Here is a 72,089-nt window from a genome sequence, read left to right as displayed (position 1 = left end):
AAGATTCGAACTTTATCGGAAAATACCCACTTCGTCAGTTAGAATTAAAGAACAAGTAATTACGAAGACGGTGCAAAAAGAATCAAGAGAATTGGAGCTAAAACGAAGATTCTAGAGCAAAAACGGTGAAAGATAAGAAATCAAGTTACGATCCAGGGAATCAGCAAGCCAAACAGCTTGCCAAACGGGCTGCCAGTGTGGCAAACGGCCTGCCAAACGGCCAGAACAGAAGTCCTCATTAAACAGCTTGCCTCAACAAACGGGCCCTGCAAACGGCTTGCCAAACGGCCTGCCAGCCGTTTGCAGGAAAATTTTGTGCTTATTTAAAGGGCCTTTGTCATTCATTCCAACACACACTTCAATTCACTTCTTTCTCTCTTGTACAATATTAGTCATACTCTCAAGGCCTTCGACTCCGTGCGGGAAACCTAGTACCCGGAGAAGAACGCCGAAGATTGTATTACGAGTGGTCTGGAGTCATGAAGTTGTCACTTTTATATTCAGAACTCATTTAATCTACTGGTACTTCTATCCCATAACTTTATATAATGTCTCCTATCATTATGTTATGTGATATTGTTGCCATGATTAGCGAGTAGTTATCTTTAGTGTATGCTATGATGTAAGCAGTTATAATGCCGAAATAATGTTATGGTTTGTGTATGCTGTTGAAATGCTTTCCGATTATGCTTTAAACTCAATCGCTTTTCCAACTAATAGAGCGTAGTTATTAGCTCTGTTATTGGGAAGTCGCGAACCCTGATTCAGAGTATACTATCTGTGTCACCCCTTGGTAAGAGAAGTCTATCGGATATAACGTAAGATCGATTGAGGACACCGGTTGTAGTAAGTCTATCGAGCTTTGGATTCCGACTAAGGACTCTTTCGTAGTGAAACATCTGACTAGACCCTTAGTACATTGTCGGTCCCACACCATGCTAGTGTAGTCACCAAGCATATAAACTTCGTACGTGCACGCTGAAGCACAACAGTTGTTGTAAGCTGTACCTCTGCTAAGTAAGGCCATGAAGCTCGGTTAGTGTTGATTAGTACACTACACCATAACGCGGTCTCAAGAATTGCACCCCACTTGAGGGATTCTTAGTTAATTAAGGAACTGTTTGTTTAGACACATAAAGGATTGGACCGTTAGGATAACCGAACATGTTCATGGAAGTCAGCTTGACTTGGCCATGGTGTTCGTTATGGTTGAACTCTTTTTAAGGGCTTAACTATCTTTTAAAACCAATCATTAATGAAAGCATTGAAACACATCATGTCTTTCAGATATGGTAAACCATGTATTCTATTAGGCTTAAGAAAGTTTAGACTATTGTGGAATGTTAATACGTCACCCAATCGAGTCGCTCAATTGGATAAGCCGTTTGAACGTGTATGCCTGTAGTCAGACTGTACGGTCGTCGGGGGTAAGGGACGTTGCTTTCTATTCAGAATCTTCAAGCCTAATGCAGTACCCAGTGACATGTCTTATGACAGGGGCGTTTAGGACCAGTGTAATGAATACAAGGCCTCTACCTATTCATGAGCCAGCATTCCATAATCTCGGCAGAATAACTGATGAAGTCATAGTATGCGCTCACTTTAATCTTATCTGAATTACGAATTTTATCACATTTACTTTATCTGTCTTATAAATTAGAAAATCCTAAAATTAAGTAACCACTACTCCTTCCTAACTATCTTAGGCTTAAATATAGGTTCGATTCTACCGATATCTCAAAAATACGACTCTAGGTCATACTTCCCTTACTCATACTAAGGAGTAGTATAATTTTGGCCCCGCTAAATATAAATTTAAAATAGTACCCACCCCCTTGGTGGTTGATTATGACGTGCAGCGCCCTGACGACACCGCACAAACAAAACCGTCTGTTTCGGCCATATCACAGCCCAAACATGATCCATTTCGCCCTCAAACTAGCAACTCATTGAGGTAGGAATAGCCCACGGTACATGATGGATCTGAACACGGTAAATGCATACTGATCAGCAATGGCCTTAGCCAATTCCAGACCTGTTACTGATAACTCAATCGTAGAGCAAAGGGTTTGAGATCCAAGTGTTCCATTCAAGACAAAAAATTTTGTTTCTATTCGAGATCCATTCAAAACTTTTAAGTTGGATTTCATTAAAAATCATAGAGCGTGTTTGTTTCGATTTAGAGAAGGTATCCGCATTCCTGTTTTTCCATATTAGATAACCCGTGACCCACTCAATTTCATGTCGCATAAGCTTACCCGTTGATGATGAAAACGAGTACCCATCACGTAGGAATGCATTCATCAGGTTAAGATTCGAAGGTGCACCAAGCATCCACCACCTTACACGAAAACAATGAGTGCTCAACACTTTCCAAGGCATCATCACAAACCGGGAAGCGGACCGTTCCAAGGTCAAGACCACGTTTGTCTAGTTCAACCCTAGTTGGAAGCCGACAACCACGAGCCCTCCAAATAAATAGTTCCACCTTTAACGGGATAATATCATTTCGAAGGGTTGTGGTGGTGGCTGCGAGGGTACTAGGTTCCTCATTAGCAATAATAGATGTAAGAACATTCACAGAAAACCAACCATTCGAAGAAAGTATCAATATCCAATCCTCGCGACCAAAACTACAAGGGACAAACCTCGATAAAATATTAGAAAGATTGTTGACGTCCCCTAGTAATCTCCCTGAGATACTACGGGACCAACACCAATTGCTAAGAATACGATTGCCCTCCCAACGAACCCGCTCATAAACAGTGACGTTTTGATTAACATCAATTTAATAAAGTCTTTTAAATTATTTTTTAATGTGAAGTCCCCTAGCCACTTTTCCTCCCAGAATCTTGTTTCTTTGCCATCGACAACCCTTTTTTTGAAAGATTTAGAAAAAGGTGGGTAGATATTGTTCAAGTTTTTACCCACCTTTAAAATTCATGACCAAGTAGACATTTTTCTATTAGCCGGTGGATTATGAATTTCATTTAAACCCCCATCACATCCATATCTATTTTTAATGACATAAACCCAAAGGGAAATATTTTCGGTTTTGAATCTCCACCACCATTTGCCGAGGAGAGCTTGGGTTTTTATGGCGAGTGACCCAATATTCAACCCACCCTTATTGTATGGTAATAAGCAAGTTTCCATTTAACCCACGCCATTTTTTGAGACGTCACTCGACCCACCCCAAAAACACTGACGTCTCAAACCCTCCAGTTTGTTTAACACACAAAATGGTACCTTAAAAAGTGAGAAAAGTAAAGGGGAAGACTAGATAATACCAATTTAATTAGAGTAAGTCTTCCTCCATAGAATAAAGATTTAGCCTTCCAATTCACCATATTTTTCTCAAACTTATCAAAAATGGGCGCCCAGGCATTTGACTTTTTCATAGAGGCTCCAATAGGTAAACCGAGGTAAGTGATGGGTAGGGTACCCACCATACACCCAAGCCAATTTTCCAGTCCATCCGTCTCTTCCTTTGAAACACCTAACCCGTACACGCAACTTTTGTGAAAATTTATTTTAAGTCCAGAGGCCGCCTTAAAACAATTAAGAATTTTTTGTTAGATTTCTTGCGTTGCGCCTGTTCCATTCACCAACAATAATGTGTCATCCGCATACTGAAGATGTGATACACTTAAATCATCAAGGCCAATTAGAATCCCCTTGAATTTATTATTTCAAACCGCCAAATTTACAAGGTGATCAAGCCCTGCCTTATCTAAATTAAACTCCTTAGTAGGGGAGCCATTTATCAAAATGGAAACCGAAGCCGAGGATAAACTTGCTTTAATCCATCTTCTCCATCTATGACCAAAACCCATTAACTCCATTATTTCCATCAAGAATTTATAGTTAATACTATCGAAGGCCTTTTTGATGTCAACTTTCAGCAAAAGAACCTTTTCTTTTACATGCTTTAATGTCTTGAAGGACCTCATTAGCTATCCAAATTCCATCCATGATATACCAATTTTTGATATATGCACTATGTTCAAACCCAATAACTGAGATATAACCGCTTGGAGTCTTCTTGTCAAAACCTTGGAAAGAATTTTATAGAAACACCCAATTAGGCTAATCGGACGATAGTCCCCGAAATTTTGGGGGTCACTTTTCTTTGGGATCAATGCAATAAAAGACGAGTTGCATCCTTTAGATATTTCTCCAAATGTCCAGAATCGATAAAAAGCGGAAAGCAAGTTATATTTAATTAATTCCCAATATTTTGCAATGAATTTCATATCAAAACCATCGGCGCCCGGGGCCTTTCCCCCGCCACACTCTTTAATAGCATTGTAAATTTCGTACAAAGTAAAGGGGGTTTACAGACCTGCAGCCTCTTCATTTGATAACTTTCTTTCAAGTGGCCCCTGCAGTCTACAGCTTCTAGGATTGTTGTAGCGGAATCTGTTTTGAAAGTATTTAAATGCCTTCTTGTTTATAAGACACTGGTTTTCAATGCAAATTCCATTCGTATTAATCCCTTGAATATTATTTTTATTTTGGTGCCTTCGAATACATAAATGAAAATCTTTACTGTTTTCGTCTCCGTCCGTCGCCCACTTGCATCTCGATTTTTGTTTTAGAATTTAAGCCTTTTCTTTATCTTTTTGAAACCATTTTTTCCTCGTTTATATCCATGAGGTAATTTCAGATTCTTTGAGATCTCGAGACATAATCAAGTTTTCCTACTTAGCAACCTCTTTTTTCAGTGAGTCAATTTCCATATTTAGCTTGTTGTACTTAGGATTAGATTTTTTTTTAATATCTCCTTTACTCTCTTCAGTTTGTCAGAGAGTAAACAATCTGCTCAGGGATTGCTCATTGGCTGCTTCCAAACATTTAAAAATTATATCATCACTCTCTTTGTTTTCAAACCAACTGTTATAAATACGCACCGGTTTCGGACCAAAGTCGCCATTGGAGTTCTTTAAGATGATGGGGCAATGATCAGACTCACCTCTATCCAAAGTACACGCTGCAATACATTCCCACATAGATATACAAGCTTGCAACACTAAAAATCTGTCTACCTTACAGTATTTCAAGCCATCATCACTTATCCTTGTGAATCTCATACCTCCCATCAGAATTTCAACCAACTGCGATCTATCAATAAACACATTAAACATTTTAGCTCTACTTTCCATAAAGATACAATTTTTTCGTTCCGAGTTCTTCCTAACCTCGTTGAAATCCCCACAAATTATCCAATCGTCAATCTTTACCTGCATGATATTCTCAAGACTTTCCCAAAACATATGCTTAAGGTGGTCCTTATGTGGTCCGTAAACATTATTAATAATTGACTCCGTATTTTTGCCCTACCATTTCCCTTTTATTTCCAAAAAGAAATCCTTTTCAACCGCTTCAGAAACGTTGAATTTTTATGGGTCCCATAAATGTATTATCCCTCCTGAGAAGCCTCTCGATGGTTTAAAAACATATTCAAAATTTTGGTTTCCCCAAAGTGTCTCAATAAGCCTGTCAGTTACATTTTTTCTTTTAGATTCTTGGTTTGCAAATATGTCGGATTATGAGTACGAATTAAATTTTTTACCCATTTAAATTTATCTTCATTAATTTTCCCCAGTCTACGTTTAAAGATATTATATTCATTGGAAGCAAAAAAGAATAAAAGGAAAAAACAACTTACAATGGCCTACACTTAGTTCGCGGGCGGATTCCCGATCCATTCCAGCCCAGTTCACTGCCAAATTCCTACAGTTCGGAGCTGCTGTTCGAGAGGGCTGACCCTTTACTGCAGGTGGGGTTCGACGTTGCTTTCTTCTTCAGAAAATTGGATCTACCCTTGTTCTTTTCGAAAGTCACCTTTACATTGCGTACTGATGTGCGTGATTTACTCAATGTATCCACATCCTTGTCCACCTTAATCGACTCTATTTTATTGTGATTGTGATATTCGTCATGTGTGTTGAGGCAAGTGTTGGTTCCCGTTTCATTTGCATCGATAATCAAAGTGTTAGTTTGATGATCCTACACTGATGATGGCTTCTTGTTTAAAAAGCCCATGTCCGAAGATTGAGCCTTCTTTAGATTTGGAGGAAAAAATTTATCGATATCGTGAACATTGGAGGAGGATAATAACCTGGAGGTATGTCCACATCAAATTGTCCTTCAAACTTGGTTTCTGCAGGAACATTGGATTTTTGAGACGAATCTGTTTCTTTTTTGTCATCATTTAGCTGAGATGGGAAAAATTCAATATCAGGTTTATAGACGAGATTGGGTAGAGGCCGGTCCCCAAGATCCAACTTTCAAATTAAATCATCCTAGCCCACATCGCTTTCATGTGTTGCTATTTTCTGACTCCTATCCTCTAAAGGCCCGTTAACTAGTTCATTATCATTTATGGGAGGCATTGTGTTCGAGTTGCTCATGTTATTAGCAGACGCATGAAGCTCACAACCATCACCTTAGCCCTTATCGATTGCATTATCCATTACCCGAGGCCCATTAGTGTGATCAAATTCAGCAGAATCATTTTTCTTTTTAACGTATCTAGGATCCTGTCCACCGGTTTCGGAAAAACTATCGTTAGTCCCCAGCATATTAAAAGTGCTTTCTGACACCCGACACCTTGATGATTGATCACCAAAAACACCACCGACCGTTTGACTACCATTGCACTCAACAGAACAAACATCAAATGGGCTTATTTCCGATAATTTTGAGTTACCCTCATCTAGTTCCAAATCCCCATCAAGGCTACCAGGGTAATCCGAGTCTGAAATTCCTTCAATGTTATCGCTATCTTCGTGGGTCTTGTTAGTCTCAATTCCAAAAATATTGTTAATTTCTTCTAAAACATAAGCAAAAACATCGAGTTTTTGGACGTGACCCTAACTATGTCGTGGACCAGATGCGTATCCCCTAGCTTCACAAGCACTTTCGCCACCACAAGATTTTGATTGCCATTAAGAGTGCAGTTGTGAAAATATAATGGTTGACCCACCACTCCGCTATGGATGTGAACGTATTTTCGTTCCAAAATTGAATCGGTATGCCCGTTATATTTTACCATGTACTACGCCCTTGGTAACTATGGTTCAATTCCTATTCCCAAATATTTGTCATCCATTTGTGAATACAGTGACTTTTTGCATTTATGATTTGAGAGGCTTGTTCCTTAGATTCGAATACAATCATGACACTCATACCTCCAAGATATTTGACTTCAACGTTAATAAGATTTTCCATTTCACAAAGGAACATAATGTGTTCAAGGTATTCAATCTTTGTCACCTCCCTGATGATAGCTTTATTTAAAAGTTCCGTATTGATATCATTTTCATCTACCGAAATAACCCAAAATTTACCATTGCAATCAAATCTATTGAACCATCCCAGACTTTCAAGTTCAGTTTTAATATCAGTATAAGGATCGGACTTACCTTCAAGTACATCATGGAAGGATCCGCCATCCCTCTTACTTTGTTTGGTAAATATGTTTTTTTGGGGTTTTCTTTTGAACTGTTTCCTTCTTGCATATCTTTACCCGAATCGACCTTCCTATCATGAGATTTAAAAGCTTTAAGCCAACCTTTACCAATGAAGATGGTGTTAAGCCTTTTTAGCAGAAACTCAACATCCTGGATGTCTTCAAACATGACGAAACCGTATTTTTTTCCCATTCTTTAGCCTCTTAAATTTAGGGATAGATATCATAAACACTACCATTTCTTTTAAAAAACATCCATAGGTCTTCTTTCCCCCAATGATCTGGGAATCCAAAACACATAATCGAGGTAATCTTCAAGTTCTTGACGTTCGAAGGTTTGTAGGCTGGGGCCAAATTATCGAAAGGCAATTTGGGGTTAAGTGGTATGTTATTAGGATAGGTAGCAGGAGGGTTTTGCTTGGGGTTAGTTTGTGGGATATTATTATGATAGGTGACATAGTCTTTAGTTTTGTGGTTCGGACAATCAGACAACTTGGGGTTACATACCGGAGACCATTGCTGACGAATTCTGGGTTGGAAGTGTCCATTACCGCCATAGCGACGGATTAGCTCCCTCAATTGTGGCGTCGATTAATTCATCTGTTGACTGCCTTCTGTCTTCTTTCGACTACAGTCCATTCGTCCTCATTCTCTGCAACTTCAGTGTTAATTTGGAATTGCTCGTTAGTGTAATTTTGCGCATAGTTGTTACTGTGCGATTTTGATCGATGCCCCACCACTTCCTGGGTGAAAGAAGATGTTGGAAAAGGGATGTTGATTTGAAAACGATTACTGTTATTGTGATTATGTAGATTGGACAATGGTCGCTGATAATGCTAAAAACGAACATATATTTCATAGCATTATCCTTCAAGAAAGACAAGCTTTTAGTTGCAATTGTTCTATTTACAAGTGATATTCGTTTAAATTATAAAAGGTGAAGACAAAAGACAGATTCGACGAATTGAAGAGGCAAACGACCAAAAAGCTAAAAAGTACAAAGTACAATCAAAGTGGTTCAAATTATTGATGAAAAACGTCTAAAAGTTACAAGAGTACGAGCCGCGAAACGCAAAGTACAAGATATTAAATAGTACGAAAGGACGTTCGAAAATCTGGAATCGGGACCAGAGTCAACTCTCAACGCGCGACGCAACGGACTAAAAATTACAAGTCAACTATGCACATAAATATAATATAATATATAATTAATTCTTAAAATTATATATATATATATATATATATATATATATATATATATATATATATATATATATATATATATATTATATTAAAACCGTCGGCAAACAAGAAAACAAAGCTTCCTGAGCTGTAAAAGAAGGCCATGCGATCGCATGGCCAGGAAGACCAATTTCCATGCGATCGCATGGCAAGAAGTTGCTGGCCACATCTATAAATTTCGCCATTTTCAGCCGATTTATGCACTCTTTTTTTATCAATCTCTCTCTCAAGATATATATATATATATATATATATATATATATATATATATATATATATATATATATATATATATATTTATAATTTTAATTTTAATTTTAATTTAAGATTAATAATAATAAGGGTATGTTAGCTAATGTTGTAAGTGTGTAAGTTGAAATTCTGTCCGTGTAACGCTACGCTATTATTAATCATTATAAGTTATGTTCAACCTTTTTAAATTAATGTCTCGTAGCTAAGTTATTATTTATACTTGTTTAAGCCGAAATAATCGTGATGTTGGGCTAAATATTAAGACGGGTAATTGGGCTTTGAACCATAATTGGGGTTTGGATAAAAGAACGACACTTGTGGAAATTAGACTATGGGCTATTAATGGGCTTTATATTAACTAAATGATACCTCGTTAATTTAATATATAGACTTATAATTTTACGTATTTATATATAACCACATACGCTTAATCGGGTACGGTGGGTGGGATATCTATAAATACCAATAATTATTCATTTGACCGGACATGGGGATGGATTAATAATCAATAGACTTGTTGAAACAGGGGTGAATTACATACAAGGGTAATTGGTGTAATTGTTAACAAAGTAATAAAACCTTGGATTACACGCAGTCTATAACCTGGTGTATTCATTAAAAAAAGTATTAAGACCTTGTTACAATTCGAATCCCCAATTAGTTGGAATATTTGACTTCGGGTACAAGGATAATTTGACGAAGACTCTCGCACTTTATATTTATGACTGATGGACTATTATGGACAAAACCGTATGGACATATCAAATAATCCAAGACAAAGGACAATTAACCCATGGTAATAAACTAAAATCAACACGTCAAACATCATGATTATGGAAGTTTAAATAAGCATAATTCTTTTATTTCATATTTTTATCTCATTTTTATTTACTGTCATTTTATTTATCGCACTTTTTAATTAACGTATTTTTTTTTAATTATCGCAATTTTATTTATCGTACTTTTTATTTATCGCACTTCTATTTATCGCAATTTCATTTATCGTTATTTACATTACGCTTTAAATTACGTTTTATTTATTTTTAATATTTTACATTAGGTTTTAACTGCGACTAAAGTTTTAAAATCGACAAACCGGTCATTAAACGGTAAAAACCCCCTTTTATAATAATAATACTACTTATATATATATTTATATATATACAAATATAGTTTTAAACTATAATATAGCGTTAAACTTGGCTAGATCCCTGTGGAACGAACCGGACTTACTAAAAACTACACTACTCTACGATTAGGTACACTGCCTATAAGTGTTGTAGCAAGGTTTAGGTAAATCCACTCTATAAATAAATAAATAACTTGTGTAAAATTGTATCGTATTTAATAGTATTTCGTAGTAAAAATATAGCTATTTTGTATACACCTCTACGCACATCAAGTATTTTTGGCGTCGCTGCCGGGGACACTAAACACCGAAAGTGCAACGCTATAAAAAAAGATTTTTATTAAGTTTTAATTTCTTTTTGTAAAAATACGTTTTAAATATTAAAAATACAAAAATATAAAAAGAAAAAACAAAAAATATATATTTTTAAGAGTTGTTCAAAATATATAAAATTATAAAGTATTTTTATTTCTATTTAGTTTTTAAATATAAGTTTTATTTAAGTTATATAAATATTTTATATAAATATAAAAACAGAAAACAAAAGTAAAAACTTAAACGGGCCGATCACTGTAGCCGCCCAACTTTCTGGCCTGGTTTTCGATCTCATGCGACCGCATGGAGAAATAACAAACGCCTCATGCGATCGCATGTGGTGATTTGACTGGTCTGGTATCATAATTCGACCAGTTTAGGGTTAGATTTAATTAATTATTATTATTAATTAAAACCTAATTAGGTTTAGTTTAGTTTATTTTAATATTTAGTTTAGTTTTATTTAATTTGTAATATTTAGTTTAAATTAGTTTTATTAATTATAAAACTAATACTTTTATAAAATAAAAATATAAAAATAATATTTTTATAAAAATAGTATTTTTATAAACTTTAAGTTTTATTTTTATATTTTGTATCTTTTTAATCGTTAATTCGTAATATTTATATTTTTCGCTCGTAATTAGTTTTAAGTTATAGTTTAGTATTTTGCCGTAGTTATTTTTATTTCTAGACTCTTAGGCTTTGCCGTAAAATCCCTTAAGTGCTTTTTCTTTAGACTAAGATTTAGGTGCTTTAGAATTTTGCGACGCCGTTTTAAGATTTTAGTTCTTTTTAAGTTATTGCCGTTTTGAATATAGAATTCCTTTTAAGCTTTAATACCTTTAGACGTAAGTTTTAATATTTAGTTTTTAGACTTTTAAGTTTCGACGTGCTACGTTCTTTTTATTATTTTTCGACGTTTTTCGACGCACTCTTTTTCTTTCTCATTTCTCGACGCTCTAGTTTTTAGGACTTAGAATTTTTTCTATTTCTTCTCTAAAATTTCAAAACGAAAAATTATTTTAAGCGGTTAAATTAATAGACATCCAAAATTTTCTGGTTCGTAGTAATAGTTGAATTTGTTAGTGGCGAGTTGTGGGCTTCCGATTTAAAGGGTCCTGGCTACCTGCTGCATCTATTGGCTATTCGAAACGTGGGCAAAATCAGAAAAGTCTATTAATTTGATAACTTATATAATTTTTATCTTTTATAACTAATAGGATATTCAGTGAATGCACCGAGCAAAACGTTCACCACCTTTCATAAGTTCACCACCTGTAACTCGATCAAGACATCTAGTCAATATTGTCGCCGTTGATTTTTCTTTAGAATCGTCATCTAGTCGACCAAGTACTCCAATTTTTAAATTTCCGATAATCCATTTTTTGAACCCGACCTCACAATTGAGAATTCGGAGGATATTCAGGGACAATTCAGAGATCCTGAACCACTAATCATTCCTCCTGAACCACAAATCACTTATCCAGAGATTGTCGAGGAAGAAACCATTAAATCAGAATCCCTTAGTGATTCAGATTCAACAAATTCAATCATGGAAAATCTGGAACCTCTAAGTATGGAAGACCGAATGAGAGCTAAACGCACTGGCCAAGGTCATGCAATTACTCAACCAGACATTAATGCACCAGATTATGAAATCAAAGGACAAATCTTACACATGGTAACTAATCAATGCCAATTTAGTGGTGCGCCGAAGGAAGATCCAAACGAACATCTTCGTACCTTTAATAGGATCTGCACTCTATTTAAAATCCGAGAAGTTGAGGATGAACAGATCTATCTCATGTTATTTCCCTGGACTTTAAAGGGAGAAGCCAAAGATTGGTTAGAATCGTTACTTGAAGGGGCGATTGATACATGGGACGTTTTAGTTGAAAAATTTCTTAAACAATTCTTTCCGGCGTCTAAAGCCGTGAGACTTCAAGGAGAAATAGTTACGTTCACACAGAAGTCAAACGAAACTTTATATGAGGCGTGGACAAGATTTGGAAAGTTATTGAGAGGATGTCCGCAACATGGTTTAGACACTTATCAAATAGTACAAATATTCTACCAAGGATGCAACATCACTACAAGAAAAGACATCGATATAGCAGTTGGTGGTTCCATTATAAAGAAAACAGCAACTAAAGCTTACAAAATTATTGATAACACTGCTTCCCACTCACATGAGTGGCATCAAGAAAAAGATATCGTTAGATCATCTAAAGCAGCTAGAGCCGATTCTAGCCATGACTTTGATTCCATTTCCGCAAAGATAGATGCTGTCGAGAGACGAATGGAAAAGATGACTAAGGATATTCACTCAATACGAATTAGTTGTGAGCAGTGTGGAGGACCACATTTGACAAAAGATTGTCTCAGTATTGAAAAAACAATGGAACAAAGAGAGAATGTTTCATACATTAACCAAAGGCCTAGAAATAATTATCAAAATAATTATCAACCGCCAAGACCAATCTACAATCAAAATCAGAATTATAACCGAAATGTTCCATACAACAACCAACAAGGTTCTAGCAATCAACAAGTATCCAATAATACTTACAACCAGCAAAGACCTATTTTTCAAAATAAACCACCACAAACCGATGATAAAAAGCCAAATTTAGAAGATATGATGTCGAAGCTAGTTGAATCTCAAACTCAATTTTTCACATCTCAGAAACAAACTAATGAACAAAATGCTCAAGCTTTTAGAAATCAACAAGCTTCTATTCAAAATCTGGAACAAGAAGTAAGCAACCTAGCAAGGTTAATAGGTGAAAGAAAACCGGGAAGTCTACCAAGTGATACAAATAGTAACCCCCGGAATGAAACAGCTAAAGTCATTACCACAAGAAGTGGTATTACACTTAAACCACCTGAAATTCCTGTAATTTCAGATGACTCTATTCCTACTCCACAAGAACTACAACCTGAGCAAGAGAAGGAATCCGAACCGGTAGTTGAAAAGGTTAATGAAGATAACACAGTTAAGGCTAAACCTTTTGTCAAACCATACCAACCACCACTTCCTTACCAGAGTAAAATGAGAAAAGAAAGACTTGAAGCCGAGCAATCCAAATTCTTGGATATGTTTAAACAAATAAATGTTAATCTTCCTTTCATTGATGTAATTTCAGGAATGCCTAGATACACTAAATTTCTGAAAGATCTAATCACAAATAGAAAGAAAATGGAAGAACTCTCGACTGTTACTATGAATGCTAATTGTTCCGCAGTACTGTTTAATAAGATACCAGAAAAATTATCAGATCCATGAAGTTTCACAATTCCATGTTTTTTGGGTAGTCTTAGTTCAATAGAAGCATTGGCAGACTTAGGTGCTAGTATAAATTTAATGCCGTATTCACTATACGCTAAACTAGACCTTGGAGAATTGAAACCAACACGAATAAGCATACAACTAGCCGATTGATCAGAAAAATATCCTAGAGGGATAATGGAAAACATGCTAGTTAAAGTTGGTACTTTAGTATTTCCAGTAGATTTTGTTATTCTGGACATGGAAGAAGATTCTCGAGTTCCTCTCATATTAAGAAGACCATTCTTAAACACAGCTAAAGCAATAATAGACGTGTTCGGTAAGAAACTGACCCTAAGTATAGAGGGTGAGAGTGCTACCTTTTCTGTTGATAGAGCCATGCAACAACCACAATCTGCAGATGATACATGTTATTATATTCAAACTATAGATTCACATGTAGAATTGTTAGAAGAATTTCCAGAATTACAAGGAACAGGAGAATGTTCTTTAGGAGAAGGAACTGAACCAATTGATGAAGCTGAAATGTTAGCCGCACTTATGGCTAATGATTATGAACCAACAACAGAAGAAATTCAAATGCTAAAAGAGGAAGACAGATATCGATATAAATCATCGATAGAAGAACCACCAACATTAGAGTTAAAGCCACTTCCAAACCATTTGGAATACGCTTATTTACATGGTGAATTTGAATTACCTGTAATAATATCGTCTTCTCTTACTGAAAATGAAAAATCTAAACTCATTTCTGTGCTAAAAGCTCATAAACCAGCTATTGCATGGAAGATTCATGATATTAAAGGCATAAGTCCTTCGTATTGCACACATAAAATCCTTATGGAAGAAGGCCATAAAACGTATGTGCAACGCCAACGAAGACTAAATCCTAATATGCAAGATGTTGTTAAGAAAGAAATTATTAAACTGCTCGATGCAGGTTTAATTTTTCCAATCTCTGATAGTCCATGGGTAAGCCCAGTTCAATGTGTACCTAAGAAGGGTGGCATGACTGTCATCACTAATGAAAAAAATGAGTTTATTCCTACTAGGACTGTAACAGGATGGCGTGTTTGTATTGATTATAGAAAATTAAATGACGCCACCAGAAAAGATCACTTTCCCTTACCTTTCATTGATCAAATGTTGAAAAGATTAGCCTGAAATAGTTACTATTGTTTTCTTGACGATTTTTCCGGATATTTTCAAATTCCAATAGCACTCGAGGATCAAGAGAAAACCACATTCACGTGCCCTTATGGTACTTTTGCTTACAAACGCATGCCATTTGGACTTTGCAACGCCCCTGCAACCTTTTAAAGGTGCATGATGGCGATTTTTCATGACATGATAGAAGAATGCATGGAAGTTTTCATGGATGACTTTTCAGTCTTCGGTGATACATTTGAAACATATCTAGTTAATCTTGAACGAATGCTTATTAGATGCGAACAATCAAATCTAGTTCTTAATTGGGAGAAATGCCATTTCATGGTTAAAGAAGGCATCGTTCTTGGTCATAAAATTTCAAAGGAAGGAATTAAAGTGGATAGAGATAAAGTAGATGTAATTGCTAAACTTCTACATCCCACCAATGTTAAAGGAGTTAGGAGTTTTATAGGGCATGCCGGTTTTTACCGACGTTTCATAAAAGATTTTTCTAAAATTGCCACTCCTATGAATAAACTCCTAGAAAAGGATGCTCCATTCATCTTTTAAGATGAATGCATCAAATCTTTTAATATTCTTAAAGAAAAACTCACTAATGCGCCGATCATGATAACTCCAAATTGGAATCTACCATTTGAACTTATGTGCGATACAAGTGATTTTGCAATGGGAGCCGTTTTAGGACAAAGGATTGAAAAACGATTTCAACCTATTTATTACGCTAGTAAGACGTTACAAGGAGCACAAATGAACTACACAACTACTGAAAAAGAACTCCTTGCTATTGTCTTTGCTTTTGACAAATTTCGTTCATATCTAGTTTTAGCTAAAACGGTGGTCTATACCGACCATTCTGCTCTTAGATACCTATTTTCAAAACAAGATGCTAAACCACCTATTTTGAAAATAAGATGCTAAACCACGATTAATCCGTTGGATCTTACTCCTACAAGAGTTCGATATTGAAATCCGAGACAAAAAGGGAGCAGAAAATCTCGCCGCTGATCATTTTTCTCGTCTTGAAAATCCTGAATTAGAAGTTATAAATGAATCGGCCATGCAAGATAACTTTCCTGATGAATATCTATTGAAGATAGATTATAGTGAAATTCCATGGTTTGCAGACTATGCAAACTACTTAGTATGTGGATTCCTTGAAAAATGGTTGTCGTACTAAAAACGAAAGAAATTCTTTAGTGATATAAAACACTATTTCTGGGAAGATCCACATTTGTTTAAAAGTTGTCCCGATGGAATAATACGCCGATGTGTATTCGGGGATGAAGCTAGTCAAATCTTAAACCATTGTCACACAAGACGAACAGGAGGGCATTATGGGCCTCAACCCACAGCAAGAAAAGTCTATGACGCTGGATTCTATTGGCCTACAATTTTCAAAGACGCACACTTTCTTTGCAAATCTTGTGATGCATGTCAAAGGGCCAGAAAAATAAGTCAACGTCATGAAATGCCACAAAATGTCATTCAAGTATGTGAAGTATTTGACGTTTGGGGTATTGACTTTATGGGTCCATTCCCAAAATCTCATAATAATCTTTACATTCTCGTTGCTATTGATTATGTATCTAAATGGGCGGAAGCACAAGCTCTCCCAACTAACGATGCACGAGTTGTAGTCAACTTCTTAAAACGTCTTTTTGCTAGGTTCGGAACACCGAAAGCTTTAATAAGTGATCGGGGTACTCATTTTTGTAATAATCAACTTGAGAAAGTTCTTAAAAGATATGGAGTAACTCATAAAATCTCAACTGCTTATCATCCACAAACAAGTGGACATGTTGAAAATACCAACCGAGCATTAAAACGTATTCTAGAGAAAACCGTAGGATCAAATTCAAAGGAATGGTCCATGAAATTGGGGGATGCACTCAGGGCTTTTAGAACAGCCTACAAAACTCCAATTGGAACCACACCTTTTAAACTCATTTATGGAAAAGCATGTCATCTTCCCGTAGAAATTGAGCACAAAGCATTTTGGGCTTTGAAGACATGTAATCTTGATTTACATGAAGCCGGACATCTACGGTTAAGTCAACTAAACAAATTAGAAGAATTAAGACATGAAGCATTCAAAAATTCGTTAACCTATAAAGAAAGAACGAAGAAATGGCATGATAAAAGAATCAGAAGTACAAAAGAATTTAAAGAAGGAGACAGAGTTCTTCTTTTCAATTCACGATTCAAGCTATTTCCTGGAAAATTGAAATCAAGATGGTCTGGACCATTCATAATCAAAAGAGTTTTCCCATATGGAACAATAGAGTTAATAAATTCAAATGGGATTGAATTTAAAGTTAATGGTCACAGAGTTAAACATTACATACATGGTCCGATGGAAGTTGACAATGAAGTCAATCATAATTTCACCACCCAAGAAAACCCTCAGAATGAAAACATAAATATGTTATCAACAACATATGAAAAACCAAAATTAGAAGACGGGGAAGCTTCAAATTGGAGTGATGAAGAAGAATTCTTATACAAACCTCCCATTTCAAGAAACGAAGAAAAATGTGAACAAGAAGTTCAAGTAGAAGTGAAAGAACCAAGAAAAGATCACTTGAAAAAGGGTAACAAACCAACTCTACTTACTAAAGTAGGAGACCCAGGTGAATTTATCATTTCTTGCTTGCTTAACGATGGTGCTATGTATAATGGACTCGCAGATTTAGGAGCTAGTGCAAATGTTATGCCTATTTCCTTATATAAAAGATTAGGTATGGGTAAATAAAGACCAACCAGAATAGGTGTTCAATTATTTGATCAAACCATTAAACACCCGGTTGGAATAGCAAACAATTTACTTGTTAAAGTGGGAAGTTTGACCTTTGTTGCAAACTTCATAGTTATTAATATGGAGGAAGACCTTAATATTCCTCTAATTTTAGGTCGCCCATTTTTAGCAACCACCGAAGCGTTCATTGATGTAAGAGAAGGTAGAATGACACATAGGGATGGTGAAAAATCGATCACCTTTGTGAACCGAAAGTTTAGATCTCCACCAACCAAAATTGTTGAACCAATAAAAACGCCTAAGTGTGGAGAAGATGAAGCAACAACCAATGATGACCTGATAACAAAGAACCCCGTTGTTAATACGAAATTAGATGAACCCGTTGTTAACAGTTCAACGAAGAAACTTTATAAACGGATTCAAGATGCTAAAATTAAGGGGAACTTTAAGTTATGTAACCGATTTGAAACAACCCAACCCGTATTAAAACCGGCCCATAAAATTTTTTCCTTTTAATACGCGTTAAATAATACTTTAGGTCCCATTACACAATCTCCAAAACATATTTGTTACCAAAGTAAGTTCAACGAACTGAAAACATACATTAATAATTTAAACTCCCTAATACAATGGTTCATTAATTAAATCGTAAACCGGTTAAAATCATTATGACCCGACTAGTTACGTTTACACAAAACCGAGCATGGTGATTTGGGACTACGCTACCCAAATCCTAATCGAGTCCAAAAGCAAGATCTTCTAAAGCAACCTAGACAAGATCTCTAATCCACATGCTTACCAGAGCCGCCATCACGCGAACCTATAAAAATATCAACAACGAGTGGGTAAGCTAATGCTTAGTGAGTGAGAATATACTACATACATATATATGCATAAAATGGACACGCCACATAAATAACAAATACCGCATACCGAAGCATCCAAGCATAAAGGCAAGCTAATCTAAGCATACCGTACGATCACTAAGCAACAAGCTAACAACATCAACAATGAGTAAGTTCACCAACGACAATGTGAACAAATGCCAATAAGCTACACCTTGAGGGTTAGCTACATCACGACAATACAACATTATACGTATACAATATTTAACATGCTAAACAATCACAAACACAATATGGTTAACCATAACGTTATGGTGCTACCGGCTCGTGGTTCACACCATACGTATTTGAGTCATACTCTTTTATAGTGCTACCGGCTCGTGGTTCACACTTCGACGCTACCGGCTCGTGGTTCACGCCTCGTTTTATAGTGCTACCGGCTCGTGGTTCACACTCGATGCTACCGGCTCGTGGTTCACATCTATTTTTATAGTGCTACCGGCTCGTGGTTCACACTCGATGCTACCATAACTTCCACAAACAAATACACCATAAACATGAACGCATAATTATTCCTCTCACAATATTAACCCTTCGCCATTAGGGTTATATAATCAACATCACCCGCCCATGTGATAACGTACACACAAAGTGTGCACCTCGTCAAAGGTGGTCAACGAAAACGCACAACCGTGCCAATTGGACCTATACACAAGTCCATCAATCCACCTATATGTGAAGTGAGCTCTATAACTGAGAACCACTTCACCCGACCCGCACCTATCCTATACATACATATGCACATAGGATATTAACACTCACCTTGTCGCCTTGAAGAAATGCTTCCAAGTAATCTGCAACTCGTCAATGGAAAGTACCTAATCCATTATCACAAATTCAACAACACACTTAGATTGGATCTACAAACCACCCAATTCGACACTTAGTGCAATTTCGACCCAAATGCACTTTCAAGGACAAACCGCTCCCAAACTACCCAATAATCACTAACACAAGTGATAATGGTCCTAATATGCCAATTAAACCCGAACACAAGTGTTAAACACTTATCGTTCTCAAAATCGCCCATAAACCCTAATTTTGACCCACAAGGACAAAATCTAACCATTTACAAGTTTTGACACCAAAACATGTTTAACTCGGTTTTATACTTCAATTTAATCCATTTTAAGTTTACAAACCTCATCGAATCGACATTCGGGTCATAATCCTCAACAAACCCTAATTTTGACTCTAGTCAAAATTAGTCAACCACGAAAACCCTAAAAGTCTCCAAAACACCAATAATCACTAATACTAGTGATTATACACCATTCTCAAGTCTTAAACATGGTTAAATCATTAACCAACCCAAAATCCGCCTTTAACACTTATAAACCCGAATCTTGGTGTTAATCTTCAATTAACAACTAAATGGGTTCCATCTATGAATCATACAATCAAAAGCCCCAAATTTGAATGATGAACACGAAAATAAAATTCGGAGTTAGAGCTTACCACTAGTATCACCATGTAGCTAAGAACGAGGAGAACAATCCAGTCAACTACGACAAAGATCAAATCCCGCTTCTTCCTTTCCAAAAATCCCTTTGAATTCAATTGGGTGTTTGAGTTTTGAGAGAAAAATGAAAAGAAAAGGAAAAGAAAATTAGGAAAATGAAATGATTGGATGAGGTTAAAACCTCAAATCTGGCTCAAACGCGAAATGACCAAATTGCCCTTGAACCTTATTTAAAATTACAAGAATCTGGTACCAGTTTGCCCGTATCGCAGCGCCGCGGCCTTAAGTGTCGCGCCGCGACATTTGCCTAGGTCTGGGATCATTTTAAATCAGACTTCTGATCTAGATTCCAGTTAATTGCCGCGCCGCGGCCTCCTTCGTCGCGCCGCGACGTTCAATGTGGTCTGACACCTTTCCTTGAATACAAGACCTCAACACCCAAACATGTCCCGAACCCTTCATACGCCTATCGTACATACACAATACACCTATAACTCATATACGGGAAAAACGAGGTGTTACAACTCTCCCCCACTTAGAATCGATCACGTCCTCGTGATCCTCGTCACTTAACCAAACGGACCACACTTCACGGTCCTCAAACATAAGTCCCTACCGACTTTCCTAAGCAATTCTTCCTAATGAATTGCCTTTAACAACTAAATCGTCACCCGCGATTTATCAAATCCCAGTCCGAGCACTAACCTGCTCAATTCCCCATATCGGGAAAAACTCAACCAATCTTGTACCGAGATATCAATTCCTTAGCGTACCTTTACAAAGGACAACGTTAAAAGCGACCAAGTCTCAACCTAAAGTCAACAATCCGAACGTTGAAGATCGAACCACATGAATCCTTACGGATTACACTTACCACTAAACATCCTTTGTAGTGCATAATACAACCAATACGCCATTATCCTTACATCATAAGCATCGGCTAAAACCAAAAGCGTCCAAAACGACTATGGCAACGCTAATCCTAAGGTGTACAAAATCGACTATCGTCACACCCGTAGCAACATGTGAGCGAAACACGGCTATCGCATAACTAATCATACAACATGGTCCTCACGACCCCACCATCGGCGTATAAACAACCGATAGTTCCCACAACATGGTCCTTACAACCCCACCATTGGTGTATAAAACAACCAATAGATCATAACACAACATGGCCGAAACAACCCGAGCCTAAACACATATGGAGGATGGTCGAAACAACCCGAACATTAGTGAATTCGCACAACCCGAAATTCACCAACCCAATCCATATATCTCACAATGAAATGACCGCACAAACTGAGTCATCGTGAATACGCGCAACCCGATATTCACTACCACCGCCACATAGTATAACCGAGGATGGTCGTACAACCCGAGCCTTAGTGAACCCGAACTACCCGACATTCACTGCCTCAAACCATGTGTCCAACCAACCAGGACAATCGTACTACCCGAAATATTGTGAATACGAACAACCCGATATTCACGTCCCACAACACAACTCAAGAATGGTACTCTCATTTCCCACCGGTACTCACATTTCCCGATAATGTTATGCCATGCCGATGTAACACTACTCCCTTGATGAAGTCAGCGGACCCCGAAGGTCATGCTCCACCAATCTCAACACCGGATGAAGTCAGCGGACTCCGAAAGTCATGCTTCACCGATATAACACCACGCTCATGATGAAGTCAGCGGACCCTGAAAGTCATGCTCCACCAATCACGTACTTCCATGATGAAGTCAGCGGACCCTGAAGGTCATGCTTCATTAATCACATACGCACTTTTGGCCTCGAACAACGAGTAGTGCAACATCGCGCTCTGCTACACTATAGTGAACCCTAACGGATACCACTAACCATTCACACAATCGAGCAAGAAACACCTATATCGAACATAGGCACAACACAACAATTCTCCAAAAGAGAATCCGACATGGACATCCCTTAACCGAGGGATTTCACCTTGCTCACCAAACACGTCCATTATCTCTCAGCGAGATTACCACATTATCACCTCGGTGATAATTTTCATCCAAAATCATAAGTACAATTTAACCGAAATTGTACTCTACAATAAATCAACCAAAACTAGGTCCCAACACAAGTTTCGGATCTACCATAAGCATTATCCGAATTTTCACCCTAAGGCCTCCTCGTGCGGGAGTGTAACTCCCCCACTTGGAACAACGTTCCATATCCACAACTCGTACTACCGTACAGTGCTACTAAAGGTTGACTTTACCAACAATTGGGTTCACACGGCCCATTACCATATCTTGCTCCAACCTTGAGCATACGAAGGATTTCAAACCATCCTCAAACACTTCGAACGAAAAGTGCACCACGATTTCACAAACCATAACTTCGCAATCATCCAATTGTTTTAGTTTGTTAAATTCCACCTAGTCACTCATGTACCTAAGGATTTCGCTTCGGTACCCTAAGTACAATGTAACCGCAACACAGTCGGAGTCGAACACCACGCTGGTAAGTATAAAAGAGGCACCTAATGTCGCGTCACGTAGACTCCACTACCAACATACATCGAGATTTTAAACAGTCGATCTCTCGGGTTTCATCCCACCCGTTGAACCTCATGGTTCATCAACTTCAACATAAAAGCGAACAAGCGCTTAACAACCGAACACCAAAAACCCTTTTCCATGGCTTGATAGAAACATTTCCCAAATACTAAGGTATGCTTGGTTGTACCAAGTCTTACGCCCTTCGCCCAACAATCAAACATCACCATAGGGTACTTCCATTAGGAATGTCACCCATAACAACCATATGCACAACCCAAGGCATTTAATAAATCTCAAATTCAAACGACACTTAATAAATAATCAAAGGACATATTTATTAAAACGAAACGTACCTTAACGTCTCCTTTCCGCACCCGTCCCCGCTAACTTGGGACATTCTGACTTACAATGTCCTTCTTCTTGGCAATTGAAGCACACCATGCCATCACCCTTTGGTACCGAACATTCCCAAGACTTGTGACCCCTCACGCCACAATTGTAACACCTAGACGCACTAGAGTCCGATATACCCGTCCGTGTACCACCCGTGCTCACACTCGGACCCTTAGTCCTCTTACTCGGAGTACCATAAGAAACAACCCTTCTCCCACTTGAAGGTTCACCAACCTTCGATCGCGAATACGACTCGAAACCTCTAGCCAAGGCGAATAACTCCGCAAACGATTTCGCTTGACCCCGGCTAATTTTATTTTTCAAGTCATCACTCAAGGTCCGATAGAAATCTTGCATCAACAAATTATCATTCCACAAATACTCCGGGCAAAAACGAGTTTTCGCCATAAAGGTCGTCTTGAGAGTATTCAAATCCATAGAACCCTGTTGCAAATTTCGCAACTCATTACGCATTTCCAACAAATCGGCTAAAGTTCGGAACTCCTCGAAGAATTCCTTCTTAAACTCGTCCCACGATAAGGCCATAAACGTTTCGCCACCGACAAGATCGATCTTACCATCCAACCAATCCCTTGCCCTGCCCCGCAACAGACTACTAGCGAGTCTCGTCTTTTTCTCGGGAGGGCAATCAATAGTACGAAAACACCCTTCGACATCCGAAATCCAAGTTGTGCTCACTAAAGGATCCGGTTTCCCGTCATACATCGGGGGTTTAGTCCTCATGAAGCTCTTAAGACAACGCTCCATTTCACCACTACTCCGAGTTTCGGAATACTTCCTATCCATTTCTTCCCGAAACGCACTCATTTGCTTCGCAACGGCGGTCACAACTCTAGCGTTAAACTCCGCGTCGTTCGTCTCAATCCCGTTTCCCGTCGCCTTTCTAAGGAATGCAAAAGCGATTTGATCACGAACGTAAAAAGCACACATACAACACCGCCCCATCTTGCTAAACACTCGTCGTACATCACTTGCTTGACACGATTTGCACCCGTAATAAGGTTTGCAAGTCCTTATTACGCATACACGCCGTATCGACTCATTAGTACAACGACCGCCTCGCTCGATGATATATGGAAACGCAAACATAAACAAAACACAAAGCAATCACATATTAATAATATCCACATATTAATATAAATGTTAGTCCTCCTACAAACAAGGCACTAACTATAACCCATTCCGACCCGTAATCCTACAAGTCCCACAACAAATAAGCACACACAAAAGTCTAAGTCTAGGCACCTATCTCAAGTCACCTAAATCTCTTAGACCATGCTCTGATACCACTTGAAACAACCCAACCCATATTAAAACCGGCCCATAAAATTTTTTCCTTTTAATACACGTTAAATAATACTTTAGGTCCCATTACAAAATCTCCAAAACATATTTGTTACCAAAGTAAGTTTAACGAACTTAAAACATATATTAATAATTTAAACTCCCTAATACAATAGTTCATTAATTAAATTGTAAACCGGTTATAATCATTATGACCCGACTAGTTACGTTTATACAAAACCGAGCATGGTGATTTGGGACTACGCTACCCAAATCCTAATCGAGTCCAAAAGCAAGATCTTCTAAAGCAACCTAGCCAAGATCTCTAATCCCCATGCTTACCCGAGCCGCCATCACGAGAACCTATAAAAATATCAACAACGAGTGGGTAAACTAATGCTTAGTGAGTGAGAATATACTATATACATATATATGCATAAAATGGACAAGCCACATAAATAACAAATACCGCATACCGAAGCATCCAAGCATAAAGGCAAGCTAATCTAAGCATACCGTACGATCACTAAGCAACAAGCTAACAACATCAACAATGAGTAAGTTCACCAACGAAAATGTGAACAAATGCCAATAAGCTACACCCGGAGGGTTAGCTACATCACGACAATACAACATTATACGTATACAATATTTAACATACTAAACAATCACAAACACAATATGGTTAACCATAACGCTATGGTGCTACCGGCTCGTGGTTCACACCATACGTATTTGAGTCATACTCTTTTATAGTGCTACCGGCTCGTGGTTCACACTTTGACGCTACCGGCTCGTGTATCACGCCTCGTTTTATAGTGCTACCGGCTCGTGGTTCACACTCGATGCTACCGGCTAGTGGTTCACATCTATTTTTATAGTGCTACCGGCTCGTGGTTCACATCTATTTTTATAGTGCTACCGGCTCGTGGTTCACACTCGATGCTACCATAACATCTACAAACAAATACACCATAAACATGAACGCATAATTATTCCACTCACAATATTAACCCTTCGCCATTAGGGTTATATAATCCACATCACCCGCCCATGTGATAACGTACACACAAAGTGTGCACCTCATCAAAGGTGGTCAACCAAAACGCACAACCGTGCCAATTGGACCTATACACAAGTCCATCAATCCACCTATATGTGAAGTGAGCTCTATAACTGAGAACCACTTCACCCGACCCGCATTCATCCTACACATACATATGCACATAGGATATTAACACTCACCTTGTCACCTTGAAGAAATGCTTCCAAGTAATTCGCAACTCATCAATGGAAAGTACCTAATCCATTATCACAAATTCAACAACACACTTAGATTGGGTCTACAAACCACCCAATTCGACACTTAGTGCAATTTCGACCCAAATGCACTTCCAAGGACAAACCAAGCCCAAACTACCCAATAATCACTAACACAAGTGATAATGGTCCTAATATGCCAATTAAACCCGAACACAAGTGTTAAACACTTATCGTTCTCAAAATCGCCCATAAACCCTAATTTTGACCCATAAGGTCAAAATCTCACCATTTACAAGTTTTGACACCAAAACATGTTTAACTCGGTTTTATACTTCAACTTAATCCATTTTAAGTTTACAAACCTCATCGAATCGACATTCGGGTCATAATCCTCAACAAACCCTAATTTTGACTCTAGTCAAAATTAGTCAACCACGAAAACCCTAAAAGTCTTCGAAACACCAATAATCACTAATACTAGTGATTATACACCATTCTCAAGTCTTAAACATGGTTAAATCATTAACCAACCCAAAACCCGCCTTTAACACTTATAAACCCGAATCTTGGTGTTAATCTTCAATTAACAACTAAATGGGTTCCATCTATGAATCATACAATCAAAAGCCCCAAATTTGAATGATGAAAACGAAAATGAAATTCGGAGTTAGAGCTTACCACTAGTATCACCGTGTAGCTAAGAACGAGGAGAACAACCTAATTAACTACGAAAAAGATCAAATCCCGCTTCTTCCTGTCCAAAAATCCCTTTGAATTCAATTGGGTGTTTGAGTTTTGAGAGAAAAATGAAAAGAAAAGGAAAAGGAAATTAGGAAAATGAAATGAGTGGATGAGGTTAAAACCTCAAATCTGGCTCAAACTCGAAATGACCAAATTGCCCTTGAACCTTATTTAAAATTACAAGAATCTGGTACCAGTTTGCCCGTATCGCCGCGCCGCGGCCTTAAGTGTCGCGCCGCGACATTTGCCTAGGTCTGGGATCATTTTTAATCGGACTTCTGATCTAGATTCCAGTTAATTTCCGCGCCGCGGCCTCCTTCGTCGCGCCGCGACATTCAACGTGGTCTGACACCTTTCCTTGCATACAAGACCTCAACACCCAAACATGTCCCGAACCCTTCATACGCCTATCGTATATACACAATACACCTATAAATCATATACGGGGAAAACGGGGTGTTACACAATTAGTATCCAATTTGTCGCCTAAAGAAAAGACAATGTTAGTTGAATTTGTGAAAGTTATAGAGGAAATCAACAACTGGTTTGAAGTAAAAGTCAGAGATATACAAATTGTTGATAGTCCAATTGAAAATGAAGTTAATCACAATTTCAACACCACAGCTAACTAAGTGTGGGAAGAATCAAGTCTTTTAAGGATAATATATGTTTCTGTTAGAGTTAGATATTCTGTTTTCTTGTAGTTTCCTAAGATGGAATCCGAATGGTCTTTCCCTAGCAGACCCTAAAGAACTAGTCTTCTCCCTCCATTCTGAATATTTATTTTTTTTAGGTTTTACGAGATGAAGAATTCCTTTGATCTGAACCATGGTCTAATGCTACACGCTTTGATTACTAAACGTAATAATGACACCCTTCCGAGTGAATTGGTATCATTCCTAAGAGGTAAAATGGACGGAGTAAGAAAAGAACTCAGGAAAGATCATCATAAGATACATTTTGGTAAAGGAAAATAAAAATCCGCAACAAAAAGAAGAGCACGACACCTTGAAAGATGTTATAAATGCGGCAAATGGTCACACGGAGGTAAATGTTCAAATAATCAAACATATTCAAATACCAAATTTGTTACTCTATGCAGAGAAGGACCGTTTATATGTTTAGAAGAAAATATATTGAAGAATCGAGGTTACGCCTACGTAGCTATGAAAAACCAAATTACACGACTCTCCTTTGAGTCGGCTAAAGCAGGTCTCTGAGAATTCTATCTCACAGGTAAGTATGTACAGTTTTTTTTTTATTGCTTTTAACCTTTTGATAATAAACGTTGAATCGTTCGCTATAAAGTATTAAATTGGTATTCAATAAAATTAGGTATGCGTAACCGAAATTATTGATATCATACAAAAATGTATTACATCACTACGAAATTTACCGTTTATTCTTAAGGTATAAATATCTTTAATCAATCAACCCAAAATATTTTAAAAATTCGTCAGGAGTAAATCTAGGTTATGGAACCGAAATTACTTTACCGAAAAGAGGAGCGTATATTTTTGATAATATTTGATTGATTAAAGTGGGATAAAATACCAAAAAGATTTTTAATTTTATTTTTACTATGTTTTTAAAATTAATATTGTAAATTTTTAAATCAATATATTTAAGTTTGTGAATATTTGAAAAATTAATATTTTTAAAATAAGTTTATATGTATAAAAATATTAATAATATGAATTTTTAATTTTATGCATTTTAAATTTAAGTTTGGTGTGAATTTAAAAAACAAAAATTTACTTTATTTCATTAAGTTAAAAATGTGATTTCTAAAAATTCGTCGTGAGTTGAAAACTAGGTCGTTGAACCGAAATTGCTTTACCCAAGGGAGGGACGAGAAATTTTATTATCATTATTTTTAATCTTATTGAATTAAAGTATGCCAAAAACATTAAAAAACCCAAAAATCTTTGTTTTTAAAACAACGCTTTAAAAGTGACAACGATCCGAAACGCCCTCATCCTAAAAAGAAACAAAATTTTTAATTAATTATTTGTTTTAAAAACTATAAGGTTTTTATTAAAAAAAAGAAAGAAAAAAAACAGACCCCATGCTATCGCATGGGGTTCCTTCACTAAATCCATGCAGTCGCATGGAGACCAAAAACTGGCCAGGATCAAAAAGAGCAGTCGCTGCTTCTGCTCTTCACAATACCACACACACATACACGAACATAACCCAAAAACACCCCTAAAATCACCAAATTTTCACCAAAATTCACCAAATTTCTTGCTATAATCCGCTCTAATCAGGAATTTGTTAAGAAGTTTTTCAAGAAAGGTAAAGATTTCACCCCTAAACTCTTTAAATTTGAATTTTAGTGTTCTTGAGCTAATTTATACCTAATTTGATTTTGTTAATTTCTAGTGTAATTAGAGTTAAATTGTTAGTATATTATGCATGTATAACCTAGATTGATGCTATTTAACATGATTTGAAGCCAAAAACTTCAAAATTTTTAGAAATCTAGGGTTTGTGTTCTTGAGAAATTTGGGGCCTTTTGATATAAACAGGTTATGGCCAATTTTTGTCATGAATTGCTAAATTAAGTAGTGTAACATGTTTAGGTAGCTAAATGATCCAAACTTTGATCCTAAACATGATTTTTGGGAATTAAAGTGGACTTTTTAGGTCTAAAATTCATGAACTTGATTAAATTGATGCAAATGCCATTTGAAACTTATTTAATTGCTAGTAATGATTATTTTAACATGTTATTTGAGTTAAATGCTTATGAACTTTGTAAACATTTTCATAAATGCTTATTTGAAAAAGTGTAGAATTGTTAAAATTGTGAAAATGTGTATAAGTTTAATTTTGATTAAACATGTTATTGTAATTATTTCAAGTTGTTATTTTGCTAACACTAATGCATATTTGGATGCACAAATTTTGTGTTTAATGTGTTTTGCAGAGATATACCGATACTGATGGTGCATCATCATCATCTAGGCAACCTGCTCCAGAACCTGAACTTGAAATGCAATATGAACCGGAGTAACAACAGGAACAACAACAACCTGATCAACACGTACCAAATTATGATCCGCAACAAGAATATGTTAATGCCTACGTACAATTTCTGATTCATCTGATAATAGAACACCCAACGATTCATGAAGAACAGTTGCATCCCAATTTGAGATTTGATCGAAGTTGGAGAGATTACCCGACATACCAAAGTAACAAATTTAAACTGGTAACGAAAAATGTAGAAGTGCCGAGGGTAATCGATTGGGAGCCTTTGGAAAGGGTCCAACTAGTTAACTCAGTTAGACAGCATCTGATCCAAAGGTATGGCAGCTCTTCTTTTCCCGATTGGGAACATTTATTCACCATTCGTAGGCCTGTATATAAGGAATGGTGTGTTGAGCTTATGAGTACTATAGCATTAAATACGGATGTAGTTAGGTTAGATGATAGGAATTTTCTTAGATTTTTACTTGGCCGTAGGATGTATAGGATGTCCATGCTGGACATGGCCAGGGCTTTACAGATTTACACTCCTGGTGAATTACTACTACCTGATTCTACAAATTTGATTTATCATGGTGAAAGGGTAGATAGGAATTTTGACGCGGACGCCGTCTGGAGGCGAATGTAAAATTATAATGTTTTTACGCTGGGAGGAAGACACTCCTATTTAGATATTAACAAAGCAGAGCTTCGTATTATACATAGATTTTTAGCTAATTCGATTACACAAAGAGGTAAAAATAAGGAGAAGATGACCTTACACAATTTATTTTACCTTAAGTGTATTCGAAACCCTAGAAGCTTTGTTAATATCCCCTACTGTGTTGGTGTTTATCTGTCAAAAATGGTGGCCGGAATACAGGACGGGGGAATAATAGGAGGAGGTATTTTTGTTACTCTCATTGGAAAGTATTTGGGTGTAGATAGGGATCAAGGGGGTCCACTGATTGTGTGTAGGGAACAGGTTGACACTTTAGGATTGAAGGTCTATCAGGTGCTAAGGTATTAAAGAGCAGACGCAATCAGGCAGTACCATATGATGGTCGTCATCCACAGGTAGAGAGAGGTTCAGATGAGGAAATGGAGGAAGCGGATGACATTAGGGATGTCATTAGGGAGGCTATGACTGACGTCTACCAGCGTATAGATGAGGTAGAAATGACAAATGAGGCTAGACATAGTCGGTACGAATAGTGCAAGCCGAGAATGTGTACGAGCATTCCAGGCAACGACAGAATGATAGATGGCACTATCATCAGCATCAGATCATGAGCCAGCTATCACCTCAGGTACCAAATAACTACGTACCGACCCGACCCGCTTACTATCCTCCACACCAGCGCGATATGCGATCACCATTTACTCTCTACGACCCTAACCAGGCCTATCAGTACACCTATAACCAACCATGGAACCCGCTCGATGACATGAACTGGAACCCCTATCCAAATTGATACTGTTCCCGTTGGTGATTTTTATCTTTTTATTATTTTTATTTATTTATGTTTAAACATATAATATTGTGATACTTTTATGTAAGTTTTAACATTTTTATTATGTTGTACTAATATTTCATATTTGATTTGAAAGTGGGATGTTAAGTCCCATTTAAAATTACCATGCATGTTATTATTTGTATGTATGTATATTGTCAATTATACACAACAGGGTAAAACAGCACACTTTCAAAGAAAGGCATTAAGTTCAGCAAAAGCTACTAATTTTGAAGACAAAACGAAAAACAAATGTGATGTAACAAACAAGACGGAATGAACAAATGATGTGCACCATTTATCATTCAACAAACAAACGCCAATATGTTTGGAAACTTTGGTAAAATTTAATCATTTTTCTAAGCTAATCAACCTCAATAATTTAAATTGTTACTGATTTCTTGCAAATGAGAGCATTGCAAGATCTTAAGTGTGGGAAGGGGTTAAATTCTTTCGGATTTTTAAAAAAATTTTAATTTTAAACACTTGGTTACCATTAAAAATACTAGTAACGCAGTAGTTGTATTAGAATCTAGTGTTCTCTGATAATAAAGAACAGCCCTAGTCTTATATACTGACTACCCAATTCTAGTAAAAATTTTCAAAATTTTCAACTAAATGAACTCAAAATCATGTTTATACATATTTATGAACGATAAAACTAGGTGTCAACACCAAAATTATTGTTACCTCGGAAAGGACATAAATTGAGAAACAACCCAAAATGTTAGAATTCATTTAAAATGGAATAGAGGAAAATAAAAAGGCAAAGAAAGGAAAATAAAAGCCAAGTGTGGGAAAAATTTACCAAATTATTTAGAATATATATCACATATTTTTGTACAAATAATTGAAGATACTTTTGTTTTGGACAAAATTAACTCTTTTACCTGGTAATTATAATATATTTGAAAGAAAGATGGATCTACACGATGAATCAATTCCATCATTAAAAGGAAGTAAAGTCTTCCGAAAAAGAAATACGCTTCTTGATTTAGGTCATGAATTTGTCGTCCAAACCAGTTTTAGAGTCTACGAAAAACCTTGAAAAGTTTTCTAAAAAATCAGCTGGAAATCCACGGACCTCAGCATTAAATAGGGTCGCTAAGTGGTCAGACTTATCCTAACCATGAGAGGATCTGTCTCGTACAAAGGGGGGCACCATGCAAATTAGCTTATAAGACTAATGAATCAGATCCCCAGAAAGGATAATCTCCTTAAAGATCAAAAATCAGCTTTTAAGACTGATATTACTCAATCCTTGAGATTGACCTTAAAGATTGAGAATTCAAACTCATGAAATTTGATGATATCTAAACTCGAGCTTGAACGAGAAAATATTTTGATCAAATTACAAACCGATTTGTTTTCTGAAAACCCATTTTTAATGCGTTCATTACCATTGAACGTAAAATCCTAGGAATTCACCTGGAATTCATTAGGTCACCTGAACCAAATCGGGTGTCAACCGTAAGAACGGTGGTTGCATAGCATGGTCAAAGACAGGACCTTGTGCCAGACCGAAAAACTATAGGGTGATATTTACTATTGCTCCTACCAAGGATAGTAATTGCATCCGACACGATATAGACCATAATTAAAAGCATGTCACGGGACATTGCCTCAACAGTTGCTTGTTCAACGCTTTCCTTTACAACCGGACGGTAGTTTACCGTAAGGTAATATACGGAGCAAGTATACTGGACGTGTTGCTTTCCCAATTCAAGGTTAGCAAGTGGGTGACACAAAACCATAAGTTTTGAGCTAAATTTTTCAAATCTGAAACCCACAAAACCCACAAAAACAATTTGCAAACACCGGTGAAGGGTTATTCCGGAAAACTTATCTAGGGTAAAAGCTAGATTTAATTTTCAAAAGATCAAATGTTTTCATAAAGATCCAAATATCTAGGGACTGTAAACCACATCGTTACTACCATTGTTCATACCGCCGTATAGAAATCACTGATGTACAAAGTGTGAAGAATAAAGAAGTGATTCTAGTATTTTTATATCAAGACTATATTGCTTGAGGACAAGCAACGCTCAAGTGTGGGAATATTTGATAATGCTAAAAACGAACATATATTTCATAGCATTATCCTTCAAGAAAGACAAGCTTTTAGTTGCAATTGTTCTATTTACAAGTGATATTCGTTTAAATAATAAAAGGTGAAGACAAAAGACAGATTCGATGAATTGAAGACGCAAACGACCAAAAAGCTAAAAAGTACAAAGTACAATCAAAGTGGTTCAAATTATTGATGAGAAACGTCTAAAAGTTACATGAGTACGAGCCGCGAAACGCAAAGTACAAGATATTAAATAGTACGAAAGGACGTTCAAAAATCCGGAACCGGGACCAGAGTCAACTCTCAATGCGCGACGCAACAGACTAAAAATTACAAGTCAACTATGCACATGAATATAATATAATATATAATTAATTCTTAAAATTATATATATATTATATTATATATTAAAACCGTCGGCAAACAAGAAAACAAAGCTTCCTGAGCTGTAAAAGAAGGCCATGCGATCGCATGGCCAGGAAGACCAATTTCCATGCGATCGCATGGCAAGAAGTTGCTGGCCACATCTATAAATTTCGCAGTTTTCAGCCGATTTATGCACTCTTTTTTTTATCAATCTCTCTCTTAAGATATATATATATATATATATATATATATATATATATATATATATATATATATATATATATATATATATATATATATATATATATATATATATATATATATATATAATTTTAAGATTAATAATAATAAGGGTATGTTAGCTAATGTTGTAAGTGTGTAAGTTGAACTTCTGTCGGTGTAACGCTACGCTATTATTAATCATTGTAAGTTATGTTCAACCTTTTTAAATTAATGTCTCGTAGCTAAGTTATTATTATGCTTGTTTAAGCCGAAATAATCGTGATGTTGGGCTAAATATTAAGACGGGGTAATTGGGCTTTGAACCATAATTGGGGTTTGGATAAAAGAACGACACTTATGGAAATTAGACTATGGGCTATTAATGGGCTTTATATTAACTAAATGATACGTCGTTAATTTAATATATAGACTTATAATTTTACGTATTTATATATAACCACATACGCTTAATCGGGTACGGTGGGCGGGATATCTATAAATACCAATAATTATTCATTTGACCGGACACGGGGATGGATTAATAATCAATAGACTTGTTGAAACATGGGTGAATTACATACAAGGGTAATTGGTGTAATTGTTAACAAAGTTATAAAACCTTGGATTACACGCAGTCGATAACCTAGTGTATTCATTAAACAAAGTATTAAGACCTTGTTACAATTCGAATCCGCAATTAGTTGGAATATTTGACTTCGGGTATAAGGATAATTTGACGAAGACTCTCGCACTTTATATTTATGACTGATGGACTATTATGGACAAAACCGTATGGACATATCAAATAATCCAGGACAAAGGACAATTAATCCATGGTAATAAACTAAAATCAACAAGTCAAACATCATGATTATGGAAGTTTAAATAAGCATAATTCTTTTATTTCATATTTTTATCGCATTTTTATTTACTGTCATTTTATTTATCGCAATTTTTAATTAACGTATTTTTTTAATTATCACTATTTTATTTATCGTACTTTTTATTTATTGCACTTTTATTTATCGCAATTTCATTTATCATTATTTACTTTACGCTTTAAATTAAGTTTTATTTATTTTTAATATTTTACATTAGGTTTTAACTACGACTAAAGTTTTAAAATCGACAAACCGATCATTAAACGGTAAAAACCCCCTTTTATAATAATAATACTACTTATATATATATATATATATATATATATATATATATATATATATATATATATATATATATATATATATATATATATATATATATATATATATATATATATATATATTTATATTTATATTTATATATATACAAATATAGTTTTAAACTATAATATTGTGTTAAACTTGGCTAGATCCCTGTGGAACGAACCGGACTTACTAAAAACTACACTACTCTACGATTAGGTACACTGCCTATAAGTGTTGTAGCAAGGTTTAGGTATATCCACTCTATAAATAAATAAATAACTTGTGTAAAATTGTATCGTATTTAATAGTATTTCGTAGTAAAAATATAACTATTTTATATACACCTCTATGCACATCAGTCGCCGATAACGGTCACATGCCGGAGTAAAAGGAGATGAAACGATGGGGGAATTTTTTGGGGGAGCATATTTCCTTGTATATTTCAGTTATCCATAAATTTACTACACATACACATGATGTTCAATTTAGGTTAGTAAGAATATTACAAGTTTTATCGTGGTTGTGGTTGTTTCTAATTCAAAAGGATTTGGGAGCAACAGACGATTTATATAATGGGGTGTATATATTCTAGTTTGAAAGGTGGTGTGATTTATGGAGTGAGAAAATGACAGTTTCCCTGGTCCAAAATATTAATGTTAGGGTATATGTGTAATAATATGTGAGGGTAAACGACAGTTCAAAGGCTATCTAGCGAAACCACGAGTCTTGATTATTATGGTGGTTCAAATGTGGGTTCGAGTAGCATTGTTGTTCAAGAGGTTATGATCAACGCTGCTGCCTTCTCTTCATCTACCCTTAGAAAGTTGGATGGCGTGCCCGTGCTATGATAAAAGTTGCGAAAAAGGTGCCTCAAGGCGTGGAGATTCGCTCGTGATTACAAGGTGGTATTCGAATGTCTTGCGGGTGCGAATAGGAAAACAATTTCATTAAAGAAATCCGGTTTCGAGGAGTTCCTTTTTTCAATTGTTAAAGATGAGGATGCTTGTGGTGATTTAAATGATGGTGCTACTCATATTTCGATCAAGGGAGGGCCTCCTACATTTTTCAACTACGAAACTTGATCGAACAAAGCAGTTACATACAAATACCACAATTGTTGTGTGAAGGCTTTTTTGGCATTAGAGAAGCTTGGTATTAGCTAAGAGGTCTATTACAGGTTTTTTGCTATGGTTTTGGTGACCGTGTTTGTTTCTTCACGACTCTATTTTATGTTGTTGTTTATGTTTAGGCACTTTGGGTGAAAATGTAATGTTGTTGTTGGTGCATAATGTTAGTCCTAAGTTCATTATAAGTGATATATTGTGGTTATAATACGGTGTGTAATAATATATGTGTTGATATACACTTAAAGTTAAATTACTCACTGTTTGAGCAACCGCACAGATGCAGAATACATCCGTACGGGTTTAGTGTGCAACCACGGTTGCATCCTGCAACTGCCCGGTTGCAAGTGCTGGCAGTATATAATGTTGATTACAGGTTCATTGTTAGGGTTACGAACTCTAAACCCTCTCAAGCCTTGTATTCAATTACCAGAGCAGCTAGCACTTGTTTGGTTTGATCTTAAACATCCTAAAGTCTAATAACTTGCTAAGATCATTGTATTGATTAATTATTTTGATATAAAACTCAATATCGGTAACACCTCAAAATTCATTGTCACGGGGAGCCGCGCCGCGTGGTTTCTGGCCACGCCGAGGCTATACACCATATTTTATGGTGAGTTTGTTGTAAAGCTACTGATGTCAAAATACTCTTGGATCCGCGCCGCGCCTCTTGCTTTGCGTTGATGGAACGTTTTATGAAACCTACTGGTGTCGAAATGCACCATGGGCCGCGCCGCGGGCCAGGGAGCCGCGACGCGCCTCTCTGCGGGGCAAAATGCTGAACTTTGATTTTTTAAAGGGTTAAGTGGGAAGTTGGTATTTTCACATAAGAACAATCTTATAGTAGATGCATCAATTCTAGTTCCCTTCTAATTTCATTTTCAACTTAACCAAACACTCTCAAACATTTTAGAGTGAGAAACCCATTTCTTGAAAGAGAAAGCTTGATTTGGGGAAGAAGGAGGTTGAATCTCACCAAAGTGCAAGTGTAAACCTTGTCCATCTTGTTTCTAGCTATCTTGTGATACTAGTGGTAAGTCCTAACTCCGATTTCTCATTCAATTTAAGGTTAGGATTTGGAATTTCATGTTCTTGATAAGACCCATCTAGCTCACAAATGGGTGTTTGAAGCTAGTTGTGGGTTTGCTGACCCTTGTTGGTGGGTTTTGGTTTGGAAAACATTTTGGTCATGTGTAGACTTGTAAATTGGGCATAATCACAAGTATTAGTAATTTTGTTGGTGAATAGAACCCAAATGAGTGTCTTTGGAGGTTGATATTGGGTGTAAACCTAATTTGGGTCAAAATGGGTCATTTAGTTGAATTGGGTCTTGAAGTGCTCCTAGCACTTGACATAAGTTGTATTTAGATGAGGTTGGGTCCAGATCACTAGCTCCTAGTGATTTGGGGAGTTTTGAGTCTTGTTTGACCTAGTTGGTGTTTTTGGGTGCAATTTGGGTCAAATTAGCACTTGTGAATTTTTGGGTCAAGCTACTAGTGTTTATAGTTTGATGTTGTGTTGATAATAGGTGACTTGCTCTTGGATCAAGCTTAAAGTCCTAGAGAGGTTGTGACTCATCGGATTGCTCAAGGTGAGTGGAGTATTTATATGTGTGTGTATATAAATTGTTTGCTTGCGGGTTTAGTGGCGAGTACTATCTAATTGTGAAGGATTTACTCTTCATTGGCCACTTGGTGCATTGTGGTGAGTGGAGTCTCTAAGGTAAGACTCGCTCTTCGTTGGCCACATTGCGTTTGGGGAAAGTGGTGAGTGCGATTACTTTGAAGTCTACTCTTTGTTGGCCACTTGTGAGGATATGGGAAGTGTTACCAATTAGACCACGCTTTTTGTTAACCACATTTGTTTGTATATGGTATTGCCATCCGGGAGGTGCTTTCGTTGGCCATGTGAAATGTCCCGTTCTTATTGATTAAAAACGTTCCATATTAATTGATTTCGTTGCGAGGTTTTGACCTCTATATGAGACGTTTTTCAAAGACTGCATTCATTTTTAAAACAAACCATAACCTTTATTTCATAAATAAAGGTTTAAAAAGCCTTACGTAGATTATCAAATAATGATAATCTAAAATATCCTGTTTACACACGACCATTACATAATGGTTTACAATACAAATATGTTACATCGAAATCAGTTTCTTGAATGCAGTTTTTACACAATATCATACAAACATGGACTCCAAATCTTGTCCTTATTTTAGTATGCAACAGCTGAAGCTCTTAGTATTCACCTGAGAATAAACATGCTTTAAACGTCAACAAAAAATGTTGGTGAGTTATAGGTTTAACCTATATATATCAAATCGTAACAATAGACCACAAGATTTCATATTTCAATACACATCCCATACATAGAGATAAAAATCATTCGTATGGTGAACACCTGGTAACCGACATTAACAAGATGCATATATAAGAATATCCCCATCATTCCGGGACACCCTTCGGATATGATATAAATTTCGAAGTACTAAAGCATCCGGTACTTTGGATGGGGCTTGTTGGGCCCAATAGATCTATCTTTAGGATTCGCGTCAATTAGGGTGTCTGTTCCCTAATTCTTAGATTATCAGACTTAATAAAAAGGGGCATATTCGATTTCGATAATTCAACCATAGAATGTAGTTTCACGTACTTGTGTCTATTTTGTAAATCATTTATAAAACCTGCATGTATTCTCATCCCAAAAATATTAGATTTTAAAAGTGGGACTATAACTCACTTTCACATATTTTTACTTCATCGGGAAGTAAGACTTGGCCACTGTTTGATTCACGAACCTATAACAATATATACATATCAAAGTATGTTCAAAATATATTTACAACACTTTTAATATATTTTGATGTTTTAAGTTTATTAAGTCAGCTGTCCTCGTTAGTAACCTACAACTAGTTGTCCACAGTTAGATGTACAGAAATAAATTGATAAATATTATCTTGAATCAATCCACGACCCAGTGTATACGTATCTCAGTATTGATCACAACTCGAACTATATATATTTTGGAATCAACCTCAACCCTGTATAGCTAACTCCAACATTCACATATAGAGTGTCTATGGTTGTTCCGAAATATATATAGATGTGTCGACATGATAGGTCGAAACATTGTATACGTGTCTATGGTATCTCAAGATTACATAATATACAATACAAGTTGATTAAGTTATGGTTGGAATAGATTTGTTACCAATTTTCACGTAGCTAAAATGAGAAAAATTATCCAATCTTGTTTTACCCATAACTTCTTCATTTTAAATCCGTTTTGAGTGAATCAAATTGCTATGGTTTCATATTGAACTCTATTTTATGAATCTAAACAGAAAAAGTATAGGTTTATAGTCGGAAAAATAAGTTACAAGTCATTTTTGTAAAGGTAGTCATTTCAGTCGAAAGAACGACGTCTAGATGACCATTTTAGAAAACATACTTCCACTTTGAGTTTAACCATAATTTTTGGATATAGTTTCATGTTAATAATAAAAATTATTTTCCCAGAATAACAACTTTTAAATCAAAGTTTATCATAGTTTTTAATTAACTAACCCAAAACAGCCCGCGGTGTTACTACGACGGCGTAAATCCGATTTTAAGGTGTTTTTTGTGTTTCCAGGTTTTAAATCATTAAGTTAGCATATCATATAGATATAGAACATGTGTTTAGTTGATTTTAAAAGCCAATTTAGAAGGATTAACTTTTATTTGCGAACAAGTTTAGAATTAACTAAACTATGTTCTAGTGATTACAAGTTTAAACCTTCGAATAAGATAGCTTTATATGTATGAATCGAATGATGTTATGAACATCATTACTACCTCAAGTTCCTTGGATAAACCTACTGGAAATGAGAAAAATAGATCTAGCTTCAAAGGATCCTTGGATGGCTTGAAAGTTCTTGAAGCAGAATCATGACACGAAAACAATTTCAAGTAAGATTTCCACTCGAAATAAGATTGTTATAGTTATAGAAATTGAATTAAAGTTTGAATATGATTATTACCTTGTATTAGAAAGATAACCTACTGTAAGTAACAAAGGTTTCTTGATCTTGGATGATTACTTGGAATGGACTTAGAAAACTTGGAAGTAAACTTGCAATCTTGGAAGTATTCTTGATTTTATGAAACTAGAACTTTTGGAATTTATGAAGAACACTTAGAACTTGAAGATAGAACTTGAGAGAGATCAATTATATGAAGAAAATTGAAGAATGAAATTGTTTGTAGGTGTTTTTGGTCGTTGGTGTATGGATTAGATATAAAGGATATGTAATTTTGTTTTCATGTAAATAAGTCATGTACTTTTATGAGATATTTCATGCTAGTTGCCAAATGATGGTTCCCACATGTGTTAGGTGACTCACATGGGCTGCTAAGAGCTGATCATTGGAGTGTATATACCAATAGTACATACATCTGAAAGCTGTGAATTGTACGAGTATGAATACGGGTGCATACGAGTAGAATTGTTGATGAAACTGAACGAGGATGTAATTGTAAGCATTTTTGTTAAGTAGAAGTATTTTGATAAGTGTCTTGAAGTCTTTCAAAAGTGTATGAATACATATTAAAACACTACATGTATATACATTTTAACTGAGTCGTTAAGTCATCGTTAGTCGTTACATGTAAATGTTGTTTTGAAACCTTTAGGTTAACCATCTTGTTGAATGTTGTTAACCCATTGTTTATTATAACAAATGAGATGTTAAATTGTTATATTATTATGATATTATGATATATAATACATCTTAGTATGATATATATATACAGTTAAATGTCATTACAACGATAATCGTTACATATATGTCTCGTTTCGAAATCATTAAGTTAGTAGTCTTATTTTTACATATGTATTTCATTGTTAATACACTTAATAATATATTTACTTATCATTTAACATAATTAACCAAGTATATCAATATCTTAATATGATTCATATGTACCTAGTAAGACGTTGTTATAACGATAATCGTTATATATATCGTTTTCGAGTTTCTTAAATTAATAGTTTCATCTTTATGTATATAACTCATTGTTAAAATACCTAATGAGATACATACTTACAATAAAATCATGTTAACTATATATATAACCATATATATGTCATCGTATAGTTTTTACAAGCTTTAATGTTCGTAAATCACCGGTCAACTTGGGTGGTCAATTGTCTATATGAAACCTATTTCAATTAATCAAGTCTTAACAAGTTTGATTGCTTAACATGTTGGAAACACTTAATCATGTAAATAACAATTTCATTTAATATATATATATATAAACATGGAAAAGTTCGGGTCACTACAGTACCTACCCGTTAAATAAATTTCGTCCCGAAATTTTAAGCAGTTGGAGGTGTTGACGTATCTTCTGGAAATAAATGCGGGTATTTCTTCTTCATCTGATCTTCACGCTCCCAAGTGAAATCGGGACCTCTACGAGCATTCCATCGAACCTTAACAATCGGTATCTTGTTTTGTTTAAGTCTCTTAACCTCACGATCCATTATTTCGATGGGTTCTTCAATGAATTGAAGTTTTTCATTGATTTGGATTTCGTCCAACGGAATAGTGAGATCTTTTTTAGCAAAACATTTCTTCAAATTTGAGACGTGGAAAGTGTTATGTACAGCCGCGAGTTGTTGAGGTAGCTCCAGTTGGTAAGCTACTGGTCCGACACGATCTATAATCTTGAATGGTCCAATGTACCTTGGATTTAGTTTCCCCCGTTTACCAAATCGAACAACGCCTTTCCAAGGTGAAACCTTAAGAATGACCATTTCTCCAATTTCAAACTCTATATCTTTTCTTTTACTGTCCGCGTATCTCTTTTGTCGACTCTAGGCGGTTTTCAATCTTTATTGAATTTGGATGATTTTCTCGGTAGTTTCTTGTATTATCTCCGGACCCATAATCTGTCTATCCCCCACTTCACTCCAACAAATCGAAGACCTGCACTTTCTACCATAAAGTGCTTCAAACGGCGCCATCTCAATGCTTGAATGGTAGCTGTTGTTGTAGGAAAATTCTGCTAACGGTAGATGTCGATCCCAACTGTTTCCGAAATCAATAACACAAGCTCGTAGCATGTCTTCAAGCGTTTGTATCGTCCTTTCGCTCTGCCCATCAGTTTGTGGATGATAGGCAGTACTCATGTCTAGACGAGTTCCCAATGCTTGTTGTAATGTCTGCCAGAATCTTGAAATCAATCTGCCATCCCTATCAGAGATAATAGAGATTTGTATTCCATGTCTGGAGACGACTTCCTTCAAATACAGTCGTGCTAACTTCTCCATCTTGTCATCTTCTCTTATTGGCAGGAAGTATGCTGACTTGGTGAGATGATCAACTATTACCCAAATAGTATCATAACCACTTGCAGTCCTTGGCAATTTAGTAATGAAATCCATGGTAATGTTTTCCCATTTCCATTCCGGGATTTCAGGTTGTTGTAGTAGACCTAATGGTTTCTGATGTTCAGCTTTGACCTTAGAACACGTCAAACATTCTCCTACATATTTAGCAATATCGGCTTTCATACCTGGCCACCAAAAATGTTTCTTAAGATCCTTGTACATCTTCCCCGTTCCAGGATGTATTGAGTATCTGGTTTTATGAGCTTCTCTAAGTACCATTTCTCTCATATCTCCAAATTTTGGTACCCAAATTCTTTCAGCCCTATACCGGGTTCCGTCTTCCCGAATATTAAGATGGTTTTCCGATCCTTTGGGTATTTCATCCTTTAAATTTCCCTCTTTTAAAACTCCTTGTTGCGCCTCCTTTATTTGAGTAGTAAGGTTAGTGTGAATCATTATATTCATAGATTTTACTCGAATGGGTTCTCTGTCCTTTCTGCTCTAGGCGTCGGCTACCACATTTGCCTTTCCCGGGTGGTAACGAATCTCAAAGTCGTAATCATTCAACAATTCAATCCACCTACACTGCCTCATATTTAGTTGTTTCTGATTAAATATGTGTTGAAGACTTTTGTGGTCGGTATATATAATACTTTTGACCCCATATAAGTAGTGCCTCCAAGTCTTTAATGCAAAAACAACCTAATTCCAAATCATGCGTCGTATAATTTTTCTCGTGAATCTTCAATTGTCTGGACGCATAAGCAATCACCTACGTCCGTTGCATTAATACACAACCGAGACCTTGCTTTGATGCGTCACAATAAATCACAAAATCATCATTCCCTTCAGGCAATGACAATATAGGTGCCGGATTTAGCTTTTTCTTCAATAATTGAAACGCCTTCTCTTGTTCATCCTTCCATTCAAATTTCTTCCCTTTATGCGTTAATGCAGTCAAGGGTTTTGCTATTTTGGAGAAATCTTGGATGAATCTTCTGTAGTAACCAGCCAATCCTAAAAATTGACGTATATGCTTCGGAGTTTTTGGGGTTTCCCACTTTTCAACGGTTTCGATCTTTTCCGGGTCCACCTGGATACCTTCTTTGTTCACTATGTGACCGAGGAATTGAACTTCTTCCAACCAAAATGCACACTTTGAAAACTTAGCGTACAGTTTTTCTTTCCTCAATACTTCTAGCACTTTTCTCAAATGTTCTTCGTGCTCTTGATCATTCTTTGAGTAAATAAGTATGTCATCGATGAAAACAATGACAAACTTGTCAAGATATGGCCCACACACTCGGTTCATAAGGTCCATGAACACAGCTGGTGCGTTAGTCAATCCAAACGACATAACCATAAACTCGTAATGACCATAACGCGTCCTAAAAGCATTTTTTGGAATATCATCCTCCTTTACTCGCATTTGATGATATCCAGATCTTCGAATAAACTGACGAGCCTTGTAGTTGATCAAATAAGTCGTCAATTCTCGGCAGTGGATAACGGTTTTTGATGGTAAGTTTGTTCAACTCTCTGCAGTCAATACACAACCTAAATGTACCATCCTTCTTCTTGACAAACAAAACAGGAGCTCAACATGGTGATGTGCTTGGTCGAATGAAACCACGTTCTAATAGTTCTTGCAGTTGGCTTTGTAGTTCTTTCATCTCGCTGGGTGCGAGTCTATAAGGAGCATGAGCTATTGATGCAGCTCCTGGTACAAGATCTATTTGAAATTCAACAGATCGATGTGGAGGTAGTCCCGGTAATTCTTTCGGAAATACATCGGGAAATTATTTTGCGACGGGAACATCATTGATGCTCTTTTCTTCAGTTTGTACTTTCTCAACGTGTGCTAGAACAGCATAGCAACCTTTTCTTATTAGTTTTTGTGCCTTCAAATTACTAATAAGATGTAGCTTCATGTTGCCCTTTTCTCCGTACACCATTAAGGGTTCTCCTTCTTCTCGTACAATGCGAATTGCATATTTATAACATACGATCTCTGCTTTCACCTTCTTCAGCCAGTCCATGCCAACTATTACATCAAAACTCCCTAACTCTACTGGTATCAAATCAATCTTAAATATTTCGCTACCTAGTTTCATTTCTCGATTCCGGCATATATTATCTACTGAAATTAATTTACCGTTTGCTAATTCGAGTAAAAATTTACTATCCAATGGCATCAATGGACAACTTAATTTAGCACAAAAATCTCTACTCATATAGCTTCTATCCGCACCCGAATCAAATAAAACGTAAGAAGATTTATTGTCAATAAGAAACGTACCCGTAACAAGCTTTGGGTCTTCCTGTGCCTCTGCCGCATTAATATTGAAAACTCTTCCGCGACCTTGTCCATTCGTGTTCTCCTGGTTCGGGCAATTTCTAATAATGTGGCCCGGTTTTCCACATTTATAACAAACTACATTGTCATAACTTGCTCCGACACTACTTGCTCCGCCATTACTCGTTCCGACACCATTTGTTCCTTTCGTTCTGTTAACCCCTGGTCCGTAGACCTCACACTTCGCCGCGCTATGACCATTTCTTTTACACTTGTTGCAAAATTTGGTGCAGAACCCCGAGTGATACTTTTCACACCTTTGGCATAGCTGCTTCTGATTGTTGTTGTTGTTGCGGTTGTTATTGTTGTTGGGATGATTGTTGTAGTTGCTGTTGTTGTTGTTGTTGTTGTTGTTGTTGTTGGGCCGTTTGTTGTGGTTGCGATTGATGTTGCGATTGTTGGGATAATTGTTGCGATTATTATTGTAATTGCTGTTGTTGTTGTATTGGTGATTCTTATCACCGTTTTCCTCCCACTTTCTTTTGACTTGCTTCACATTGGCCTCTTCAGCCGTATGTTCTTTAATTCTTTCCTCAATCGGGTTCACTAGTTTGTGAGTCATTCTACATGCATGTTGTATGGAGGCGGGCTCGTGTGAACTTATATCTTCTTGGATTCTTTCCGGTAATCCTTTCACAAATGCGTCGATCTTCTCTTCCTCATCTTCGAACGCTCCCGGACACAATAGGCACAATTCTGTGAATCGTCTTTCGTACGTGGTAATATCAAATCCTTGGGTTCGTAACCCTCTAAGTTCTGTCTTGAGCTTATTGACCTCGGTTCTAGGACGGTACTTCTCGTTCATCAAGTGCTTAAATGCTGACCACGGTAGTGCGTACGCATCATCTTGTCCCACTTGCTCTAAATAGGTATTCCACCATGTTAACGCAGAACCTGTGAAGGTATGCGTAGCGTACTTCACTTTGTACTCTTCAGTACACTTACTTATGGCAAACACCGATTCGACCTTCTCGGTCCACCGTTTCAATCCGATCGGTCCTTCGGTTCCATCAAATTCCAAAGGTTTGCAGGCAGTGAATTCTTTGTAGGTGCATCCTACACGATTTCCTGTACTGCCAGATCCAAGGTTATTGTTGGTATGTAGCGCAGCCTGTACTGCGGCTATGTTTGAAGCTAGAAAAGTACGGAATTCCTCTTCATTCATATTCACGGTGTGTCGAGTAGTCGGTGCCATTTCCTTCAAAATAGTCAAATGGAATAAGTTAATCATACAGAATATTAAGAGTAGTTAATAGTATTTCGTAGCATAATATGAACTCATTTATAAAAGCTTTTTCTTCATATTAGCATTTTATAAGTTTAAATTCGGGTAGTACCTACCCGTTAAGTTCATACTTAGTAGCTAATATACAATTCAACTACTACAATTCAAACTTTTATATAATATTTTACAAACTTACAATACCGCTTATTTTACATAAAGCATGAAATATAGCACACAATAACTTTGATACAAGATAGTTGTGAAGATAATTCTAGCTAGTACACAAGTCATTCAGCAAAGGCAATAAAGACACGTAATTCATACGTCCAGAAACAAGTCATGCATTCTGGTTTTACTAGGACTACTTCCCATCCTTGGTCTTGTGGAACATAACCGTTATGGCCGTTGATAAGACAGCGTGTTGTAACGTCGTCAAAGGGACGAGGGTTACGTAATGACCAACAATCTCGTAATAACCTAAAAACCTCATTTCTTACCCCAATTACCGACTCCGTCACTTGTGGGAATGTTTTGTTTAATAGTTGTAGCCCGATGTTCTTTTTCTCACTTTGGTGAGAAGCGAACATTACTAACCGTAAACATAGCATGCTTCTTTATGTTGCATGTTAGCCGCTTTTTCTAAATCATGAAGTCCTATATTCGGATACATTGAGTCAAAATAATTTCTTAACCCGTTGCGTAAAATAGCATTTGGGTTCCCCGCAATATATGCGTCAAATTAAACACATCGTAACTTATGGGTTTCCCAATGTGATATCCCCCATCTTTCAAACGAAAGTCTCTTATAAACCAAGACATTCATGGAACGTTCTTCGAATGTCTTACAAACTGATTTCGCCGTAAATAGTTGTGCCGAAGAATTCTAACCGACTCTAGACAAGATTTCATCAATCATGTCTCCGGGTAGGTCTCTTAAAATATTGGGTTGTCTATCCATTTTGTGTTTTTATACTGTAAAATAGACAAGAGTTAGATTCATAAAAAAATACTTATTAATACAAGCAATTTTTACATATATCATAAAGCATAAGCACACTATATTACATATATTACACCACACGAATACAACTATCTTATTCTGACTCGCTCGTTTCTTCTTCTTCGGTTTTGGTTCGTTTTGCCAAGTTTCTAGGGATATATGATGTTCCCCTAATACGAGCTGTCGTTTTCCACAACGGTTTAGAAAAACCTGGTGGTTTAGAGGTTCCCGGGTCATTGTTACAACTTAAGGGCTTCAGGAGTTGACGATACATATAAAGTTCATCGGGGTTGGAATTAGATTTCTCTATTTTTATGCCCTTTCCCTTATTGTTTTCTTTTGCCTTTTTAAATTCAGTTGGGGTAATTTCTATAACATCATCGGAATTCTCGTCGGAATCTGATTCATCGGAGAATTGGTAATCCTCCCAATATTTTGCTTCCTTGGCGGAAACACCATTGACCATAATTAACCTTGGTCGGTTGGTTGAGGATTTTCTTTTACTTAACCGTTTTATTATTTCCCCCACCGTATCTATTTCCTCCTCCGGTTTCTCCTCTTCCGGTTCTGATTCTTCTTCGTTCTGATTCTTCTTCCGGTTCTTCTTCGGGAACTTGTGAATCAGTCCAATATATATTCGACTGTTCGTTATTATTAGGTGAGTCAATGGGATTTGTGCTAGAGGTAGACATCTATCACACAATATCAAACATGTTAAGAGATTAATATATCACATAATATATACATGTTAATAATATATAGTTTCCAACAAAAATGTTAAGCAATCATTTTTAAAGAAAACACGGTCGAAGTCCAGAATAACTAATGCATCCTAACAAACTCGATAAGACACACTAATGCAAATTTTCTGGTTCTCTAAGACCAACGCTCGTATACCAACTGAAATGTCCCGTTCTTATTGATTAAAAACGTTCTATATTAATTGATTTCGTTGCGAGGTTTTGACCTCTATATGAGACGTTTTTCAAAGACTGCATTCATTTTTAAAACAAACCATAACCTTTATTTCATAAATAAAGGTTTAAAAAGCCTTACGTAGATTATCAAATAATGATAATCTAAAATATTCTGTTTACACACAACCATTACATAATGGTTTACAATACAAATATGTTACATCGAAATCAGTTTCTTGAATGCAATTTTTACACAATATCATACAAACATGGACTCCAAATCTTGTCCTTATTTTAGTATGCAACAGCGGAAGCTCTTAGTATTCACCTGAGAATAAACATGCTTTAAACGTCAAAAAAAAATGTTGGTAAGTTATAGGTTTAACCTATATATATCAAATCGTAACAACAGACCACAAGATTTCATATTTCAATACACATCCCATACATAGAGATAAAAATCATTCATATGGTGAACACCTGGTAACCGACATTAACAAGATGCATATATAAGAATATCCCCATCATTCCGGGACACCCTTCGGATATGATATAAATTTCGAAGTACTAAAGCATCCGGTACTTTGGATGGGGCTTGTTGGGCCCAATAGATCTATCTTTAGGATTCGCGTCAATTAGGGTGTATGTTCCCTAATTCTTAGATTACCAGACTTAATAAAAAGGGGCATATTCGATTTCGATAATTCAACCATAGAATGTAGTTTCACGTACTTGTGTCTATTTTGTAAATCATTTATAAAACCTGCATGTATTCTCATCCCAAAAATATTAGATTTTAAAAGTGGGACTATAACTCACTTTCACAGATTTTTACTTCGTCGGGAAGTAAGACTTGGCCACTGGTTGATTCACGAACCTATAACAATATATACATATATATCAAAGTATGTTCAAAATATATTTACAACACTTTTAATATATTTTGATGTTTTAAGTTTATTAAGTCAGCTGTCCTCGTTAATAACCTACAACTAGTTGTCCACAGTTAGATGTACAGAAATAAATTGATAAATATTATCTTGAATCAATCCACGACCCAGTGTATACGTATCTCAGTATTGATCACAACTCAAACTATATATATTTTGGAATCAATCTCAACCCTGTATAGCTAACTCCAACATTCACATATAGAGTGTCTAAGGTTGTTCCGAAATATATATAGATGTGTCGACATGATAGGTCGAAACATTGTATACGTGTCTATAGTATCTCAAGATTACATAATATACAATACAAGTTGATTAAGTTATGGTTGGAATAGATTTGTTACCAATTTTCACGTAGCTAAAATGAGAAAAATTATCCAATCTTGTTTTACCCATAACTTCTTCATTTTAAATCCGTTTTGAGTGAATCAAATTGCTATGGTTTCATATTGAACTCTATTTTATGAATCTAAACAGGAAAACTATAGGTTTACAGTCGGAAAAATAAGTTACAGGTCATTTTTGTAAAGGTAGTCATTTCAGTCGAAAGAACGACGTCTAGATGACCATTTTAGAAAACATACTTCCACTTTGAGTTTAACCATAATTTTTGGATATAGTTTCATGTTCATAATAAAAATTATTTTCCCAGAATAACAACTTTTAAATCAAATTTTATCATTGTTTTTAATTAACTAACCCAAAACAGCCCGCGGTGTTACTACGACGGCGTAAATCCGATTTTACGGTGTTTTTCGTGTTTCCAGGTTTTAAATCATTAAGTTAGCATATCATATAGATATAGAACATGTGTTTAGTTGATTTTAAAAGTCAAGTTAGAAGGATTAACTTTTATTTGCGAACAAGTTTAGAATTAACTAAACTATGTTCTAGTGATTACAAGTTTAAACCTTCGAATAAGATAGATTTATATGTATGAATCGAATGATGTTATGAACATCATTACTACCTCAAGTTCCTTGGATAAACCTACTGGAAATGAGAAAAATAGATCTAGCTTCAAAGGATCCTTGGATGGCTTGAAAGTTCTTGAAGCAGAATCATGACACGAAAACAATTTCAAGTAAGATTTCCACTCGAAATAAGATTGTTATAGTTATAGAAATTGAGTTAAAGTTTGAATATGATTATTACCTTATATTAGAAAGATAACCTACTGTAAGTAACAAAGGTTTCTTGATATTGGATGATTACTTGGAATGGACTTAGAAAACTTGGAAGTAAACTTGCAATCTTGGAAGTATTCTTGATTTTATGAAACTAGAACTTTTGGAATTTATGAAGAACACTTAGAACTTGAAGATAGAACTTGAGAGAGATCAATTAGATGAAGAAAATTGAAGAATGAAAGTGTTTGTAGGTGTTTTTGGTCGTTGGTGTATGGATTAGATATAAAGGATATGTAATTTTGTTTTCATGTAAATAAGTCATGAATGATTACTCATATTTTTTTAATTTTATGAGATATTTCATGCTAGTTGTCAAATGATGGTTCCCACATGTGTTAGGTGACTCACATGGGCTGGTAAGAGCTGATCATTGGAGTGTATATACCAATAGTACATACATCTAAAAGCTGTGTATTGTACGAGTACGAATACGGGTGCATTCGAGTAGAATTGTTGATGAAACTGAACGAGGATGTAATTGTAAGCATTTTTGTTAAGTAGAAGTATTTTGATAAGTGTCTTGAAGTCTTTCAAAAGTGTATGAAAACATATTAAAACACTACATGTATATACATTTTAACTGAGTCGTTAAGTCATCGTTAGTCGTTACATGTAAATGTTGTTTTGAAACCTTTAGGTTAACGATCTTGTTGAATGTTGTTAACCCATTGTTTATTATAACAAATGAGATGTTAAATTGTTATATTATCATGATATTATGATATATAATACATCTTAGTATGATATATATACAGTTAAATGTCGTTACAACGATAATCGTTACATATATGTCTCGTTTCGAAATCATTAAGTTAGTAGTCTTATTTTTACATATGTATTTCATTGTTAATACACTTAATAATATATTTACTTATAATTTAACATAATTAACCAAGTGTATCAATATCTTAATATGATTCATATGTACCTAGTAAGACGTTGTTATAACGATAATCTTTATATATATCGTTTTCGAGTTTCTTAAATTAATAGTCTCATCTTTATATATATAACTCATTGTTAAAATACCTAATGAGATACATACTTATAATAAAATCATGTTAACTATATATATAACCATATATATATATATATGTCATCGTATAGTTTTTACAAGTTTTAACGTTCGTGAATCACCGGTCAACTTGGGTGGTCAATTGTCTATATGAAACCTATTTCAATTAATCAAGTCTTAACAAGTTTGATTGCTTAACATGTTGAAAACACTTAATCATGTAAATAACAATTTCATTTAATATATATATAAACATGGAAAAGTTCGGGTCACTACACCATGTACACGGGTTGTTGGTGCTATTCATTTGATGATTAGTACATTTGAGAATGGTTAACCATTTTGCGTTCGTATGTTATATTTTGGTAGTGTAGCGTGTTATATTCTTGTTTATGTAATTAACATGCTAGCATGTACTTGGTTGTGTATGTTGGAAAAATTGTGTTGGAAAAGTGTGTTTTCACCAACTTTGGACACAAAATAATTATATGGTCGAGTGACATATATTAATAATCATTTATTGCGGCTTGAACTCGAGCTTTACATATATTAAAGTGTGTCCAAAACGGATTAATGGTGAATGAGATATCTGATCTCAAAGTTGATTTTTGGTACAAAATTGCAAGTGACATAAGTGCATCATTAATAGCGGCATTGGTTACGAATTCATTTGAATTCTAGTATAAAGTTTGAGTTATACATTAATTAATCATTAAACATTTAAATGAATTTGCATGTTTAATGTCCATAACATACTGCAACGTTTGGTGGGTAATTGTATTAATCATGTTAAATGATTTAATGGCTATTATGATTGAGTGTAGTTGTTACAACTCAAATTGTGCTATAAATTGATGCTTTTGTTCCTTGCAAAAACACGCACAAGAGAACATACACATACTAAAGAAATACACTTGCTTACAGCCGATTTCTTTCTCGATTCAACACGGTCTCCCCTTCCGACGAATTTTCAGGCAAGTTCAAGTCCGGCAGTACGCTGCTTAGGACCGGTGTACCCTGGGAACAGACGAAGAATCTGTTTAAGGGAATTGTGTTAAATACAAGCCCGGTTCCAACTTATCGGTTTGATCGTTTTGTTTTTTTTATGATAGTTTAATCTTTTATATGATTGTAATATTTGCTATCACATGTTAAAATTTCTTCATATCAGTTTCGTGTATTTTGTTCCAACATACTTAAACAGATTAAACTTCGAAACGAAACTGAGAATAAATCTTGATATATTTGGTTATTACCTAATGTATGTTGTAACTTGTACGGCTTCACTTTTTGGTATACTTTTATTGTTTCAAAACATGTGTATCGGCAGGAATTTGGTATACTTTTATGACTGGTTTGTTAATAGGCTAGTCTATTTTGAATATATTAAAATATTGTTGCTTATGCGTATTTCCTTGATTTAATATGATTATATATACTGCATATTAATCTGTTTCAATTAGCCTGGTATGGCGTCATATGCTACTGATTAATATCCATCTCGTTCTATGTGCCTGTTATCTGATCGTAATAAGAAAATGGGTCTACTTATTTTATTTGGTTAATATGCATCTCTAATTAGTGTATTTGCTTTGTAAATTAGTAAACATATACGATCTAATTATCTATTGTAATCCGGATCTATGTTGCGAATACATGAGATGTATCTAATGGTTTAATTTGCTATGATTATTTTGTTGATGAATATTCTGTTGAGATTTAACAAGTTTTAAAAGCCTTAAACCATTTTAAGAATTTAACAAAGCGGAAGCAAGTATATTACCAATTTTAACTTGTTAATATATATAACAATTATAGTTAAATTTCAATAAGGATCAAGTTATGAAATATGCTTACAATATAAAAGGATGTTTAGAGATAGTACCTACTCCAAGTTAGGAGGTTAAATAGATGATGAAGAAGATTAGTAAGTGTGTAAAACTCCAAGCTTTTGATGCACCAACACCACCCTTAAGTTATGTTAGGATTAACACACTTAAACACTTACAAAACCAAGCTACAAACCTCTTCTATTTGCTGGGAAAATTCAGCCAGCAGCAACATGAAAATGATGATGAATGCAAGCCTCAAAATGATAAAACCTCAAGAGATTATACCCCAAATTTGACACCAACACCTAGTACTTTGGTTAGGATTTGTTGACACTTAAAATTATCTTGCAAAAGAGCTTGAAGAACTCCTTTTTGTGCCTCTAAACACATGGCCAGAATACAGCAGCTGGGTGCAGTTTTTTTTGCTAGTTCACTTGATGTAATTGCATGTGTGTGTATACTTCTAGTCAAGGGACATGCACATATGGAATTGTGTTATAGAAAGCAACAAGAATAAGCATGAGATGGTCTTTCTTGGGGCTCCAAAATCTGCCCACACTCACCATATTTTATAAATAAACTTGTTATTTATAAAACTTGTATAAAACCCATTTAATGTTATGCTACTTATACATATTTTATAAACCTTTTATAAAATATAACACAATATAATTATTTAAATCTATAAATAATCAAATATAAATTATCCAAATAATTTATCTCAAGTGATATAAATTATCCAAATAATTATTTAAACCCTAATTTTGACCCATAAGGTCAAAATCTCACCATTTACAAGTTTTGACACCAAAACATGTTTAACTCGGTTATATACTTCAACTTAATCAATTTTAAGTCTATAAACCTCATCGAATCGACATTCGGGTCATAATCATCAACAAACCATAATTATGACTCTAGTCAAAATTAGTCAACCACAAGAACCCTAAATGTCTCCAAAGCACCAATAATCACTAATACTAGTGATTATACACCATTCTTAAGTCTTAAACATGGTTAAATCATTAACCAACCCAAAACCCGCCTTTAACATATATAAACCCGAATCTTGGTGTTAATTTCCAATTAACAACTAAATGGGTTCCATCTATGAGTCATACAATCAAAAGCCCCAAATTTGAATGATGAACACAAAAACGAAATTCGGAGTTAGAGCTTACCACTAGTATCACCGTGTAGCTAAGAACGAGGAGAACAAACTTGTCAACTACGCCAAAGATCAAAACCCGCTTCTTCCTTTCCAAAATCCCACTTGAATCACTTGAGGAATTTATGTTTTGAGAGGAAAATAGGAAAGAAAAGGAAAAAGAAATTAAAGAAAATGAATGAGTGGATGAGGTTAAAACCTCAAATCTGGCTCAAACGCGAAATGACCAAATTGACCTTGAACCTAATTTAAAATTACAAGAATCTGGTACCAGTTTGCCCGTATCGCCGCGCCGCGGCCTTAAATGTCGCGCCGCGACCTTTGCCTAGGTCTGGGATCATTTTTAATCAAGCTTCTGATCTGGATTCCAGTTAAATGCCGCGCCGCGGCTTCCTTTATCTCGCCGCGACGTTCAACGTGGTCTGACTCATTTCCTTGTATACAAGAACTCAACACCCGAATATGTCCCGAACCCTTCATACGCCTATCGTATATACACAATACACCTATAAATCATGTACGGGGAAAAACGGGGTGTTACATGTAGTGACCCGAACTTTTCCATGTTTATATATATTAATTGAGATTGATATTTACATGATTAAATGTTTCCAACATATTAAGCAATCAAACTTGTTAAGACTTGATTAATTGAAATAGGTTTCATATAGACAATTGACTACCCAAGTTGACCGGTGATTCACGAACGTTAAAACTTGTAAAAACTTTATGATGACATATATATGGTTATATATATAGTTAACATGATATTATGATAAGTAAACATATCATTAAGTATATTAACAATGAACTACATATGTAAAAACAAGACTACTAACTTAATGATTTTGAAACGAGACATATATGTAACGATTATCGTTGTAACGATATTTAATGTATATATATCATATTAAGAGATATTCGTACATCATAATATCATGATAATATAATAATTTAAAATCTCTTTTGATATTATAAACATTGGGTTAACAACATTTAACAAGATCGTTAACCTAAAGGTTTCAAAACAACATTTACATGTAACGACTAACGATGACTTAACGACTCAGTTAAAATGTATATACATGTAGTGTTTTAATATGTATTCATACACTTTTGAAAGACTTCAAGACACTTATCAAAATACTTCTACTTAACAAAAATGCTTACAATTACATCCTCGTTCAGTTTCATCAACAATTCTACTCGTATGCACCCGTATTCGTACTCGTACAATACACAGCTTTTAGATGTATGTACTATTGGTATATACACTCCAATGATCAGCTCTTAGCAGCCCATGTGAGTCACCTAACACATGTGAGAACCATCATTTGGCAACTAGCATGAAATATCTCATAAAATTACAAAAATATGAGTAATCATTCATGACTTATTTACATGAAAACAAAATTACATATCCTTTATATCTAATCCATACACCAACGACCAAAAACACCTACAAACACTTTCATTCTTCAATTTTCTTCATCTAATTGATCTCTCTCAAGTTCTATCTTCAAGTTCTAAGTGTTCTTCATAAATTCCAAAAGTTCTAGTTTCATAAAATCAAGAATACTTTCAAGTTTGCTAGCTCACTTCCAATCTTGTAAGGTGATCATCCAACCTCAAGAAATCTTTGTTTCTTACAGTAGGTTATCATTCTAATACAAGGTAATAATCATATTCAAACTTTGGTTCAATTTCTATAACTATAACAATCTTATTTCAAGTGATGATCTTACTTGAACTTGTTTTCGTGTCATGATTCTGGTTCAAGAACTTCGAGCCATCCAAGGATCCATTGAAGCTAGATCTATTTTTCTCTTTTCCAGTAGGTTTATCCAAGGAACTTAAGGTAGTAATGATGTTCATAACATCATTCGATTCATACATATAAAGCTATCTTATTCGAAGGTTTAAACTTGTAATCACTAGAACATAGTTTAGTTAATTCTAAACTTGTTCGCAAATAAAAGTTAATCCTTCTAACTTGACTTTTAAAATCAACTAAACACATGTTCTATATCTGTATGATATGCTAACTGAATGATTTAAAACCTGGAAACACGAAAAACACCGTAAAACCGGATTTACGCCATCGTAGTAACACCGCGGGCTGTTTTGGGTTAGTTAATTAAAAACTATGATAAACTTTGATTTAAAAGTTGTTATTCAGAGAAAATGATTTTTATTATGAACATGAAACTATATCCAAAAATTATGGTTAAACTCAAAGTGGAAGTATGTTTTCTAAAATGGTCATCTAGACGTCGTTCTTTCGACTGAAATGACTACCTTTACAAAAACGACTTGTAACTTATTTTTCCGACTATAAACCTATACTTTTTCTATTTAGATTCATAAAATAGAGTTCAATATGAAACCATAGCAATTTGATTCACTCAAAACGGATTTAAAATGAAGAAGTTATGGGTAAAACAAGATTGGATAATTTTTCTCATTTTAGCTACGTGAAAATTGGTAACAAATCTATTCCAACCATAACTTAATCAACTTGTATTGTATATTATGTAATCTTGAGATACCATAGACACGTATACAATGTTTCGACCTATCATGTCGACACATCTATATATATTTCGGAACAACCATAGACACTCTATATGTGAATGTTGGAGTTAGCTATACAGGGTTGAGGTTGATTCCAAAATATATATAGTTTGAGTTGTGATCAATACTGAGATACGTATACACTGGGTCGTGGATTGATTCAAGATAATATTTATCGATTTATTTCTGTACATCTAACTGTGGACAACTAGTTGTAGGTTACTAACGAGGACAGCTGACTTAATAAACTTAAAACATCAAAATATATTAAAAGTGTTGTAAATATATTTTAAACATACTTTGATATATATGTATATATTGTTATAGGTTCGTGAATCAACCAGTGGCCAAGTCTTACTTCCCGACGAAGTAAAAATCTGTGAAAGTGAGTTATAGTCCCACTTTTAAAATCTAATATTTTTTGGGATGAGAATACATGCAGGTTTTATAAATGATTTACAAAATAGACACAAGTACGTGAAACTACATTCTATGGTTGAATTATCGAAATCGAATATGCCCCTTTTTATTAAGTCTGGTAATCTAAGAATTAGGGAACAGACACCCTAATTGACGCGAATCCTAAAGATAGATCTATTGGGCCTAACAAACCCCATCCAAAGAACCGGATGCTTTAGTACTTCGAAATTTATATCATATCCGAAGGGTGTCCCAGAATGATGGGGATATTCTAATATATGCATCTTGTTAATGTCGGTTACCAGGTGTTCACCATATGAATGATTTTTATCTCTATGTATGGGATGTGTATTGAAATAAGAAATCTTGTGGTCTATTATTATGATTTGATATATATAGGTTAAACCTATAACTCACCAACATTTTTGTTGACGTTTTAAGCATGTTTATTCTCAGGTGATTATTAAGAGCTTCCGCTGTCGCATACTTAAATAAGGACGAGATTTGGAGTCCATGCTTGTATGATATTGTGTAAAAACTGCATTCAAGAAACTTATTTTGTTGTAACATATTTGTATTGTAAACCATTATGTAATGGTCGTGTGTAAACAGGATATTTTAGATTATCATTATTTGATAATCTACGTAAAGCTTTTTAAACCTTTATTGATGAAATAAAGGTTATGGTTTGTTTTAAAATGAATGCAGTCTTTGAAAAACGTCTCATATAGAGGTCAAAACCTCGCAACGAAATCAATTAATATGGAACGTTTTTAATCAATAAGAACGGGACATTTCAGTTGGTATCCGAGCGTTGGTCTTAGAGAACCAGAAAATTTGCATTAGTGTGTCTTATTGAGTTTGTTAGGATGCATTAGTGATTCTGGACTTCGACCGTGTTTTCTTTAAAAATGATTGCTTAACATTTTTGTTGGAAACTATATATTTTTAACATATGAATATTATGTGATATATTAATCTCTTAACGTGTTTGATATTATGTGATAGATGTCTACCTCTAGAACAAGTCCCATTGACTCACCTAATAATAATGAAGAGTCAAATGTAAATTGGAATGATTCGTGGACTGATTCACAAGTTCCCGAAGAGGAACCGGAAGAAGAGTCGGAACCGGAAGAAGAATCGGAACCGAAAGAAGAATCGGAACCGGAAGAAGAATCGGAACCGGTGGGGGAAATAATAAAACGGTTAAGTAAAAGAGAATCCTCAACCAACCGACCAAGGTTAATTATGGTCAATGGTGTTTCCGCCAAGGAAGCAAAATATTGGGAGGATTACCAATTCTCCGATGAATCGGATTCCGACGAGAATTCCAATGATGTTATAGAAATTACCCGAACTGAATTTAAAAAGGCAAAAGAAAATAATAAGGGAAAGGGCATAACCATAGAGAAATCTAATTCCAACCCCGATGAACTTTATATGTATCGTCAACCCCCGAAGTCCTTAAGTTGTAACAATGACCCGGGAACCTCTAAACCACCAGGTTTTTCTAAACCAATGTGGACAACCACGGCTCGTATTAGGGGAACATCATATATCCCTAGAAACTTGGCAAAACGAACCAAAACCGAAGAAGAAGAAACGAGCGAGTCGGAATAAGATAGTTGTATTCGTGTGGTGTAATATATGTAATATAGTGTTCTTATGCTTTATGATATATGTAAAAATTGCTTGTATTAATAAGTATTTTTTTATGAATCTAACTCTTGTCTATTTTACAGTTTAAAAACACAAAATGGATAGACAACCCAATATTTTAAGAGACCTACCGGGAGACATGATTGATGAAATCTTGTCTAGAGTCGGCCAGAATTCCTCGGCACAACTATTTAAGGCGAGATCAGTTTGTAAGACATTCGAAGAACGTTCCAAGAATGTCTTGGTTTATAAGAGACTTTCGTTTGAAAGATGGGGGATAGCACATTGGGAAACCCATAAGTTACGATGTGTTTACTTTGACGCATATATTGCGGGGAACCCAAATGCTATTTTACGCAACGGGTTAAGAAATTATTTTGACTCAATATATCCGAATATTGGACTTCGTGATTTAGAAAAAGCGGCTAACATGCAACATAAAGAAGCATGTTATGCTTACGGATTAGTAATGTTCGCTTCTCACCAAAGTGAGAACAAGAACATCGGGCTACAACTATTAAACAAAATGTTCCCACAAGTGACGGAGTCGGTAATTGGGGTAAGAAATGAGGTTTTTAGATTGTTACGGGACTGTTGGACATTACGTAACCCTCATCCCTTTGATGATGTTACAACACGCTGTCTTATCAACAGCCATAACGGTTATGTTCCACAAGACCAAGGATGGGAAGTAATCCTAGTAAAACCAGAATGCATGGCTTGTTTCTGGACGTATGAATTACGTGTCTTTATTGCCTTTGCTGAACGACTTGTGTACTAGCTAGAATTATCTTCACAACCATCTTGTATCAAATTTATTGTGTGCTATATTTCATGCTATATGTAAAATAAGCGGTATTGTAAGTTTGTAAAATATTGTGTAAATGTTTGAACGCGAAATATTATTATAATCAGTTTTTCATATAGAATTGTAGTAGTTGAATTGTATATTAGCTACTAAGTATGAACTTAACGGGTAGGTACTACCCGAATTTAAACTTATAAAACGCTAATATGAAGAAAAATCTTTTATAAATGAGTTCATATTATGCTACGAAATACTATTAACTACTCTTAATATTCTGTATGATTAACTTGTTCCATTTGACTATTTTGAAGGAAATGGCACCGACTACTCGACACACCGTGAATATGAATGAAGAGGAATTCCGTACTTTTCTAGCTTCAAACATAGCCGCAGTACAGGCTGCGCTACATACCAACAATAACCTTGGATCTAGCAGTATAGGAAATCGTGTAGGATGCACCTACAAAGAATTCACTGCCTGCAAACCTTTGGAATTTGATGGAACCGAAGGACCGATCGGATTGAAACGGTGGACCGAGAAGGTCGAATCGGTGTTTGCCATAAGTAAGTGTACTGAAGAGGACAAAGTGAAGTACGCTACGCATACCTTCACAGGTTCTGCGTTAACATGGTGGAATACCTACCTAGAGCAAGTGGGACAAGACGATGCGTACGCACTACCGTGGTCAGCATTCAAGCACTTGATGAACGAGAAGTACCGTCCCAGAACCGAGGTCAATAAGCTCAAGACAGAACTTAGAGGGTTACGAACCCAAGGATTTGATATTACCACGTACGAAAGACGATTCACAGAATTGTGCCTATTGTGTCCGGGAGCATTCGAAGATGAGGAAGAGAAGATCGACGCATTTGTGAAAGGATTACCGGAAAGAATCCAAGAAGATATAAGTTCACACGAGCCCGCCTCTATACAACAGGCATGTAGAATGGCTCACAAACTAGTGAACCAGATTGAAGAAAGAATTAAAGAACAGACTGCTGAAGAGGTCAATGTAAAGCAAGTCAAAAGAAAGTGAGAGGATAACGGTGATAAGAATCACCAATACAACAACAACAGAAATTACAACAATAATCGCAACAATTATCCCAACAATCGCAACATCAATCGCAACTACAACAAACGGCCCAACAACAACAACAACAACAACAACAGCAACAGCAACTACAACAATCATCCCAACAACAATAATAACCGCAACAACAACAACAATCAGAAGCAGCTATGCCAAAGGTGTGAAAAGTATCACTCGGGGTTCTGCACCAAATTTTGCAACAAGTGTAAAAGAAATGGTCATAGCGTGGCGAAGTGTGAGGTTTATGGACCAGGGGTTAATATAACGAAAGGAACAAATGGTGTCGGAACGAGTAATGGCGGAGCAAGTAGTGTCGGAGCAAGTTATGCCAATGTAGTTTGTTATAAATGTGGAAAACCGGGCCACATTATTAGAAATTGCCCGAACCAGGAGAACACGAATGGACAAGGCCGCGGAAGAGTTTTCAATATTAATGCGGCAGAGGCACAGGAAGACCCGGAGCTTGTTACGGGTACGTTTCTTATTGACAATAAATCTGCTTACGTTTTATTTGATTCGGGTGCGGATAGAAGCTATATGAGTAGAGATTTTTGTGCTAAATTAAGTTGTCCTTTGACGCCTTTGGATAGTAAATTTTTACTCGAATTAGCAAATGGTAAATTAATTTCAGCAGATAATATATGTCGGAATCGAGAAATTAAACTGGTTAGCGAAACATTTAAGATTGATTTGATACCAGTAGAGTTAGGGAGTTTTGATGTGATAATCGGTATGGACTGGTTGAAAGAAGTGAAAGCAGAGATCGTCTGTTACAAAAATGCAATTCGCATTATACGAGAAAAAGGAAAACCCTTAATGGTGTACGGAGAAAAGGGCAACACGAAGCTACATCTTATTAGTAATTTGAAGGCACAAAAACTAATAAGAAAAGGTTGCTATGCTGTTCTAGCACACGTCGAGAAAGTACAAACTGAAGAAAAGAGCATCAATGATGTTCCCATTGCAAAAGAATTTCCCGATGTATTTCCGAAAGAATTACCGGGATTACCCCCACATCGATCCGTTGAATTTCAAATAGATCTTGTACCAGGAGCTGCACCAATAGCTCGTGCTCCTTACAGACTCGCACCCAGCGAAATGAAAGAACTGCAAAGCCAATTACAAGAACTTTTAGAGCGTGGTTTCATTCGACCAAGCACATCACCGTGGGGAGCTCCTGTCTTGTTTGTCAAGAAGAAAGATGGTACATTCAGGTTGTGTATCGACTACCGAGAGTTGAACAAACTTACCATCAAGAATCGCTACCCATTACCGAGAATCGACGACTTATTTGATCAACTACAATGCTCGTCTGTTTATTCAAAGATTGACTTACGTTCCGGGTATCATCAAATGCGGGTGAAAGAAGATGATATTCCAAAGACTGCTTTCAGAACACGTTACGGTCATTACGAGTTTATGGTCATGCCGTTTGGTTTAACTAATGCACCAGCTATGTTCATGGACCTTATGAACCGAGTGTGTGGACCATACCTTGACAAGTTTGTCATTGTTTTCATTGATGACATACTTATTTACTCAAAGAATGACCAAGAACACGGTGTACATTTGAGAAAGGTGTTAGAAGTATTGAGGAAGGAAGAATTGTACGCTAAGTTTTCAAAGTGTGCATTTTGGTTGGAAGAAGTTCAATTCCTCGGTCACATAGTGAACAAAGAAGGTATTAAGGTGGATCCGGCAAAGATAGAAACTGTTGAAAAGTGGGAAACCCCGAAAACTCCGAAACACATACGCCAGTTTTTAGGACTAGCTGGTTACTACAGAAGGTTCATCCAAGACTTTTCCAGAATAGCAAAACCCTTGACTGCATTAACGCATAAAGGGAAGAAATTTGAATGGAATGATGAACAAGAGAAAGCGTTTCAGTTATTGAAGAAAAAGCTAACTACGGCACCTATATTGTCATTGCCTGAAGGGAATGATGATTTTGTGATTTATTGTGACGCATCAAAGCAAGGTCTCGGTTGTGTATTAATGCAACGAACGAAAGTGATTGCTTATGCGTCTAGACAATTGAAGATTCACGAACAAAATTATACGACGCATGATTTGGAATTAGGCGCGGTTGTTTTTGCATTAAAGACTTGGAGGCACTACTTATATGGGGTCAAAAGTATTATATATACCGACCACAAAAGTCTTCAACACATATTTAATCAGAAACAACTGAATATGAGGCAGCGTAGGTGGATTGAATTATTGAATGATTACGACTTTGAGATTCGTTACCTCCCGGGGAAGGCAAATGTGGTAGCCGATGCCTTGAGCAGGAAGGACAGAGAACCCATTCGAGTAAAATCTATGAATATAATGATTCATAATAACCTTACTACTCAAATAAAGGAGGCGCAATAAGGAGTTTTAAAAGAGGGAAATTTAAAGGATGAAATACCCAAAGGATCGGAGAAGCATCTTAATATTCGGAAAGACGGAACCCGGTATAGGGCTGAAAGGATTTGGGTACCAAAATTTGGAGATATGAGAGAAATGGTACTTAGAGAAGCTCATAAAACCAGATACTCAATACATCCTGGAACGGGGAAGATGTACAAGGATCTCAAGAAACATTTTTGGTGGCCGGGTATGAAAGCCGATGTTGCTAAATACGTAGGAGAATGTTTGACGTGTTCTAAGGTCAAAGCTGAGCATCAGAAACCATCAGGTCTACTTCAACAACCCGAAATCCCAGAATGGAAATGGGAAAACATTACCATGGATTTCATCACTAAATTGCCAAGGACTGCAAGTGGTTTTGATACTATTTGGGTAATAGTTGATCGTCTCACCAAATCAGCACACTTCCTGCCAATAAGAGAAGATGACAAGATGGAGAAGTTAGCACGACTGTATTTGAAGGAAGTCATCTCCAGACATGGAATACCAATCTCTATTATCTCTGATAGGGATGGCAGATTTATTTCAAGATTCTGGCAGACATTACAGCAAGCATTAGGAACTCGTCTAGACATGAGTACTGCCTATCATCCACAAACTGATGGGCAGAGCGAAAGGACGATACAAACGCTTGAAGACATGCTACGAGCATGTGTTATTGATTTCGGAAACAGTTGGGATCGACATCTACCGTTAGCAGAATTTTCCTACAACAACAGCTACCATTCAAGCATTGATATGGCGCCGTTTGAAGCACTTTATGGTAGAAAGTGCAGGTCTCCGATTTGTTGGAGTGAAATGGGGGATAGACAAATTACGGGTCCAGAGATTATACAAGAAACTACCGAGAAGATCATCCAAATTCAACAACGGTTGAAAACCGCCCAAAGTCGACAAAAGAGCTACGCTGACATTAAAAGAAAAGATATAGAATTTGAAATTGGAGAGATGGTCATGCTTAAAGTTGCACCTTGGAAAGGCGTTGTTCGATTTGGTAAACGAGGGAAATTAAATCCAAGGTATATTGGACCATTCAAGATTATTGATCGTGTCGGACCAGTAGCTTACCGACTTGAGTTACCTCAACAACTCGCGGCTGTACATAACACTTTCCACGTCTCGAATTTGAAGAAATGTTTTGCTAAAGAAGATCTCACTATTCCGTTAGATGAAATCCAAATCAACGAAAAACTTCAATTCATCGAAGAACCCGTCGAAATAATGGATCGTGAGGTTAAAAGACTTAAGCAAAACAAGATACCAATTGTTAAGGTTCGATGGAATGCTTGTAGTGGACCCGAGTTCACCTGGGAGCATGAATATCAGATGAAGAAGAAATACCCACATCTCTTTCCAGAAGATTCGTCAACACCTTCAACAGCTTAAAATTTCGGGACGAAATTTATTTAACGGGTAGGTACTGTAGTGACCCGAACTTTTCCATGTTTATATATATTAATTGAGATTGATATTTACATGATTAAATGTTTCCAACATATTAAGCAATCAAACTTGTTAAGACTTGATTAATTGAAATAGGTTTCATATAGACAATTGACTACCCAAGTTGACCGGTGATTCACGAACGTTAAAACTTGTAAAAACTATATGATGACATATATATGGTTATATATATAGTTAACATGATATTATGATAAGTAAACATATCATTAAGTATATTAACAATGAACTACATATGTAAAAACAAGACTACTAACTTAATGATTTTGAAACGAGACATATATGTAACGATTATCGTTGTAACGACATTTAATGTATATATATCATATTAAGAGATATTCGTACATCATAATATCATGATAATATAATAATTTAAAATCTCTTTTGATATTATAAACATTGGGTTAACAACATTTAACAAGATCGTTAACCTAAAGGTTTCAAAACAACATTTACATGTAACGACTAACGATGACTTAACGACTCAGTTAAAATGTATATACATGTAGTGTTTTAATATGTATTCATACACTTTTGAAAGACTTCAAGACACTTATCAAAATACTTCTACTTAACAAAAATGCTTACAATTACATCCTCGTTCAGTTTCATCAACAATTCTACTCGTATGCACCCGTATTCGCACTCGTACAATACACAGCTTTTAGATGTATGTACTATTGGTATATACACTCCAATGATCAGCTCTTAGCAGCCCATGTGAGTCACCTAACACATGTGGGAACCATCATTTGGCAACTAGCATGAAATATCTCATAAAATTACAAAAATATGAGTAATCATTCATGACTTATTTACATGAAAACAAAATTACATATCCTTTATATCTAATCCATACACCAACGACCAAAAACACCTACAAACACTTTCATTCTTCAATTTTCTTCATCTAATTGATCTCTCTCAAGTTCTATCTTCAAGTTCTAAGTGTTCTTCATAAATTCCAAAAGTTTTAGTTTCATAAAATCAAGAATACTTTCAAGTTTGCTAGCTCACTTCCAATCTTGTAAGGTGATCATCCAACCTCAAGAAATCTTTGTTTCTTACAGTAGGTTATCATTCTAATACAAGGTAATAATCATATTCAAACTTTGGTTCAATTTCTATAACTATAATAATCTTATTTCAAGTGATGATCTTACTTGAACTTGTTTTCGTGTCATGATTCTGCTTCAAGAACTTCGAGCCATCCAAGGATCCATTGAAGCTAGATCTATTTTTCTCTTTTCCAGTAGGTTTATCCAAGGAACTTAAGGTAGTAATGATGTTCATAACATCATTCGATTCATACATATAAAGCTATCTTATTCGAAGGTTTAAACTTGTAATCACTAGAACATAGTTTAGTTAATTCTAAACTTGTTCGCAAATAAAAGTTAATCCTTCTAACTTGACTTTTAAAATCAACTAAACACATGTTCTATATCTGTATGATATGCTAACTGAATGATTTAAAACTTGGAAACACGAAAAACACCGTAAAACCGAATTTACGCCGTCGTAGTAACACCGCGGGCTGTTTTGGGTTAGTTAATTAAAAACTATGATAAACTTTGATTTAAAAGTTGTTATTCTGAGAAAATGATTTTTATTATGAACATGAAACTATATCCAAAAATTATGGTTAAACTCAAAGTGGAAGTATGTTTTCTAAAATGGTCATCTAGACGTCGTTCTTTCGACTGAAATGACTACCTTTGCAAAAACGACTTGTAACTTATTTTTCCGACTATAAACCTATACTTTTTTTATTTAGATTCATAAAATAGAGTTCAATATGAAACCATAGCAATTTGATTCACTCAAAACGGATTTAAAATGAAGAAGTTATGGGTAAAACAAGATTGGATAATTTTTCTCATTTTAGCTACGTGAAAATTGGTAACAAATCTATTCCAACCATAACTTAATCAACTTGTATTGTATATTATGTAATCTTGAGATACCATAGACACGTATACAATGTTTCGACCTATCATGTCGACACATCTATATATATTTCGGAACAACCATAGACACTCTATATGTGAATGTTGGAGTTAGCTATACAGGGTTGAGGTTGATTCCAAAATATATATAGTTTGAGTTGTGATCAATACTGAGATACGTATACACTGGGTCGTGGATTGATTCAAGATAATATTTATCGATTTATTTCTGTACATCTAACTGTGGACAACTAGTTGTAGGTTACTAACGAGGACAGCTGACTTAATAAACTTAAAACATCAAAATATATTAAAAGTGTTGTAAATATATTTTAAACATACTTTGATATATATGTATATATTGTTATAGGTTCGTGAATCAACCAGTGGCCAAGTCTTACTTCCCAACGAAGTAAAAATCTGTGAAAGTGAGTTATAGTCCCACTTTTAAAATCTAATATTTTTTGGGATGAGAATACATGCAGGTTTTATAAATGATTTACAAAATAGACACAAGTACGTGAAACTACATTCTATGGTTGAATTATCGAAATCGAATATGCCCCTTTTTATTAAGTCTGGTAATCTAAGAATTAGGGAACATACACCCTAATTGACGCGAATCCTAAAGATAGATCTATTGGGCCTAACAAACCCCATCCAAAGAACCGGATGCTTTAGTACTTCGAAATTTATATCATATCCGAAGGGTGTCCCGGAATGATGGGGATATTCTTATATATGCATCTTGTTAATGTCGGTTACCAGGTGTTCACCATATGAATGATTTTTATCTCTATGTATGGGATGTGTATTGAAATATGAAATCTTGTGGTCTATTATTATGATTTGATATATATAGGTTAAACCTATAACTCACCAACATTTTTGTTGACGTTTTAAGCATGTTTATTCTCAGGTGATTATTAAGAGCTTCCGCTGTCGCATACTTAAATAAGGACGAGATTTGGAGTCCATGCTTGTATGATATTGTGTAAAAACTGCATTCAAGAAACTTATTTTGTTGTAACATATTTGTATTGTAAACCATTATGTAATGGTCGTGTGTAAACAGGATATTTTAGATTATCATTATTTGATAATCTACGTAAAGCTTTTTAAACCTTTATTGATGAAATAAAGGTTATGGTTTGTTTTAAAATGAATGCAGTCTTTGAAAAACGTCTCATATAGAGGTCAAAACCTCGCAACGAAATCAATTAATATGGAACGTTTTTAATCAATAAGAACGGGACATTTCATTACAACTCTCCCCCACTTAGACTCGATCACGTCTTCGTGATCCTCGTCACTTAACCAAACGGACCACACTTCACGGTCCTCAAACATAAGTCCCAACCGACTTTCCTAAGCAATTCTTCCCACTGAATTGCCTTTAACAACTAAATCGTCACCCGCGATTTATCAAATCCACAATCCGAGCACTAAAACCATGCTCATTCCCTAACATGGGGAAAACTCAACCAATCTCGTACCGAGATATCAACCCCTTAGCGTACCCTTACCGAGTACAACGCTAGAAGCAACCAAGTCTCAACTTAAGGTCAACAATCCGAAACGATGAAGACCGAACCAAACGAATCCTGACGGATAACACCAATCACTAAACATCCCTTGTAGTGCGCAATACGACCAATACGCAACTACCGTAACATCATAATCCAACGGCTAAAACCGATAGCGCCCAAAACGACTATGGAAACGCAAATCTCAAGGTGTACAAAATCAACTATCGTCACACCCGTAACATCATGTGAGCGAAACACGGCTATCGCCTCACTAATCATACAACATGGTCCTCACGACCCCACCATCGGCGTATAAAACAACCGATAGTTCCCATAACATGGTCCTTACGACCCCATCATTGGTGTATCAAACAACCAATAGATCACACGACATGGTCCTTACGACCCCACCATTGGTGTATAAAATAACCAATAGATCAAACATCATGGTCCTTACGACCCCACCATCGGTGTATAAAACAACCGACAGATCACACAACCCGAAGGCTGGCCGAAAACACACGCGCCTTAGTGAATCCGAACTACACGCGACTCACTACCTTCACCACAACAACAATCGGGATTGGCCGAACTACACGCGCCTTAGTGAATCCGAACTACACGAGAGTCACTATCCCAGAGGAATGACCGAACTATACGAGTCATTTGTGAATCCGAACTACACGAGACTCACTCCTCCATACAATGACCGAAACCACACGAGGCATTTGTGAATCCGAACTACACGCGACTCACTTCCACAATAAGATGACCGGAACCACACGCGTCATCGTGAATCCGAAACAACACGCGATCCACTACCATGATGAAGTCAGCGGACCCGAAGATCATGCTTCACCAATCTCAACACTGGATGAAGTCAGCGGACCCCGTCAACGGTCATGCTTCACCGATATAACACCATGCTCATGATGAAGTCATCGGACCCTGAAAGTCATGCTCCACCAATCACGTACTCCCATGATGAAGTCAGCGGACCCTAAAGGTCATGCTTCACCAATTAACAACCATGATGAAGTCAGCGGACCCTAAAGGTCATGTTTCACCAATCAACGCACTTTTAGCCTCGAACAACGAGTAGCGTAACATCGCGCTCTGCTACACTATAGTGAACCCTAACAGATACCACTAACCATCCACACAATCGAGCAAGAACCACCTATATCAAACATAGGCACAAATCAATAATTCTATAGAAGAGAATCCAACACACACCTCCCTTAACCGAAGGATTTCACCTTGCTCGCCAAACACGTCCATTATCTCTCAACGAGATTTACCACATTACCACCTCGGTGATAATTCAAATTCAAACCATAAGTACAATTTATCCAAAATTGTACTCTACCACAAATCGACCAAAACTAGGTCTCGACAACATTTTCCGGATCTACCAAAAGCATCATCTGAAATCTCACACTAAAACTTCCTCGGGTGGGAGTGCAACTCTCCCACTTGGAACTACGTTCCATATCCACAACTCGTACAACTGTACAGTGCTACCAAAGGTAGACTTTACAAACGATTGGGTTCACACGACCCATCACCACATCTTGCTCCAACCTTGAGCACACGAAAGATTTCGATCAATCCTTAAACACTTCGAACGAAAAGTGTACCACGATTACTCAAACCATACCCTAGCAATCATCCACTTGCTTTAGTTTGTCAAATTTCACCCGATCACTCATGTACCTAAGGGTTTCACTTCGGTACCCTAAGTACAATGTAACCGCAACACAATCGGAGTCGAACACCATGCTATTAGGTATAAAAGAGGCATCTAATGTCGCGTCACGTAGACTCCTTTACCAACATACATCGAGATCAAACACTCGATCTTTTTCGGGTTCCAATCCACCCAACGAACCTCATGGTTCATCAACTTCAACACGAAAGCGAACATGCGCTTAACAATCGAACACCAAAACCCATTTTCATGGTTTGGTAGAAACATTTCCCAAAAACTAAGGAATACTTGGTTGCACCAAGTCTTACGCCCTTCACCCGACAACCAAATGTCACCATAGGGTACTTCCATTAGGAACGTCACCCATAACAGCAATATGCATAACACAAGGCATTTAACAGTTCAAACTCAAACGGCACTTAATAAATGAAATGTCCCGTTCTTATTGATTAAAAACGTTCCATATTAATTGATTTCGTTGCGAGGTTTTGACCTCTATATGAGACGTTTTTCAAAGACTGCATTCATTTTTAAAACAAACCATAACCTTTATTTCATAAATAAAGGTTTAAAAAGCTTTACGTAGATTATCAAATAATGATAATCTAAAATATCCTGTTTACACACGACCATTACATAATGGTTTACAATACAAATATGTTACATCGAAATCAGTTTCTTGAATGCAGTTTTTACACAATATCATACAAACATGGACTCCAAATCTTATCCTTATTTTAGTATGCAACAGCGGAAGCTCTTAATATTCACCTGAGAATAAACATGCTTTAAACGTCAACAAAAATGTTGGTGAGTTATAGGTTTAACCTATATATATCAAATCGTAACAATAGACCACAAGATTTCATATTTCAATACACATCCCATACATAGAGATAAAAATCATTCATATGGTGAACACCTGGTAACCGACAATAACAAGATGCATATATAAGAATATCCCCATCATTCCGGGACACCCTTCGGATATGATATAAATTTCGAAGTACTAAAGCATCCGGTACTTTGGATGGGGTTTGTTAGGCCCAATAGATCTATCTTTAGGATTCGCGTCAATTAGGGTGTCTGTTCCCTAATTCTTAGATTACCAGACTTAATAAAAAGGTATTCGATTTCGATAATTCAACCATAGAATGTAGTTTCACGTACTTGTGTCTATTTTGTAAATCATTTATAAAACCTGCATGTATTCTCATCCCAAAAATATTAGATTTTAAAAGTGGGACTATAACTCACTTTCACAGATTTTTACTTCGTCGGGAAGTAAGACTTGGCCACTGTTGATTCACGAACCTATAACAATATATACATATATATTAAAGTATGTTCAAAATATATTTACAACACTTTTAATATATTTTGATGTTTTAAGTTTATTAAGTCAGCTGTCCTCGTTAGTAACCTATAACTAGTTGTCCACAGTTAGATGTACAGAAATAAATCGATAAATATTATCTTGAATCAATCCACGACCCAGTGTATACGTATCTCAGTATTGATCACAACTCAAACTATATATATTTTGGAATCAACCTCAACCCTGTATAGCTAACTCCAACATTCACATATAGAGTGTCTATGGTTGTTCCGAAATATATATAGATGTGTCGACATGATAGGTCGAAACATTGTATATGTGTCTATGGTATCTCAAGATTACATAATATACAATACAAGTTGATTAAGTTATGGTTGGAATAGATTTGTTACCAATTTTCACGTAGCTAAAATGAGAAAAATTATCCAATCTTGTTTTACCCATAACTTCTTCATTTTAAATCCGTTTTGAGTGAATCAAATTGCTATGGTTTCATATTGAATTCTATTTTATGAATCTAAACAGAAAAAGTATAGGTTTATAGTCGGAAAAATAAGTTACAAGTCGTTTTTGTAAAGGTAGTCATTTCAGTCGAAAGAACGACGTCTAGATGACCATTTTAGAAAACATACTTCCACTTTGAGTTTAACCATAATTTTTGGATATAGTTTCATGTTCATAATAAAAATCATTTTCTCAGAATAACAACTTTTAAATCAAAGTTTATCATAGTTTTTAATTAACTAACCCAAAACAGCCCGCGGTGTTACTACGACGGCGTAAATCCGGTTTTACGGTGTTTTTCGTGTTTCCAGGTTTTAAATCATTAAGTTAGCATATCATATAGATATAGAACATGTGTTTAGTTGATTTTAAAAGTCAAGTTAGAAGGATTAACTTTTGTTTGCGAACAAGTTTAGAATTAACTAAACTATGTTCTAGTGATTACAAGTTTAAACCTTCGAATAAGATAGCTTTATATGTATGAATCGAATGATGTTATGAACATCATTACTACCTTAAGTTCCTTGGATGAACCTACTGGAAAAGTGAAAAATGGATCTAGCTTCAATGGATCCTTGGATGGCTCAAAGTTCTTGAAGCAAAATCATGACACGAAAACAAGTTCAAGTAAGATCATCACTTGAAATAAGATTGTTATAGTTATAGAAATTGAACCAAAGTTTGAATATGATTATTACCTTGTATTAGAATGATAACCTACTGTAAGAAACAAAGATTTCTTGAGGTTGGATGATCACCTTACAAGATTGGAAGTGAGCTAGCAGTCTTGAAAGTATTCTTGATTTTATGAAACTAGAACTTTTGAAATTTATGAAGAACACTTAGAACTTGAAGATAGAACTTGAGAGAGATCAATTAGATGAAGAAAATT

Source organism: Rutidosis leptorrhynchoides, chromosome 10, assembly GCF_046630445.1.
Source record: "Rutidosis leptorrhynchoides isolate AG116_Rl617_1_P2 chromosome 10, CSIRO_AGI_Rlap_v1, whole genome shotgun sequence".
Taxonomy (NCBI): domain Eukaryota; kingdom Viridiplantae; phylum Streptophyta; class Magnoliopsida; order Asterales; family Asteraceae; genus Rutidosis; species Rutidosis leptorrhynchoides.
Note: the sequence above shows the minus strand (reverse complement) of the source record.